At 40.3% G+C, this 62,012-nt stretch overlaps 4 protein-coding genes across 8 annotated transcripts; 1 reads left to right on the forward strand and 3 right to left on the reverse strand.

The window, feature by feature from the left end:
- Positions 1-380: 380 nt before the first annotated feature.
- Positions 381-15,903, forward strand: CP (ceruloplasmin). 2 transcript variants are annotated; one of them, XM_072344084.1, is made up of 19 exons: positions 382-678; positions 1,762-2,006; positions 2,794-3,006; positions 3,472-3,645; positions 4,284-4,538; positions 5,628-5,793; positions 6,077-6,216; positions 6,794-6,934; positions 7,060-7,271; positions 7,779-7,929; positions 8,968-9,180; positions 10,222-10,429; positions 10,936-11,075; positions 11,438-11,566; positions 12,275-12,381; positions 12,660-12,876; positions 13,496-13,635; positions 13,830-13,992; positions 15,028-15,903. In XM_072344084.1, exons 1-19 carry the CDS (start codon positions 524-526, stop codon positions 15,096-15,098), a joined length of 3,240 nt encoding a protein of 1,079 aa, XP_072200185.1. In that variant the 5' UTR covers positions 382-523; the 3' UTR covers positions 15,099-15,903. The 2 variants fall into 2 exon arrangements, 1 of the variants encoding a protein (XP_072200185.1); XR_011904627.1 differs by lacking the exons at positions 12,660-12,876; positions 15,028-15,903 and having other exon boundaries at positions 381-678; positions 13,830-13,966.
- HPS3 (HPS3 biogenesis of lysosomal organelles complex 2 subunit 1) lies at positions 9,176-34,413 on the reverse strand. 3 transcript variants are annotated; one of them, XM_072344087.1, is made up of 18 exons: positions 34,098-34,413; positions 32,764-33,258; positions 31,253-31,439; positions 30,657-30,742; positions 29,356-29,548; positions 29,047-29,128; positions 27,213-27,367; positions 25,817-25,925; positions 25,442-25,623; positions 24,941-25,118; positions 24,126-24,305; positions 22,314-22,499; positions 21,204-21,395; positions 20,239-20,346; positions 19,688-19,894; positions 18,514-18,604; positions 17,273-17,411; positions 9,176-9,576 (listed from the first exon to the last, which is right to left on the reverse strand). In XM_072344087.1, exons 1-17 carry the CDS (start codon positions 34,318-34,320, stop codon positions 17,284-17,286), a joined length of 2,982 nt encoding a protein of 993 aa, XP_072200188.1. In that variant the 5' UTR covers positions 34,321-34,413; the 3' UTR covers positions 9,176-9,576; positions 17,273-17,283. The 3 variants fall into 3 exon arrangements, with proteins under 3 accessions (XP_072200188.1, XP_072200187.1, XP_072200189.1); XM_072344086.1 differs by having other exon boundaries at positions 24,126-24,356; XM_072344088.1 differs by lacking the exon at positions 34,098-34,413 and adding an exon at positions 33,396-33,523 and having other exon boundaries at positions 24,126-24,356.
- Positions 34,414-35,887: 1,474 nt separating this feature from the next.
- Positions 35,888-42,924, reverse strand: LOC140255981 (tubulin alpha-3 chain). Its single transcript, XM_072344081.1, has 5 exons — positions 42,780-42,924; positions 39,735-39,957; positions 39,102-39,250; positions 37,371-38,051; positions 35,888-36,516 (listed from the first exon to the last, which is right to left on the reverse strand). Exons 1-5 carry the CDS (start codon positions 42,780-42,782, stop codon positions 36,220-36,222), a joined length of 1,353 nt encoding a protein of 450 aa, XP_072200182.1. The 5' UTR covers positions 42,783-42,924; the 3' UTR covers positions 35,888-36,219.
- A 2,410-nt stretch (positions 42,925-45,334) lies between these two features.
- On the reverse strand, positions 45,335-59,970 carry GYG1 (glycogenin 1). Of its 2 annotated transcripts, XM_072344082.1 has the most exons (8): positions 59,770-59,896; positions 56,802-56,937; positions 55,367-55,541; positions 54,854-55,016; positions 50,746-50,872; positions 47,063-47,282; positions 46,385-46,435; positions 45,335-46,163 (listed from the first exon to the last, which is right to left on the reverse strand). In XM_072344082.1, the coding sequence occupies exons 1-8, from the start codon at positions 59,774-59,776 to the stop codon at positions 45,993-45,995; spliced, it is 1,050 nt and encodes a 349-aa protein (XP_072200183.1). In that variant the 5' UTR covers positions 59,777-59,896; the 3' UTR covers positions 45,335-45,992. The 2 variants fall into 2 exon arrangements, with proteins under 2 accessions (XP_072200183.1, XP_072200184.1); XM_072344083.1 differs by lacking the exon at positions 46,385-46,435 and having other exon boundaries at positions 59,770-59,970.
- Between the last annotated feature and the right edge of the window lie 2,042 nt (positions 59,971-62,012).

Here is a 62,012-nt window from a genome sequence, read left to right on the forward strand (position 1 = left end):
AAGGTAAATATGCAGCAGAAGTCTGCACATGCAAGACCTGCCTTGCTTTCAGTTATGTCCACACAGAAGCAGACACAGAGGGAGAAACTGCTCTCATTTATTGCTTGTTCCAAGTGCACTTAAAACATTGTGTTCTTCAGCCAGACTTCACAGAAAATATTTTCTTGATAGCATGCAGGCTACAGAGACAGGGATAAAGACAAAGAAGAAGGTAGCTAAAGTTATTTACCTTCAATTAAGCTACAAGATTTACAACCTGTTAACAGTCTAAGTAGTAATTTGCATCCTAGTAGTTGGCAGAAATGGGAAAAATTCCTTTGAAGATTACGAGAACTAACAAGGTTACCAGAATCTCTTGTTTACACTTCACACACAGAGACATTGTGCAACACCTTATAATATTCGCCAAAGCAAACCAGGAGAGTAAGGGTGGGGGTGGGAAAGAAAGACCATATAAAGGGAAATTGCATGTACCCACTATGTGTCTTTATTTCACGTTTTCCACAAGGTTCATGGGTGCAGAATGAAGCTGCACTTGCTAAAAGTTTTGCTGCTTTTTTGCTGTTGCCGAACTAGGGCAGTGACCAGGGAGTATTACATCGGGATTATAGAGACAGCATGGGACTACGCACCCGGCAATACTGATCTCATATCTGGACAACATTTTGCAGAAGAAGAGTAAGTAATGTAGTTCATACTGATTGAGTTTTATTTTATAGCACTGTCTGTTTTAGATGCTTGGACCAGATTAGGACCTGGTGAAGTCAGTGAACTGAACTGTGCTGGTGTACTTGGACTTCGTGGCAGACATATAAGGGAATTTTGACTTTTTCCTGACTTGCTTAAGAACTAAATTGCAGCTGACTGCTGACTAAAAATGTTGTACAATGTAATGTTCTTTTTGTGACTTTGTCATAATGAAACTATTATTAACTAGAGGTAAGGAAGTGATTGCGTAAATGCCTGGTATTATTTTGAATTAGCCAAGTGGCAGTGATGAAGGGAAGGCTCCTGCTTTTATGTTTTTAAACTCAGAAGTTTAACACATCAAAATCTTTCTGTTGGGCACAGTTTTCCTTTTTAGATGTTTGTTGTTGGCAGTGGTCACTTTCTTGTGGAGGGGCAGCAGCTGGGATGTTTCTTGCAAGGAAAGCTCTGTGCAGTGTGAGAAAGAGAAATGGAGGATAAATGTGGTGAGGAGGAAGGGAATACCCTGAAGACATGAGTAATAAATAAAGAAAACTCAGATATTAGAGGTACCAAAAAAGTATTGGATAGGAAAAAAAGTCATCCTTTCTATTTTTTTCAGTGTCTTTAAAATGGAGTAGGACACTAAATGTTCAGTGAAGAAGTATATCAGAAATAGGAAGAGTCTTCTCCTCACTGACTGTAAAGTCAACATAACATGATACTTGTTGATTTTAACTGGCTATGGAAAGCTATACAGAACTTGAAACCTGCACGTACAAAAATGTTGAGCAGGAAGACCTATTGTTTGACTTAGAAGCAGCAGAAAATTGTGTAAAACACCCTTATCTTCAGTCTACAAAATAGGTAGCAAAAATTTCTAGTTGCTGTGTAACATTTAGTCTCTATGTGGGTGCCTGTACTCCTCAGAAATATGAATATATTTGCTTCCGAAGACAGATTATACACAGTGCTACAAAGGCCTGGTCTTTGTTTGAGAGTCTGCTCATTAGCACTACTCAAAATATAAAGTGAATATCTGACATTATAGATGTTTGTGTATTTTCTTTACAGGCAAGCTGAAGTCTTCCTTAAAAGAGGACCACAAAGGATAGGAAGCATTTATAAGAAGGCCGTCTACACTCAGTACACCAATATTTTATATGATGTGATAGTTGAGAAACCTTCCTGGCTGGGTTTTTTAGGCCCTATCATTAAGGGAGAAGTTGGAGATTCTATTGTTATTCACTTGAAAAACTTTGCTTCCAGAAACTACACACTGCATCCACATGGTGTAAAATATACAAAGGAAAATGAAGGTAAGCCCCTCCTGAGGAAATACTGTAATTCCAGTTTCCTACTTGAAAACCACTGGGTATAGAATGATGACATCTAGCCCTGAGGCTGTAGCCTGATGATTCACTCTGCCAGATGTACCTCACTGAGTAGTTTTCCCCTATTATCTGCAAGAAAGACTGCACTGGAAGATAGCCACTGGAAGTTTTATTAATAGACCTTAAAAACAGTGTGTGAATTACTGACTAGATACTGTCAAAAGCAGTCTTTGGAAATTTTTCAGTGGGGAAAAGAAATTATGAAATATTAGTTTAACGCCTAATATTTTTAAAAGGTTTTCATTACATCTAATATGTGACTTGATACTGACACGCTATGGGAGCAGAACAGCATATTGTATGGTAAAATATAGAAATATGTTTACAATTTTACCACTGTTGCCCTTATTTCAGCAACACCTGCATTCCTTGGAGAGGAATGCAATGTTTTAGAACAGATTCCAAGATCAATATTTAACAAATATTTTACAAATATTTTAGCTTTTGTCTCTGTAGCAGAAGTACACTGTGCCCTCCTAATAAATAAAGAACTCAAATATATTTGTCAAAGCACAATCACAGAATTCCAAGTCAATTAAAGGAACTCTTTAGCAGAAGGGAAAGGTCTATTCATCTGATTTAAAATATTTGTTTTACCTCTGTTCAAGTATTCAGTCCATGTTACTGCAGCATAGAGTCAACTTCAAAGCACTATTCTGACACTGTATTGTGAAATATGTTATGTTAACGTTGGCTGTGTGCCATTCCGCAGGTGCTTTTTATCCAGACAATACCAAAGGTTTTGAAAAAAGAGATGATGCTGTGAAGCCTGGAGGCCAGTACACTTACACATGGGATGTGACAGAAGATCAAGGTCCCGCTAAGGGAGATGCAGACTGCATAACCAGGGTTTACCACTCTCACATAGATGCTCCAAGAGATGTTGCATCAGGGCTTGTTGGGCCTTTAATAATTTGCAAGAAAGGTAAAACATGAATCAACTACTACATATGCAAGGTGATTGATAACAGCAATTGATAAATATAAACAGACTAATTTGCTGGAAGACGAAATTACAGGTCATTTTGAAATAGCAGGTTTTGTCTTGTCAATTAGCTGTCTTCTAATAATAGGATGGGATTTAATTTGATTTTATGTACTAGGCAAATGAGTGCAATGTGTTCATGCTAGCAATGCAAAAGTGTAACGATATGTAGAACAAATGTTTTACATTCTTTTCGCATACAATATTTATTCTTAGCAAAGTGATTTTATAGCATCTGTTAAAATGAACCTTTGTTTTCCCAATATGGTTGTAAGTTTATATGTATAGTCACACTCAAGATAAACAACAAAACATCAAGTAAACATTCACCAGCCTCACTGATACAGTGGTAAACACTGAACAGATATTGCCGGTTGCTAGAGAATATGCTACTTTCTTTTTCAGGTGCAATGAATAAGGACAATGATAAATATGTTGATGCTGAATTTATCCTTATGTTCTCTGTGATGGATGAAAATCTCAGTTGGTATCTAGAGGACAATATCAGAACATACTGTTCTGAGCCTTCCAAAGTTGACAAGGATGATGAAGACTTTCAGGAAAGCAATAAAATGCACTGTGAGAACTTTATATTACTGTTACTTGCCATTGATGTAAAGAGGTATTGTTTTTTCTTATGGGTTGTCTCTTTTAAAGATTTCTTTTTAAAACAGAACTTTTCCTTGGAGAATTAAACTCTTTTAAATTTTAAAACAAAAAACAAAACCAAAAACAAAGTCATGACCAGTGTTAAACAACCAACCCTTGGGAATCGTGAAAAAAGATTCCTACAGACCAGACTTTTTTTTTTTTTTTTTTTTTTTTTTTTTTTTTTTTGTTTGGTTTATTCCAGTAAAATTTGCTGGGCACTGAAGACAGTTTTGTAATTTGGTTTTGTTTCTAAGTTACAAACTGTACTGTATAATATTGCAGTTTAGAAAAAGAGATTTTACTGTCAGCAATAAAGTACTTCTGGCTCACGCATGGTTTCCACAATCATAGCAGGAGCTGCAGGTAGATGCGAAGATAAAGTTTGCGTTTGATGTTGGTTAATTTTCAAAGGTCCAGTGTTTTGTTCTGAGATCCTCTCTATTCTGAAAAATAGGGTAATGGTTGTATGTCACTCGCTTTTGAAGTAAAAATCCTGAGCTCTGTGAAGATAATAGTAATAATTAATGTGATGGGTTGTTTTTTTGTTTGTTTGTTTGTTTTCCCAGCAATTAATGGGTACATGTATGGATACCTCCCAAATCTCACAATGTGTGCTGAAGATAAGGTAAAATGGCATCTTTTTGGCATGGGTAATGAAGCTGACATCCATTCAGTGTACTTTCATGGTCAGACCTTAATAGAAAGGCACCATCGAGTTGACACCATTAACCTCTTCCCAGCCACATTTATCGATGCTCTAATGATACCAAGGAATCCCGGGGAATGGCTGCTGAGCTGCCAAGTGAATGACCATGTAGAAGGTATGGAATAAGTCACAGACATCAGGATTTTTTTTTCAGCTTGAGATACCAATTTAATGAGTCTCTTTCATACTATGTGGCTAGTTTTGTTATCACACTATGTGGTTATTTGCAGACAGTGTTCTCCTCAAAGGTAAAAAAAAACAACTCTCTTACAGCAAATGAAGTGCCTACAAGTGTATGAGATGGGCTTGAGATGTACCCACAGAATCAAAAACATTGTTATTGGTAATGGAAATTGTTATCAACTGACAGCTATTGGCATTGCTACGTTTTTTGCATACTCAGACTTCAGCCAAAGAATATCTTGATGTTCATCTTTTACTGAAAGTAACTCATCACAACATTCTGTTTGCCAACAAAAAAGTTAGTGCTAGTTCCATGTTTGGGCAAGGGCACAGGACAGGCAGGTTAACTTGCCTGACAGCGACATGTTCTGGAAAGAATATTGGCTAATAATCATGATTTGCATTTGTCTTCCTTGTATCTTATTGTTCCCATGTTTTTGTTTTTTTAACCATGTTAAGTATGTAGAAGCTAATGCCACACTTTTTTTTACATGATCTGTATCCCTCTGAGTTACAGAAGTCATCTGTTACAAAAATTGCAGCACTGACCTCAAAATCAGGCTCCAGCATCTGAAAATTCTGACATGGGAAGGAATGTGTTTGTCCTACAAATTCAGTTGCAGAGTAGATATTTTCAGATAGCCAGAGCATCAAGCAGTATCTTGATGTGGATGATGCTTCATGGGCAACATGAAAATCCTACAAATTGGCCCAATATAACTGTAAAAGGGCATTTTTATTTTTTATTTTTTTGGTACTGTTTGTACCTCCAGGAAGGAGACAAGGAGACTCACTAGCAGATCTGTCTCTTAGGGTACAGAGACCTAAGAGTTTCACAAGTGAGACACTGATTAGATTTAGAGGAAAACCTGGTCTGTCTTCTTGTACCTGGCTATGTCTAAAGTGCCAACTAGCAGTACTCCAGGAGTTCTCTGTGTAAGAGAAGGAGCTATTAGAATCATGGGAAGAAAAATGAATTGCAGCTTCTTTGCTTTAATTTTCTCTACATCATTTTTTCCAGGTGGTATGCAGGCACTTTTTAAAGTAGAAGGTTGCAGAAAATCTACAATAGATCGCAGTGAGACTGCAAAGATAAGACAATACTTCATTGCTGCTGAAGAGATTATCTGGAATTATGGCCCATCTGCTCTGAACCATTTTACAGGACAAGAATTAATTGCTGACAGGTGAATGCCTCCAAGAAGTTTCACTTTCAAGCAGAATTGATATGAGCATGCTAAATAGAGTAAGCCTTATGGTAGAATTTGCTTCTAAGGAGAATTTTTCATTGTCCTCAGCTCTGATTAAATATTAATGCTAAGATAAATATCAGAACAAATCAGTTCATTTTTTTCCCTTGCAATCTTAAGATACATTTTGCTGAAGTGGTAAGTAATGTCACTAGGTTGAAGAGGAATTCCAGTGTCGTGACTTGAACTTTTTGCATCTATTCCAATTTCTTTCGCACAGTGAATCTTCTGTATTTTTTGAACAAAGTGAGACAAGAATTGGTGGCTCTTATAAAAAAGCCATTTACAGGGAATATACAGATGGTACTTTCACGGCACATAAAAAAAGGCTCCCAGAGGAAGAACATCTTGGTCTCTTAGGTAAGATATTTAGAATGAATCTGTGATGAAGATTTATCGGAGAAAAGTATCACTTCTACTGACTGGCCAATAGTGCCCTTTCACCCCCTCCCTCCTTGTTGCTCCCTTCCTCTTTCAGACACTGATGCCTGTAGATTCCTCCAAAGAGCAACTCAGTGTGTATGAAAAGCTCTTAAAAGCAATGCTGTGGTCATCCCCAACTTGCCTGTGGGAGTACGCCATGGTCTCTAAAGGGAAGGCCTGAATTACAAAGCCAGACTAGTCAATTCTACCTCTGTTTATAAGCTGGCTGCTTCTGACACAGTTTTGGAGTAAGTTTGAGATTGGTGCTAATGTCTGCAGGTTCCTTTCCAAAGGGAGGAACTGTCCTGTTTACACAGGGCCTTCATGGGAGGTGAACAGTCCAGTTGCAGGTGGGATGCCATGAGATTTGGGGCATGTAGGAGGGATCTGGTTCGTGGCCAGACAACCTCAGGGGCAGTTAATTTACAATGGGAAAAGCAGGCAGCCATTCATATAAGCTTGTAGTGATTGCTACATCACTTGACACCAAATTAGATGCTGTGCTCTTTTTTAGGACCTGTTATCAAGGCAGAAGTGGGTGAGAGCATCAGGGTGACTTTCCGAAATAACGCCAGCCGCCCATTTAGCATCCAGCCCCATGGTGTGAGTTACCACAAGAGCAACGAGGGAGCGCTGTATAGAACTGCCTCCAGAGGTGTGCCTGTGGAGAGGGACCTTACAAGCAGCAGAGAACAAGCTGTTGTGTAAAATAATGTGCTAAAGGTGAAGAAATAAACAGGTTTCATTAGGCTTAATTCCTTATGTTGATTTCTATAACAGATACTGAATCTCCAGCATCCCATGTCAGTCCTGGTGCTACGTTTACATATGAGTGGAATGTGCCAGAAGATGTGGGCCCCACAGACCAAGATCCAGACTGCTTAACTTGGCTTTATTACTCAGCTGTGGATTCAGTCAGAGACACCAATTCCGGCCTTGTGGGTCCTCTTTTGGTGTGCAGGAGAGGAGCTCTGCTTCCTTCTGCAAAACAGGTCAGTCAAAGAGAAAGCATTTGCATCACTGTAACTGAACCTGTTGTCTTTTCCTGAACTGGGCTCTGCACATCACCATCCAGCTCATGCACTGAGGGGAATATTTAAAAAAAAAAAAAAAAAAAATCAGCCTGGTTTCACGTAAGCAGAGACCGTATTATGAAATCAGTGTCACAGTCATCAGCCTTCAAGTCTTAGGTAGGTTGCAAATAACTAGAAAATTGTAGAAACTTTAAAGATTAAGATATGCATCTGTTTCTGGAGGTGGTTCCTGCAGGTGGAAGGGCTGCAGCAGCAGATATCTGCCCACTGCATACAGCAGGTAGACAGCTTTAGGGTTGTCCGAGTGAAGTTTCAGTGCATGCATCTATGCTAGTTTGTGAATTATACTCAAAGTAATATACACATTGAATGGTTTTATTGTGGTTTTGGTTTTTTTTTCTTCTTTTTCCTGGCATGATTTCTTCACTCGTTTTTATTTTCCTTTGTGCTATTTCTTCTCAACAGAAAAGTGTGACCAGGGAGTTCTTCCTTCTTGCCACAGTATTTGATGAGAACCTGAGCTGGTACTTGGATGACAATATTTTGATGTTTACATTAAATCCTGATGAAATTGACAAAGATAACGAGGACTTCCAGGAGTCTAACAAAATGCACTGTAAGAAAATTGCTTTTTATATTTTGCTAATCAAATGCTTCCTTTTTTTCTGTAAGTTTTTCATTTTTGCAAGCTCACAGTGGAGATTGGGAGACTGTATAGTAACAGAGATGCTAATTTTCTTTCCACTGGAACATACCATATTTGAAAGCAATTCAATTTCAGGTCAGTGTGGTTATCAGTTCAAAATGTACTGACAGCAGTTCAGTGTCAGCAGTGGACTATTTGGCACAACAGAGGTATTTGACACAATACCTCTTTCAGCAGACATGAAGGAAAGAGGTCTGCAGCCCGCGTGCAACCCCTATGAATGCAGCCAGGTAACAAGAGGAAAACTGACCTCTGCCCTATAGAAGATGTGGCTGAAACGAGTATTTTTTTGTCCATAGCTGGGTGTCTTTACCACACTGGATGCCTTACAGTAAAAATCACTGCTGCTTTAATAGGGCGGAGCTAAGCTTCAAGGTGAATATATTTTGATACTGTAGCAAGTTATTTGCAGTTTTGTATGAAAGAACATTTTCGTCTTCAATTCTTAGCCTTGCAAATACTTTATTATCTTTAAAACAGATTTACCCATGCACTTTCTTATACTTGCCTTTTGTGGCATTTCTGTTATTTACAGAGCTTTGATAGTAAGCATTCCAGAAGAACCTGGCAAAGGCCTTTAGAAGGTTTGCACAGGAGTGAGAATCATTAACTTAAACCAGCAGCGTTTGGGATCGTCTCCACTGTGTGAATGTAGAACTCTTGCAGTGTAAAGCAGTGAATGTTCCAGGTGGTCAGCTCAGGTCCCTGTGCTTTAGACACTGAAAGTGAGAACAGTTTGAAATTGTTTTTAAGTTCCAGGTTTAAGAAGTTTCTTTGCTTGAATAGATCCTCTATTTTTGCTGCTGTGATATTTTAATATCTTTGTCACTCTAAGACATTACATTTTATATTTATTTTTAGATATTATATTTGAATGTTATTTAATTTATATTGCAGAATTAAGTTGTGTTAATCAAATTTGGTTTTACTTCTTCAAATCTTCTGCAGCCATTAATGGTTATATGTATGGAAATCAACCCGGTCTTGAGATGTGTAAAGGTGAGGTGATTTCCTGGCACTTGATGGGCTTAGGAACAGAAGTTGATGTCCATGGGATATACTTTTCACAAAACACATTCGTAACAAAAGGAACAAGAAAGGATACAGCAAATCTGTTTCCACATACATTTGTTACAGCTATTATGAAGCCTGATTCTGAAGGTAAGTGTCCTGTTTGGTGGTGCTTGTTTGGTTATTTGGGCTTTTTTGTGTGTTTTCAGCCAGTATCCCAGACAGAGTGGTATTACATTGCTACCAAAATTCACTGCAGCTCTTCCTCTGGCGTAAAAACTGCTATTGGCCTTTGCCTGGCAAAGGTTCTCTTGCCACAGTTCACAGCTGGTTTGCAGGACGCAAAAACTCCCACTGTTGCCAAAAACAGACCTTTCCAGGGAATCTGTCCTTTAGCTGAAGCCTTTTGATGTTCTTGTATAGCTCTGCCGCTAAATGGGCAGGGTCCTGCTTTCCTTCTGAACCTCAACAGATTTTGGGAGTAGTAACTCTGATAGCTCCAGTGTGCCACGTCATCTTCATATGCCAAAGGCTGTAGAACAGTACCTATAAAACAATTAAAAGTAGGCTTTTATTTAATCTTATTTAATCTTTCCTTTTCTTTTTCTTTTTTTTTTTTTTTTTGGTGACAGTGGCTAAAAAAAGACAGGTTTGACCATGACTACATTGGAGTAATTTCTGAAAGAAATGGCATGGAGTTACTTTATGATATTTTTAATTTTGAACAAAATGACTGAAAGGAGTAAAAATGTATCTATATATTTTTCTTTCTTCCTTGCTTTGTTTCTGTCTCAGCAGGACTGATATACAAGATACGTGAAAGCTCGAAGTGTTTTAAGTATACTGTTTGTTTAGAAACTGCTTACCTGTGAGCATGTTATGCTTAGATAGAAACTGTAAATAGCAGGTATTTTGATCCCTGGGGACACTACAAACTGTACAGCTGTGTGTGAAGAGTTGCAAACAGTGTGCAAGCTCTTCATGCTACATTTTCTTAGCTTCTACATCTGTGCTGAACTGTATTACTACAAGTAGTCATATTACACAAAGAATTTCCATCTTATACAAACAGTGGCTCATGTTTCAACCTCTAAACTCTAGATCAAAACAGATAACACAGTTCAATAAGAGCAACAAGAAAAGATTGTCTTGAAACTGTCTTTAAGTGTTAACTTCCTGTACAACCTCCAGGAATTTTTGAGGTATCGTGCCTGACAACAGATCACTACAGAGGAGGCATGAAACAGAAATACAAAGTGAAATCATGCCACTGGGGGAATGTGGATCCATCCCTGTATTTGCATGAGAAGACACACTATATTGCTGCCATAGAAGTTGAATGGGACTATTCCCCTAACAGGACATGGGAATTTGAGCGGCATCAATATCACAAGGAGAGGTATGTTAAAATGTATACAAGGGGGGTGAGAGGGGGAGATAATGTGAAGAATGCAAAGGAACAATTTCCTCCTCGCAATCCTGACATTTCTACACACATTTTCATTTCAAGTGAGCCCTAGAAATATATATGCATTTATGGTCATTCTCTGATAATGTTGCCATGTGTCCTAGCTTTACTTGCTATTGAGTTAGTTTTCTTCATAGTGTCTGTTTTGATGTATTTTGGATTCAGAACAAATATCAACACTGATATTTTAGTTTTTGCTGAGCAGTGCTGTACACATACAAGGACAGTTCAGGTTTTCAGCTTCTCATGTCCTGCCAGTGATGCAGCTGGGGAGACATGAGGAAATGAAGATACAGCCTATGAGTTTACCATTTCACTGAGTTAGATTTTTGTTTGACAGCTAATTTATTATCTGCAAAAGATGGTACAAAATACATGAAGAAATGTCAGGTATATTATAATATCTATTTACTGGGGTTTGTTTGTTTGTTTTTCAGCCCTGGCAATCCATTTTTAAATAAAGAAGACAAATTCATTGGCTCAAAATACAAAAAAGTAGTGTATCGTGAGTACACAGATGAGACATTCAGTACTCTGAAAGGCAGATCAGAGGAAGAGCAGCACCTTCAAATTCAAGGTAATTGTATTTCAACGATACTGAGTATAGTTCTTACAGTGCTTTCTTTACCAGATTCCATTGCTTGGTTTATGGAGGTGTGGGGGAAACAAGAAACCAGCAACCTACTGGTTTGCTGCCTGATTACAGTATTTTCAAGTATTTTCAAAGTTGACAAAAAAAAGTTGCCAACATCCAAGCTGACTTCAAATATAAATGCAGTATTTGCATAGGTGCTAAAATTTACATCCCTGTTTAGTTGCCTAACTTCGGCTGCTCAGGTTGGCTTATCACGTTGTTGTGTTTGAGCACAGTAAACTCTCTCTCTCACTCTGTTCTGATTATTTGCAAAATCACCTTAATCTTTTTTTTCAATTGAACAGGGCCACTGATTATGTCAAGTACTGGAGATAAAATTAACATAGTTTTTAAGAACCTGGCATCAAGACCTTATTCTATACATGCCCATGGAGTGAAAACAGACAGTTCTGATGTTGCTATAACTAACCCAGGTATCAAAGCACCCTTATGTTATTTCTACATCAAGCCTTCTAGTAGGGTTCAGCAACCTTTATTTTTAGGGAAGCAGAAAAGACCAGACATTCATTAGTTTGTTGCTTTTAAGCTCAGGTTCTTACAATTTTGATGCTGACCGTGGCTGAGCTATCTCTACAATTGAAATGCCCCTCATAACTACTGCTATGCATCTAGTCCTTGACATACCACTAATTTTTATTTATTTATTTATTTGACACAACTTGGCCATGTCTTTTATGAAAGAAAGCAAATTTGGTGACATAAGGAAAGCAAGCTCATACTAGCTATTACTCTTAAAAGTTATTCTGTGATCTTTATGTAGGATATTATTATTGCTACTAAACATGGTAAAACATGCCATTGCTAATGGTACTGTGGGAAGAGAAGTGGCCAGCAGGGACAGGGAGGTGACTGTCCCTCTCTTGATCATCCTTGGGGTTCCTTCCAATCCAAGCCATTCTGTGATTCTATGATGCTAAGCAGGGCAGCCACAAAGAACACTGGCAAGAAGTACTGGGGTTCTGCAGAAGGGAAATAACAAGAAGAAACTAGCCAGTGCACTATTTGGGAAGAGAAAGATCAAGACCAATATAAGTTTAAATGGAGATAACACTTGTTTCATGACTTATTGCACATAAGCACACAGAAAGCTTCTAACTTTCATCAATGTTTATTTAATTTAGGTGAAACTAAAATGTATGTCTGGAAAATATCAGCAAGATCTAGTTCTGAGAGAGGTGGACCACACTGTACGGCATGGGCATACCATTCAACAGTGGACATCATTAAGGTATACTGCTAGCATCAGTCTGAGGAGTTTTGTTCATGACTTCAGCACAGATAAACTTACAGCAAAAAGGAGAGAGGTTTGAAACTCCTGCTTTATCTGTCAGGCCATTCCCCCACTACCATGCCGTTGAATGTAAGGGTCTCTTTAATAATACAGTAAAGTCAGGGCAGAATTTGAAAGTCACACTCTCCAGTATTCTTGTTCCCTGGCTCTCCTGCCATTCATGTACGCTTCGAACATTAGTCACCACTTATAATTAATTTTATCTGTAATTTCAGGACACTTACAGTGGACTAATAGGCACACTCGTTGTGTGTCCTAGACATTATTTGCCGTTATCTCATACTAGGAGGAAAGTGCATTTTGCTCTTCTTTTTATGGTTTTTGATGAAAATGAGTCATGGTATTTGGATGAAAACATTGAAACCTATTCTGTCAACCCGCACCTTGTTGACAAAGAAAATGAGGAATTCCTTGAAAGTAACAAAATGCACGGTATGTTTCCTAACTTAATTAACGTAACTCTGGAGACATTATAAAATCATGTGTTTGAAAGTACTACATATAAATTGGACGTTTTCATCCTCCCTGACTTTTCCAGTTATAGGGTAGAAAGCCAGAAAAACTTCACTCACTGTTTTATTGTTCCTGCCACTAAATTACATATTTTAACCTATGAAAACAAGCAGCATTTTTGAGGATGAAAAGATTAAAATGTAAATTGGAAATTTTGACTTGATGCCAGAAAGTAACTAATCTGACTAGGTTGGTTATGTATTGCGTATCCTGAAATCATGTCCTCATAAAGCTTTTCCTTTACAATGCACCATGGGAAATGCAGTTTTAGGAGCCTCAGCATAGTAACAGTGCACAGTAGCACACTTCCATTTTAGCTACTTCTTGCTTTCTAGTTAAATATGGATGACATAGTCAGACCCATTTCGTAATACGCTGTCCTTTTTTTTGTTAAGATAACAATTCATTAATACCTTTTAAAAATTATATTTGTATACCACTCAAAGCCCTCCCTTTTGCCTAACTGCAGCTTTTAACTCTCTTAAAGCCTTGAAAATAACAAGAAACAAAATCTTATTTTCTCTTTCCCTCTTTTTAGCCATTAATGGAAAAGTATTTGGAAATTTGCATGGTCTCACTATGCATGTTGGAGATGAAGTAAGCTGGTATTTGATAGCAATGGGCAACGAAATAGATATTCACACAACACACTTCCATGGCCACAGCTTTAACTATAAGGTAACAGTTCCTTTCCATTCATTTTTGCTAAGAATGTGAGGTAAAACCAACAAAGTCAGATGAAACGACATACAGATGTCCTTTTGCATGGATGTGATTAAAAGATTTGGTGGGAGCATGACTAAAAAGTAGCTCGCATGACTGCTGTCTGTTCATGCCATGCTGCTCAATGATCATTTCTTCTCATCTTGAAGCAAACAGGAGTTTACCGGGCAGATGTCTTCGATCTGTTCCCTGGAACATTTCAAACAGTGGAAATGATCCCACAGAACCCTGGAACGTGGTTATTGCACTGTCATGTTACTGACCACATCCATGCAGGCATGGAAGCAACATACACAGTGCTCCCAAAGGAAGGTAAGAGCTTATCTACTATAGTAATGTTCATTATTCTTAAAGATGCAGTGCAGAGCTCAAGGACATGCCAGCATACTCAGATCCAGTTCAGGCACCAAATGGTGCATCATGACTTCATATTTCCTGTAGTAAAATGGAAGCAAGAATATTCCAAGTTCTGATCTGATCAGATCATACTTAAGTGCTACCACTCAGAAGAAAAAAAAGAATCTGAAGGAATTGATGTTAACTATCTCTCCAGCTCCCTGTCAATGAAATTAAAATGGCATCTTTTAATTTGAGAAAGAACTCGTCATGAGATGCAGTACTTCTGTGCCCAAGAAGTGCTAGTGGAATCAGACTCCCTCTCACTTTTCATTTAAAACAAAAATAACCATTTGGATAATAAAGCTGAAGTCACCACTGAAAGTACTGAACAACTGAACCAGCAGTTTCTTTTTAAAAGGCATGTTTTAGCCTTACAAACACTGTTACTTAACTATTACTATTACTTTAGCAATCTTGCCTGTGAAAAGAATCTGAATCTTGAAAAATTTTGGTATTTCTTCCTTCAACAAAGCTAATACAACTTTAAAAGCAACTTTCATGTACTAAAGACAAAGCATAATAGGTATGTTAAGTGACAGAAAGAGCAGTATTCCAAAATGTGTATGTCCATGTGTATATACAGATACATAACTGATGTACTTGAGTATACTAACAAATGCAGATTAGATTGTTAAATGCTATCTTGTTAAAGAGCTGATTTACAGGATACACTATGACAAATTTCTGCATATAATAAATTGAGTACACGTAGAAAAAAAAAAACTTGTACCTGAAAATGCAGCAGATTGGAATTTCCATAATCAGCTCTTATAGTCTAGTGCATTTCACACCCATCAGTGTATTTTAAGTGTTTTTGAATCAAATTCACAATATGCAAAAGGTTCTGAGATCCACTGCTCCCATCTTGGACCATGCTGTCATATGCATATACTCTTCTTTTGACAGGATTGGGAAAAAAAATAAAATAAAATCTTTTTCCCTTTACAGACAAATGGTCTTTGTTTCCAAGACTGTTCAATCAATCCAAGTTCAAAGGCACACCAGATGTGCAAGAATGAAAAAAAACACAAAACATTTACTACAGTGATTCTCCAAGATCTACTTTCAGTAAAGAATTTCTTGAGAAGTACTATCTCCTAGAATCATAGAATCACAAGGTTGGAAAGGACCTACAGGATCATCCAACTGTCCTGTAACCACTGCTTCCACAAGCCATTAAACCAGATCTAGTAGCTCCTCATCCAGACACCTCTTGAACGCTGCCAGGGACGGTGACTCCACCAACCTCCCTGGACAGCCATTCCAGTACCTGACAACTCTCTGAGAGAAAAAGATTTTCCTTATGTCTAAACAATGGACAACACTATCTCCTCTTCATGTGTTTAAGAAGATTTCATTTGATGGAACACAGCTACAGGAGACCACAGGCTGAGGCAGCTGGATGAGTATAATAACTTGTAGTTTTCTTAAATAAAAATCATAACTTGCAAGGTAGCCATGTGTCAGGTGATGCCTAGTGCATGTTATTTAACTGCTGGAAAAGCCAAATGAAATGTACTTTCCAGATTTGTGAGGATTTATTTTGGTTTTAGTTTGTAACTAATTCTGTGTTTAAAAAAAAATAAAATGCATGGACAGTTGCATGGACAACTGGAATTTGGCTATCATATTAATTATAGGTTCTTGAATTGTAGTTTTATCCAGTAATGAATTTAAAGAAAGTAAATTTAAAAGATGTAATGGGTAATTCATTAAATAAGACTTTTGTGCTTTTGTATTGTGAAAATAACTATGAGACAAAAGAAGGTGAACATAAGCCTGACCATGTGAAGGTAAAATACAGTGAATGTACCTAAGAGTTCTGCCCCACTGAATCCTAAATAGCTACTGCACGGGGCTCGTTTTACTGCAAGAGCAGCCATTCTTACAGCAGCCAGCTCTTGCTTTGGCTTATTTGATCCTTCACCTCAAACAACTGCAATAACAGATCAAACACAGGCAAAGCAAAACATCCAGGCTCTACAGCCTGGTTTATCCTCTGTATCTTTAGCCTTTCCCCCCCCCCCCCCCCCTTCTTTGTACAGCAGAAACTACCTACTAAAACCAGAAGGTTTTCTACTAGTAAATTAAATAAATGATTTTGGCTGTAGCAGACTACTTTTTTGTTTTGTTGATGTTTTATTTCAGATGTAGATGATCTTTTCTCCCTGACCTTTACTTTAACCCTTAATGTTACTGCTTCAGTGAAATTTGGTTTCACAGAGTTAATGTGCTCTAATAAGGCTTTCAGATGTTTATGGGATCGTTAAGTCCAAAACAACACTAACTATTCATAAGGTCAAAGATTGTGAAAGTTTTTATGACTGAACTCCAGCTGGAAAAACACAGGGATGTACGCTGTCCAAAAGAAAGACAAATATCAGTACATACACGCAGACACACGAGACACTCACCAACAGACCTGGAAGAGTTTTCATCTAGACTTGTGACCTAATGATACTTGAAACACTCAGTACCAGCTGAGCACAGCAGAAGAAAGAGAATATAAACAGCAAGAAAAAAGTAGTCTGTATCATCTCTGTCTCTTTAATTTATGGCCTTTTCCCACTAACTGCTAAAAGAAAGCAATTTATGGTATAACACTCAAGCAAGTGAGCCTGTAGAACTGCTAACTAGTTTTTCCAGCTGGAATTCAGAAGAATATCAATGTTGTAAAACAAGTAGCCCAGTTCTGCTTTGAAGTGTTAGGCACTTACTTATACAATTAAAGAGACAGCTAAACTTCAATTTCTCTCTAGGCCTGTGACCTAACTAGTTAGCATGCAATGAAGATTTAGTTGACTTTCAGCAAACATAGTTTGTCCAATTGCACTGTACAGTTCTTTTTCATGGGTTTTTTTCTTTTGCTATTTTGGCCTTTTAGAGCATGTGTTACCTCTGCCTACTAACTGAATAGCTTATTTTTAAACTAGCCAACATTCACTCAGTTCAGCCTGGTAGGAACTCTTCTAGTTTGCTAACCTTTGTCAAAGTGCAATACTATTAGCTTCAAAAGCAATGCTCTGCCTCAAATAACAGTTGTCATTCAATAATTGCCATGAGGTTCTAACTCAAAAAGAAGGTGATATGTGATGTGCAGGTGGATCCACAGAGCTGCTTCTGAAGTATTTCTCCTCCTTCGTGTACTTTTTTTTTTCCAGCACATTCTCAGTATCTGAATGCACAGACTTACTTTCACTGTGTCTACATCAACAGTTTCCTTTGGCTGCAGTGAAGAAGATGTGGGAGGAAAAATGCTGCAGTTCCATCCTCTGGTAGAAGACTAAGGAAATCCCTTAGTTCCAGTTCCATTGCAACTACTGATAAAGTTTCTGCCAAAAACAGAGGAGAAAATCTTGTTTAGGGTACTGTGGTTAGTATACAGAAACAAAAAAGAACACTGCCACCTGAACTCATCAAGTGATCTAAATATTTTAACTGAAATAAAATCTGAGACATGCTTATTTAAGAACATATACTGTTATGGGAAATCTCAGAGGTAAACTGAAATTACATCTTAAAACCACACCTCAGCTCATCATGTCTACATGCGACACTAATGTTTATAGAATAGCAATCTAGTGCTTCACGTGCTTCACAGCAAGCAGAAAAGCCGCCCAGAAAGTCTTCTCTACTAGTATCTGAACTTCATCTGAGATGAAGCTGTTAATTAAGGTCTTAAATGTGTGTAGCAGAGTTATCAGATGAAAACAAACAAACAAAAAAACCAGTCTGCCAGAACTTGATAATAAAATATGGCAACGTGTGCTTCTGCCCCCAGGAAGCACACTTATATTTTAATACATGTATTTTTGTTAATCTGTCTTCTTATTCTGTCAAAATCAATGCACTTGCCCCTCAGCAGTACAACATGGCTGACTTCTCACAAACATGCAACAGAACTACATCAGTCACTATGGCTGGTTTCACCACTTCTTTATTTCTGCTAACCAAAGAGCAGTAATCCTACCATCACCCTGCTACATGAACTCAGATGTTTCATTCTGCTTAATATGACTGTCAGTAATACACTGTATTTATGAATATAGATTTAACTGTCTAATAGGTTATCAACAGTAGCCTGTTAGCTGTCATTGCTTACAACCATAAAGTCATTTACCCCAGAAAGAAAATACAACAATCCATATCCATTACTTTAACGATCAAGTTCTTTGTGTCTGTTCTTGATCAGTATAGAAGTAGTAATTCCCAAAATGCAATTGTTTTCCATATAAAATGAGTGACATCATTTTCATGAGGATGTTGCAGAATGATCATCTGATTATGAGACAGCCTGTTGAGTTCTATAAGCTTTAACAATGGAAACTAGTCCCTTTTTTCCAAACCATCACTTCAGTGTTCCTTAGAACAATATTTAGAATGTTGGATGCTATACAAAGGCTTCTGGAGTTGAACTCTCATCAAATGATTTACCTTTTAATGATGAAATAAGAACAGGATTGTCACTTCTGCTAAGTTTGGCTTCCTCACAAAGTTCTGGGAGCAGCTTGTTCCACCATACAGCCTAGTTCATAAAAACCCATAGCAAAAGTAAGTGTAAATGAACAATGACCGCAGTTAAAGAGTTTGAAAAACCTGCTAAAAATACACCAAAGATCAGGTGTGTGCAGATACAAGTAGACTGACTTATATCATGCTTTGAAATGCAGTAGTTTTGCACGAATACATCTGGTTTTCAGTATTATCTTTTCATATTCAACAAATATAGAAACAGTGCCCCCCTGTGGTGTCTCTACAGAGAAAAGAATTTGCAAGATTTTTTTCTTTTTTTGCTCAAAACAGCTCCATGCAAAGCAGTGAGTAATGTTACAAGAACACTGCTGTGCTCTGAGCTGATCCTCTTCCAACAGTGGAAGTACCGCAGTATTTTTTATTCATTTTGTCAACGAGAATGAAGGAGGGGAAATAGATTTCTTTCATAAACATAGTAACTTCTTTATTCCACCTATATTCTGATTTAGGTTGCATCTCCTCACATTCAGCTCTGCCTTTGTACTTCATACAACCAAATAAACCATTTTCAGATTTGAAAATAAAACACAAATTGATCCTGAACACAGCAGTAGTATTTCCACCTGTGTACAATTAAGAAAGTAGCTGTAAAGGACAACACAACTAAACTCTTACATATAACACTCAAAAATCATTTCCACAACTAAAATTGTCTGGGAGCCTACAGGGAACATAAGACATAAAAAATATAACATTTCTCACTACTGTACCTGTATCAAATAATTCAGAACACGGATTATTAAGAAACTGGCTAGTTCTTCATTTATAATTGGAAAAAAAATGAATTAATTAATTTAATTTCTGAAGTTTTCTGCCACTGAAAAGATTACCCTTCACTACAAGAATGAACATAGGCAGTCATAGAAGAAATGGAGAGAAATATTCCATTAAAATTACTAAGAATTGGGATATGGAATTTAAATGCCAGACAAGTAGTTTAAAGTAAGCTAAGCAATTTACTTTGTCTGAAAACTGGGCTATCTGATCCATCTACAGTCTAAATGTATGCAGTAACATTTTAACTAGGGAAAATAAACACACCAGAATCCAAAAGACTTTAACTCGAATAGCTCACCCGATTGTCACCTTTCAGCTCATGCTGAGCATAGAACACAGCTGCAGCAGGACACTGTCTGAGGAGCTGGTCAATGGACTCCTCGAAGTTGCCCAGACGGGTGCTACAGAGAACTCGAATGGTGAGCCCAACATTGCCAGCCTCTGCCAGAGGCTCCAGGACAGGCAGAGCTGCAGTTATATCTATCGATTGACCACATAAAATCGACTAAAGAACAACAACAAAAAAAGATTGATTGGATTTAACACAAGTTTTACAAAACACTGCTAACAGAACCTTAGAACAACCTTACTTACAATACTTTTGAAGTAAAATTTATTTTAATAGACATTATTAAAAGCTGAGAAAGCTGAGTACACAGTTAACAACAAAGGTAAGTATCACTGTTACTGATGTGTCACTTCAATATTTTTTTCTTTCATGATTTTAAGGGGTCTTTCCGTTCAACTTGGATAAATTGAGGGGGGCTGGCTGCCAAAGTTGTTCACACATGCATGAACATCGGCAGAGCAGATTTAAGCTGCCTATAGCAAGGTTTAGGGATTTCATACCTGTAGCTTTGAAATATCTTCAGGACAAACTTCATCAAGTGGAGATTCCATTGACATTATGAAAGTAACCCATGGGAAAATGAAGCCAAAATGGTCACAGGCATTTATCTACAAAAACAATATAAAGTTTTATTAAAAGAAGTATTTCTGTTAGTGACAGTTCCACATCAAACACCCTGTTCCCTGCAAGTAAAGAAAACTTTATTCTCAAATAGCAGCTATTCTTTCTTCTAATTCATAGAATTGAAAAACAAATCTGAAGTTTCTATTTATTTCTGTATTTCAGATTTTACAATCAAAATACCTCACAATTCATCATCCCCGCATTTCCTCATTTAGTCAGTTTTGCAAAATTTTTGTTAAGAGAAAAACAAACAAACACAAAACACCTGGAAAATTCTCAGTTTCATTCTAGTCCTGATTGGGAATATCCAGAACTGCAACACTCCTGTTGAGTGCATTTTAAAATGTCCCTAAAGAACAGGACTTCCCAAAAACAGCAAAACCTGTCTTGTAAGCAGACACTACATTACTTACTTTCAGGCTTACTTCTTTAAAGAGGCTGTATCACTATAACGTGATAGAAAGTACTGTGATATTAGCTGGGTGGCAAAGCCTTTGGCTGCAGCAAATGAGGACAAGCCCAAATGCAGCAGCTGCAGATACAAAAACAAAGGAAGAATCTCCTTACCTTTGGAAGAACTCAGAGATGCAGGGATCTCCACAAAATACCCTCACCTCCACTACCAACCCTTAAATGAGGTCTGGGAAGGGATGCATCCTGGCTGCACCCCTTCCATCAGTGAGGTACACTGCATTCACTTGATCTCCCCTGGGCTGGCCCTGCCTCCCACTAGGTGCTCCATCACTGGTTCAGCATTTCAACTACAAATTGTCCATCATCCAAATATTAAGTAATTGGATAGCTTTAGATGGACAATACAGTCATAAAACTTCTGAATTACCAGATCCTCTGTTGTTTTCAATGGCTTAGTCTCAGGGAGCTGCTTCTTTGATATCCTCCAAACATACTGATAAGTAACCCTCAATAAGAGCTCCTGGAGTACTTCTTCCTGAGAGCATGCTACAAGAAGAGCTTCCCAGAAATCTAGCAAAAGTTGAGGAACTGTGTCTTCACCATTATTATTACACAACACCTAGGAACAAAAACATTAGAAAACAACAAGTTAGTGCAGAACATGGCAATTCTTATTAGCAGAAATCAGAAGAAACAAAAGGAACAGATTTTCAATTACTAGAAGCAGGATTTTGGAACCTTTTTTGACTCAAGGTATTTCTCAAGGATGCAATGCTACATAATACAATGCTAGAAAAAAGTTAAAAGTTCATGGAATTATTTTAATAGATAATAGATTTGATTTCTTCCATCATCAGCAGACTGTCAGCAAATATTTACTGACTACTAATTTGGAGGCTTTTATATATGCCAATAGCATAGCAGGTGTCTTCTGAAGAGGAATCTTAATGCAAGCAAACACCATGATAAGGAAATGCTGTACATTTCAGCTGAGTGTAACAGTAGGACCCACAAGGGAGATACTCCTGGGCTTAAGGTATGGTAAGTTGGTGAAGAGGACATTTACTTGGTTTACAGCAGCCTTTGAAAAACAGTATTTGTTATAATTTGAGCTTCATGACTCGGTCTTTTTGCCATACATCTTTCACAGTAACAGACATTAGTTCACAACAAACTTATATTTGAGCATACGTGGTTTTAATCCAAACAACTTTGCACGAAAGAGAAAAGGAGAAAAAGGTTTTGTCTACTCCCAAACACAGAAAACTTCAGTGACCAGAAAAGCTCTGAGATCAGATTATACATTCAAGTGACAGGATCAAAATGGATGTTTTATTAATTTATTTATTTAGCTCCATACCTCTTTCCAAAAAGACCAATTTCTGATTTCAGAGGCATCTCTGCACTGGAATACATCAACCCTCATCTCCCTCTTTCAAAAGAAATGCTAAAAATGTGAGTGAAGGAGCAACCAAGCCCACTTTGCTCACCCATAGAATTAGTTACATGAAGAAAGAAAAAATGATCATAGGCCAACCTTGAAAAACATATCTGCTTCTTCCAGTTCTATTTTACTGTTCTCATGTAAAGCCACAGTGGCAGCCACCAGTAATCCAGGTTGCGTCACCTTCAGGTGAACAGCGAATTCAGTTGGAATAACAATTCCTTCTTTATACTCTCTCAGGAGTGCTGGTTGCCCAATGAAACCACAGACCAGCATTATCTATAAAAAGTCAGATATAAGTAAATAACTCAATCCATGCACAGTTCAATTCAGTAAAGTCAGTTATTTCTCAGGCAAACACAGTGAAGTAAAGAGAAATATATTCTACAATTTAAAGAATAGTTCTCCAAAGATCCAGGTCTAAACTGTGTGTTGGGCCAGTGCCTTCTGAACACTATGCTGTCTATCTCAACAGCAGAAGAAACATTCTAATGAATTCTGGAGTTATTGTACATATAACATAGATTTTACTACGCAATCAGCCAGTAAACACATAAGGTGCTGTAAAAACTCCCGGCTGGAATTTCGGTGCAATACTTTGCTGAACACCCTTGAAACAATGATCAAAACATGCTGCACAATATCCAACTCAAAGTGCTTTTAAAGGTAACGTGACAAGATACTATTTCCATTTTAACAACAGCGGAGAAATGATGTCTGTACTAAACAATTCACATAAGAAACATAAAGCAGACCTAGAAAGAAAATTCATACTTCTAGACCTCTACTTGTAGAAATTATCTTTCTTTTATCTTTCTGGAAGCGCTATTTTTAATACTGCACAACAAAATGTTTTTTAAAGTTGAGTTACTTTTGTAATAGGTCAAATTAAAACCAAACAAAATCCCACAACCAAAACACCAAACACTTGATTCTCCTTTAAATAATATCCAAGTAACGGAAGAGAAGGTGAGCTGGACCATTTGAAGCACATGATTTACAGATGTCCTTTCCACCCTCAACCATTCTGTGAATGTGTATTTTTTCAGCTTGTCTGTAACATGGCAATTTCACCTCACCTTGCTGCAAACAGTTGGAAAGCAGGTGAGAGATCCTATACATCACTGCTGAAACAGCATTCTACAGTTCCCACCTGGCAATTCAAAAGCTGCTAACTCAAAGCTCCCCAGAGCTTTTGCTTCTGAAGCTTGCCATCTAATTCTGGGGTATCAGCTCACTCTCAGAAAAAGCCCACTGCTCAACACTTCTGATCAGCTTTAACAAGAAGAAATTTACCGACTGGTCCCAGTCTAAATCCACATATGAAAATCTATGGCAGAGACTGATTTACTAACATTTTTTCCCCCATTCACGTGGAATTCTTACTTTGATAGAACTGAGGTAGGTTCTGATCTAGACTTAGTAAGGATTAAGCACTTTAACAGAAGATGAGAAATTGTACAGTGAGACTGCATACAGAAACTTTGACTTGTATGCACCATGCAAGGCAATTTTTTAAGAGTTGTTTGCATACAGGTGGCAAGTTTTCATGGGCTCCACCCAATGGAGAGGTGGAAAAATGTTACTGTACAACCCTGCCTTAATGGTGAAGAGCATTGACTCTGCAGAGCCTGTTATGCTGCAGTATACTGCACTTCATTTAAAAGAATTATTATCTTCAAATCCTTTGTTTACTGATAAGGCTTTGCAATAACAGCACTGTCCCACTGTATATCAGCCCTGGATCCTACTGTTATTGCAGATGCTCAGTGGAACATACACAGCAAATCAGGAGAAAGAGAAGCATCTGAAAGATGGTTTTATTGTAAAATACAACCACAAGCCAAGCCCACTGACCTGGGATTTACAAAAAAGTGAATAATTCATGCTTTTGGTATACCTTACCTCCTTATGGGAGTTCATCTCACATTCATACATTGTAAGGTCTCCCATTTTCAGAGCCATGAAAGCCTTAGTAAGCGTAAGGACCACTGACGGCATAATGTCTTCTACTTTACGAAGATAATTCACAGCTGTCAGAGGACATACATTCTTCATACAGGGACTGCAGATGATATGAGGCAGCTGCACAGGGTCAGCAAGATAGAATATTTGGAGAACTTTATCTGCCAATTCCTATTAAAATAAAAGCCATGCGATAGTTTCAACATTTCCAGATACACAGACACTTATGGCTTAAGAGAGAAGATTTTAAAAAAACAAAAACAACAAGAATCAGGCAAATACAGCTTAGCCACCAAATCACAGTGCTTCTCCTGCCTTTCCTCCCTGTCAGTGAAATTAAATGAACCAAGAGTGAAACTCTGAAGAGCTAGGAGAACCACCCACCACACTGAAACAGTTTTACCAGCCAGTACAATCTGTCCATGTTAAAAAAACAGTTTGGACTCTTGCAGAAATGAGAATGAAAGAAATCCGAGATGAAACTCGCCTAGCATGAAAGTGTCTGGGTTCACGCTGATAACATGCATCATGATAGCCAGACCCTTATGTTGCATGACAGCAGTTAAAGCACTGAAGCTGTAGCTTGCTATTTGTTAAAATGAGAAAATAAAAAACATGTGAAAAAGAATAATTTCAGAACTTAGTAAGCAGTGCTGTATACCAATAGAAATTGTAATTAAAATTCGATACATCATTCTTGAAATCACAACTAGATCAACAGATTAAAAACAAACAAACAAAAAATTCGTTTCTACCTTGCTTAATTCTCCATTTAACTCTTCATTAAGAGAGTGAGTTAAATAAAATATAAATCCTTTTTCATACATCTGTATTTCATCACTTTCTGAAGCTAGTCGTTCCAAAACTTCAGTCACAGATAAACCTGACATTCGGTAGTACGGCAAAGCAAGGTGGTAATCCTTCGTGTCAAACCTGAAAGCAACACACGGAAAGGAAAAAAGATTAAGTAAGAGGGACACTTTTGACACTGTTGGTAAGAACTAAAGTAACACGTAACAGCTGTAGACACACCCTATCTGCAAACACATGGCGAGTACTCAAGGTGACACTGTATTCCGTGTCAAACTGACAATAAAAACAATCAGATACAGCACAGAGGACTACATTAAACTGCAGAGAAACATGAAATATACACATAATACCTATGTACAACAGCAAGGAATTATGGATTTTTATTTTTCAGTTAGATTACTGGAAACAAGCTCATCTATACCATCCTGACATCTAAAACGTACCTGCTGTAGCAGTCTCCTAAGAAGGCACAACTTTCTCCGAACGCTCTCAGAAGTTCTTCTTTCTCATCTGATTTATAGAAACTAGGGTCCATTATCGCTGCTCTGACTAATAAGTGGGCCTCGCTTAGAAGATGGATGCAACTCTCAGTTCTTGCATTTTCGTAAGTTCTACTATATTCTACCTACAAAAGACACAGGATATACTTAGGATGCTGGTAAAAATATGAATATACAGGAAGAATTCTAGAGAGAGCGGTCGCCATCTGAAATAGTATTATGGGCTATTCACAAGAAATACATTACTGTATATTTAGCAACAGAGACTAATAGTACTTATTTCTAGTCAATCAACAACAAAACAAGAGGTAGCAATACCATTTCTCTGTAAAGCTGGATGGTTGAAACAGTGTTTATAATATACAAATTCCAACCAGGCTCTGACTCAGCATTGGTTCTGGATTTGTTGCAATCAGCCTTTCTGGAACTAGAGAAAAGGAAAAGATGTGAATTGTCAGTGTTAAATAAACAGTATGCAGCCAAAAGAAAATAAATCAATCATCTGACAAATGCATAAACAGATATGTTTGCAGGCTAGTAAACACTTAACAGTTAAGTTATGAATTCAAGTCATAATTAGTGGCTAAAAATAGATAGGCACGTTCATATAGAATGGTTAGAAATGAACACCTGGGCTTAAAACCAAGAAGCATCAGAAGCTTACAGGCCAACTAGTTGAAATTAAGATGTCCACACTTTCTGTAAAGATTTACCATACTTCTGCCCCTACATTCAAATACAAGTGTCTGCTAAGATATGATGTAAGAAAGTACCTGAATACTTTTACTGCAGCACATTGGCTGGGTCCTCAACTGCCTAACATTAAGACACCACAGAGAAACAGCGAAGAAAAAGAACAGCATGCATTTGATCTAAGATCTCTCTCTTTTTTTTTGGTGGTGAAGTACACTAGCACTTGTTCAACAAATTCTCTTTGCAGAAGGCAAAACGTGTTTCCTTCTCAAACGTCAACTACAAGCTTTTAAAAAGTGTTTCAGAGAAATAAAACTACAGTATTTTGAATAACCAGTTCTCTTTTATCATCTTAGCCTTGTCTTCTCCTGAATAAGGTTTGTTCTATGCTTCAAGACAGACTAGTTCAAATAATTACAACCAACTACGGCTGTCTAACTCCTGTTAACAAGTGTGACTTCTCAACTGAACTTTTCTAAACAATGAACAACCCTCAAAGAATGGGAAAGGCAGATCTCACAGAATTAGTCATAAATGCACCTGGCTTCATCCATACAAGAGTATATCTGACTACAGTTTGCTCCTTCTTTTGTCATTACTATGATTATGTTCACAACTTTCTAAGATCTTTTAATCAAATGTAAGAAATTTTCATTTTATGCTACACCACAATTGGTTAGCCTGTAGATTCACTATTCCTACCTATTTTTGTTTCTCAAGATAAGTATTTCTTTCTTCTCAGTAGCAGATATTCTTCATAATATTCTTTCAACGTTACTTACGAAAGTTGTTTCTGACAATCTTGATTACAATCATCTGTGATGCCACCTTTGTTTCTTCTATGTCACTTAATACTGCAGAAGTCAAAAATTGGTGCTTCGTTTATGCTTTTGTTTACTAGCTTGGGAATTATGCTCAGAAAGCCCTTCTACAGAGGACTCTCTTCAACTGCAACAACTGAAAACTCAGCACTGTACATAAAGTTATAAATCCCACCTCCCTGGAAGACGCAAATTCTTACAGCATCCTTCTTGGAGGCTTTCGTCTTTCAGTAATATCTTCAGAATCAGCCTTAGTCAGAAGAATGATATGGTTTTTGTAATGACAGATAGCTCTTGGCCCTATAAAAAGCTGTATTCGTAATGTGCAGACATCCAGTGTGACAGGTGGACAAGCCTACAAAAGAAAGCGAGCGCTTTGTAGTTTTGGTTAGCATGTACTTAGAGTCTTTAAATCAAAAAAATACATGAGAAGATATAATCTTTTTGTAATAATACAACACTAAAAATATTCACTGGCTTTCCTAACTTTGAGTGCTTCATTGAAGCAAGAATAAAAATACTCAAACATCAAATCCTTGCAACAATGGGTACAAGAAATCACTTCACTTTTTGCATTTTTAGCTGTGTCTCACAATAACTGAACCTTGACTAGGTTACCTAACACGGAAAAGTTAATACCAAGTAGTTTGAATTTGGTCAAGATGTAAGGCTGTCTGATAGAGTTATAAATAATTAGTTGCTTATGTTATAAAAATGAATTACAAATAGAAATACTATATTTATTTGCCTACAGTTATATCACATGCCCAGTATTACATCCCAATTCATTCAGTGTGTACCTTTCAGTCAAAAATTACCATATCCTCCATGCTGGACTAAAAATTGAAAAAAGAAACCTCATTTGCCCAGAAATATTTTGAATTTATAGCTTTAAGATAAATATTCTATTTACAAATTAACATGCACAGTGCAATAAGGCAAGACAGCATCACGTTTTACACGTACCCTGCTTTTTGAAGAAATTCACACCAGGGCAGGGATGCCCCCAAGGGACTGCAGCCCCTGGAAGACCCTTGCCAGAGTGGGTCTGTGACCCGTGGAAGGCAAGCTGTGGTGTGGACAACCACAAGGGCTGCAGGCTTCCATTATGTGCCCATCTTCTCAGCCTCCTGAGCCGCCTGTTGCCAGGCTGAAGGAATTGTGAGGGACTGAACATAATCTTTGGAAATGCATGCAAACCTGAGACTGAGAAAGGGACCAGACAGGCTCTTTCATGTGTTTGACCTCTAGGTCAGGTGTTTGACCTCAGGAGGTCAGAGAACATTTAGTATTGAAATTATTTTAATACTTCAACTGCTTTGTGGTTTATTATTGTCTGCTGTCTACATGCTCAAATAAAATCCATACAGGTCAGCTTAAATTACTCTTCATTCTCAACTGTCCAGGTATTTTTATTAACATTTATTCCAATTTTTGTAATTGAGCAGATATTTACAGCAAAGCAAGCTGAGGAAGGGGCAAAATCTGGAACTTTGGGGATTAAAAGCCCTCCTACGCAAAAAAAGAACCAACACAGAAAACAACACAGACTATCAGGTAGGCAGACGTTGAAATGATTAGACTCCTCCTAGGAAAACTGCCAGTTCAAAGACACCTGAGAATGGGAAAAAAATAAAAAAGAAGAGAAAGAGAAAAGACCAAAGTTTAAGTTTCAAGACAGGTAGGTTCTGCAAACATCATCAGCCACAATATGGGAAACCTCCGTTCCCTCTGTTCAGATTTATATGGGAAAGTATGATTTTTGTTCTAAGTTTATAAACATGTTTGTTTGTTTTTTTGTTTTTGTTTTTTTTTTTTTTAATATTCTATTAATTATCTAAAATCTTAAACAGCAATAATAGATTGCAGTGATACATTTGCAGACCATTAAATTAGAATTTGCCATAGGTTGATGTAAAATACTAATTTTTGATGTTTTTTGTCATAGCGAATAGAAAATAACAGGATTTCAGAATGAAACACAGTTGCCATATTGCTGGTCCTATTCTTTTAGCAAAATAATGAGACATGCACCTTCACAGTTGTATCAATGTATGGATCTTCATCACGAGCCACTGCTGCACTGCACCGCACTGTGAAACACTGCAGGCTGTCACTAGAAGGAAAGAAGAAATACTGATGAATTAAAAAAAAATGAAAACTTGAATTCATCCTGGAGCAAAAACAAGAGATAATAGTGAGCTAGACAGAAAGGCATTCTGCACTAAAACATGGATCTACCCAGAATGACCCAAAAGGCTACAAAGGGCTCAAAGGTGAGCCAAAGAGTGAAGGGGGGAAGGAAAAAAAAAAAAAAAAAAAAAAAAAAAAAGAGAAAGTTACCTTGTAATGACATGCAGGAACTGTGGAGTAAGAACTGCCTGCTCTGACTTCTCAGAGTACTGGTAAGTAGAAATCAGTTCTACTAACTTCTCAACAGAGTAGAGATATCCAACATGAGGCAAAGAAAAAAAGCAGAAGAGACTCAGTAGTTCTCTCTTGTTTTCAGTTTCTTCATTTGCTGTCAGAGAACTCCCTAGACGCAACAATAAGAAAGGCATCTCATATACTTCATAGATCAAAACTGCACTGTTTCTTTGTGATGTGATGCTAAACAACACTCTCAGACGTGCCCATGTTCCAGACCAGTTTTGCTAATAGCTATTAAAAAGAACATGAATAACATCATAGTAACAGGTAACACAATCAATTTGTTATCACATTTGGAGTAATTTATAACAGAAGTGCAGATGTACTAACAAGTGAAGAATTTTCCATAGATCAAACAGCATATGGAAACTGAGAAAATGGTTTCGAACTAAAAGAGGGGAGATCTAAATTGGATATGAGAAAGAAGTTTGTTTGTTTTTTTACAGTAAGGGTGGTGAGGCACTGACACGGGCTGCCCAAAGAAGTGCCCTGGCCCTGCAGACATGCAAAGAAAGGTTGGATGGAGCTGCGAGCACGTGATTGACCTGTGGGCATCTCCATTCACTACAGAAGAGTCAGATCAGATGACCTTTAAGGGTCCCTTCCAACTCAAGCAATTCTATGATTCTATAATTTCAGGCAAAGTCATCATTAGAACTAAATGTCCATGGATGGAATGAGCAGCCTGATCACTCTTGGGCAGGCCAAGCCTGTGTTCAGATTCTACAAACTTTCCTGTTAAAGTATGTAAATCACAAGGGAAAAGTTAGCTGGAGCTGAATGGCAAGTAGCTTCTTCACTTTAGCCAGTTGCAGCTTAAATAAGGCTTTGCTACCAGAAAACCAGAACAGAAAACCAGAAACTAGGTGAGCATGAAAGACAGTCTAATATAAAGGGTTTTTCCACAGTTATGTTGAGGCTCGAGTTAGTGCATATTAGTGAACCCCTAAAATTAGCTTTCATTCCCTTCTATTTAAAAGCCTGAAATAAAGATAACCTGTACCTTAATATTAAGGTTTACTATTCTGATGTCTGCTATTGACATCATATAGTAACGCTGAGGATAACTTTGTTTATGCAACATAAAAAGTGATGTTTTGTGATATAAAACACGTCACTGAGAACCACTAAGAGTAGTCTTTGAATAGACTTTCTCTTTCAGTGTTGGTTAACTGGTGTTTGAGCTCATACTGCACCCACTCACATGCACCTACCTGTCTGGTAAACAGGAAGGAACTGAACAGAGTGCAGCTTTGTCTCTTCACAAAAGCCAAAAGGGGACTGGTCTGGTGTGAAATGCCTGGAAGAAAAAAATCACAACATGGGAAGTCAGTAAGAAGCAATCATATACTCCAAGCAAGTAAACAGCAATAGCCATAATATCCAGAGCTGATGTTTTTTATACTCAACTATCCTTCATTCCTACTGCTAATACACTTATCTTAGCAAGGCCAAGAAACACACGGGCCCTTCACAGAATACAAGGATGCACAATGAAAGCTGATATTAAACATCACCAGTACTGCAAAACCATCAAAGTTAAATTGCATTTAATTGTACTCACTAGCCACATTCCCAAAATTAAATAAAGGATTTGCAAGGCCAAGTAAGGGTCTTCATTTGCATCAGTTATCTCCTCAGCAGACAAAAAAACACAGCAACAACAACAACAACAAAAATACACAGCACACAAAAGTACCAGAAACCAAAACACCAGGACTTTTCTTTCAGCAAGACTTGAGTTAATTTTGGTTTCTTGGAATTATTAACATAGCAGTTAACCCATAAAGGGAAAATGCATTTGTAGTACCTGAAAAGGAGATACTGCACTTGAAAATGCTTTTTGTCTTCTGTAGACAACTCTGTGGACTCTAGTGTGATGGGTATCTTACAAAGCTTACTGTCTTCCCCAAGCAGTTCCACTGGCTTCTGACATATGACAAAATCATCTAAATCAAGTTGCAAACTACGAGCTGCAAGGCCTTCATCTTTTATACCTAAACAATGGAAATGTATTAAGTGTTCAAACAATTCCACTTAGCAATACGAAAACACTGACACAATATCAACTAAAAACTTGAACAGGAACCTAATCAGCATTGGCTTCCTCAAACCATGGGTGTTTTGAGAAGAGCTACGCTAGAAAACAAGAACAATCAATTTTTCACATAAACCATATTCTGGGCAGCCTCAGAAGTGAAACCAGCAGAGCAAAGGAGGTGGTTCTCGCCCTCTGCTCTGCACTTGTGACAACCCCCAGCCCCTCACAGAGCTACATTCAACTCTGGGCCCCAGCACAGGAACACAGACCACAGTAGAGACAGAGGATGGATGGGAGGCAGGGACACCCAGAGGCTGCAGCACCTCTGCTGCAGGGACAGGCTGACAGCTGGGGTTGCTGGACGGGGCTCCGGGGAAAAACTATCGTGGCCTTCCAGTACCTAAATGGGGGTTATGAAAAAGACAAAAATAGATTTTTTCATGGGCATATAGAGACATGACATGGTGTAATGGCTTTAAACCAGGAGAGAGCAGATTTACATTTAGATGTGAGAGAGAAATTCTTCAGAGGGCAGCGAGGGCCATGGCACTGCTGCCCAGAGCAGCTGTAGGTGTCCCAGCCCTGGGGATGTTCAGGGACAGGCTGGATGGGCCTGGGCACCTGGTCTATGGGAGGTGCCCCTGCCCACAGCAGGAATTGGAGCTGGATGGACTCTGAGATCCCTTCCAACCCAACCATTGTGAGATTCTATGAACAGGCAAACTGCTTGGTATGAGGTAAATCCAAAGCAAACAGTGCTATAAACAGCCAAATAACAACTAAAAAATGTTGTCATTTGGTTGTAAAGGTTTTCAGAAAGAAAAAGGTAGCTACGATACAATGTTGTGCAATCTTCAACACATCCAAGTTCCAGAAAGCAAATCCCAATTGCACACAAAAAATGTTTTGAACTTTCCTATTCAGTTTCAAGTATTGAAAATAACCCGGTGTGAGATGCCAATGTCTGAGCTAAAATCCTTTCTCCACCAATGAAGAAAATTCCATTTGATATCTTTCCCATCTGAAGCTTTACTGAATTTTATTTTTTTTTTCTTAAGGTACAATTTCCATTTCAAAAAGCACATACTTCTAAAAATGTCTTAAATTCTAACTGAAAGCATGCTGGTGTTCATCTAATTCTTAGGTAGGAACAAATCAGGTTAATTCCCACATATTGCAAGCAGTCAGTCTGTAATCACACCATGTTTGAGCCTTCTTTATGAATGACAGTAATCACTTAGCACAGTCTGAGTCAGAAAAAGTTAAACATCTGTACTTACCTTCATCCACCGGCTTTTCTGTTGTACTACCTTGATATGCGCACTGCTCTTCCCTGACTGCACTCTGCTGGATCAGGTCCAGTTTCAGGATTAGAACATCCAAATCTGTTGTTATCGCTATGTGTCTAGCACAAAATGCCACTTCTGCAGGAATGAAGTTATCAATGTGTAAAATTAAGGAGCGTTCAAAGTCTAATACTGTCAAATTCTGGTTTATGACCAGGTATTTCAAACAGAACATGATTAGCTTATTCTTGCAGCCCACAAGAAGATCCCCATTTACAGGACAACATGAAATACACAGCGGAGGATCTGAAAGCGCCATTTCCACTATCGACATCTGCTCTTTTAAGGTTTCGGTGTACGACTCTTCCATCTTGTGACCCACCATCCGGACACAGACACGAGAACTCCCTGCAGACATGCACCGCCAGTTCACGTACGCTCTTAGGAAGGTAGCTTTGCTTTTCTCTTCAATCGTCACCAAATAGTCTCCTTAAGGGAAAGCATAAGTACCGACAGGTCGTTAAAGAACACGTGACAGCTTTCAAGCTGCTAACCCAATAAAATACATTACAAGAAGTATCTTAAATTCTCAGCTCTCACATAACATTCCAGAATACAGCTTTTACCAGGTTTTCTTCAATGAGATCTGGAGTGCAGCTTTCTTCCCTAGGTGAAACGCACGTCACATGCCGTTACAGGAAGGCACACACGGCTCTAGAGCCCAGACACTAACCCTACGTGGTCCCACTTTAAGAGCAGCACGCGCATGATGGTGTTGTCTCCGAGAAGACGCCCCGCTCGCACAGCAGACACGGGCCCCCCGCTCGCACAGCAGACACGGGCCCCCCGCTCGCACAGCAGACACGGGCACCCCGCTCGCACAGCAGACACGGGCACCCCGCTCGCACAGCAGACACGGGCACCCCGCTCGCACAGCAGACACGGGCACCCCGCTCGCACAGCAGACACGGGCACCCCGCTCGCACAGCAGACACGGGCACCCCGCTCGCACAGCAGACACGGACACCCCGCTCGCACAGCAGACACGGACACCCCGCTCGCACAGCAGACACGGACACCCCGCTCGCACAGCAGACACGGGCACCCCGCTCGCACAGCAGACACGGGCACCCCGCTCGCACAGCAGACACGGGCACCCCGCTCGCACAGCAGACACGGGCACCCCGCTCGCACAGCAGACACGGGCACCCCGCTCGCACAGCAGACACGGACACCCCGCTCGCAGAGGCCACCCGCGTCCGCCGTGTGGAACTTCGGTCCCGCGCGCCGACCCGGCCCCCTGACGCGCAGCGACGGCCGGAACTGACCTTCGCGGCTGTACGCCATGCGCAGCACGGGGCCCAGGGTGGCGAAGCAGCCCAAGGGCTCGCAGCGGCCCTCGCGGCGCACGGCGAACACCTCCACCCCGCAGCTGGCTGCCGCACTGGCCACGAACAGCACGTCGTGGCCGCAGCAGAACTGCGCCGGCTCCTGCTTGCAGGGCACTACTCTCTGCGACCCAAACGGGTGCAAGTTGTAAAGCCGCACCATGGTCCCAGATCACCCGCGGCACTCGCTGGGTTCCTGCGGCGGCGCCGCACGGCGCAGCCTTCCGCTTCCGCTCTTCCTTCCGCTTCCGCTCTCCCTTCCGCCGCGCGCGGCGCACAACGCGGGCCGCAGCTCCGTGCGCCGCCGAGGCTCCGCCCAGCCCTCGGGACACGCCCCCGCGCCGGCACGCGCCGCTTCGTGCGGGTTGCGTGATCGGGTTGCGGCGTCGGCGCTTTCTGGCGTCCTCTTGCACTGCAGCATTTTGCACCTTAAGCGGCGCTTACCTCCTTGCGTTGCGGATTTCACGAACGGCGGGCAAGCCCGGAAGGGAGCGCTGAAGGGAGTGAGGCGGTGCCGTTGGAGCGGGAGGTGCCGCTGTGCGGTGCGTTCTGTTTCCGAGCAGCCCCCCAGCTGCCCAAGCTGTGCAGCATTCTCTGACCTGACACACAACCCGGAATGTACCTTTGTTGGACCGCGTGCTGTTCATTGTGCGATGATCCCAACACTCCCCCCCAGTCGTCCTCCCTCGCCCCCCACACGAGGCTGTTATCCCTATAGAGTGCGTAGAACCTTCCTCCTGTCATCAGCATTCTTCCAACGATGTATTCAATTGATACAAAGATGAAGTAACGCTGTCGGTGATGCTGATTCTTCCCCCATCCTGAGGCTCCGGCAATGCAGCTAAGAAGCCTATTCAAGACAGAATTCGATTTAGCATGTGATTTTTGAAAGCCGTGAGTGCTCAAATGGCAGGATGCTGCTTATGAGCCCCTCCTTGCTTTTTAGGTGCATACATGTGCTCAACTGTTAAGATGGACCTAGACTGTATTGGTTTATCACTGGATTCCTCAAATCCACCTGTACAAGGAGAGACAACAGCAGAAGGCATTTGGTGAACAAATAGTTCCGCCTGCGCAGTTTGTGGTCCATAACACGACTGGTGTTTGGGCTGGCACTACCTGAGTTCAAGGAATGAGTAGCTCTGTACTTTGTAACACTGTGGTTTCCTGGCTCTAGAGATTGTTTTGAAGCTGCTTCTAATGATGTGCATCCCTTCCAACAGTGAGTATAGTGTAGAATTCAATTGCAGGCTTTCAGTAATACTTTTTCGAGTATTCAAAGTCATCAATTTCTTTTTTTCTGAGAAATTTATTCACCCCTCCCAGTAACAGTTTGGAGCAAGGTGTGAGCTGAGGAATGCAGCCGCCTCCACCTCAGGCTCAGATTGCACACACTCCCCCCGCCCCCAAGCAGTCACAAACAAAAACCACCACGAAAGAACTGCCCACAAATAGAAGTTGTATTTTCTGCTAACAATAAGAACAGGCAAAAATAAGACAAATTTTCTATTAATTCATCAAAGCTTAAAGTGTCCTCAGAGTTGTGCGCTAAAGGACATTAGTATTTAATAGGTCAGTGCAGGCATTCAAAACAAGACTATTTTAAAGCAGGTAATCTGATGTTTTATTTTCCTTCTATGTAAAGTGGCACTGAGTGCAAGGGGACATGCTGGTTGGACAATTTTACTTCTTGTCTTGCAGTCTCCCCATCTTTTTTTTTCTTTTTCTTTAAAGTAGCAATTTTGGTGCTTTTAGCAAATATTCTAGTTCAGACCAAAAGTACAACGGCACCTACCCTCACTAGTAAGGCAAACTGAGTACAGTGTTACTGACACGTACACAATTTTGTCATTTAATCTTCCAGCTGTGCAGGACTAGATGCTACCAAAAACTGTAATTTCAAATGGTCCTTACACAGCAACTGCACGTGTAGACAGTAACAAAGAAAATAATGAACAGTACAACATTTAAAACTGCATTTGAAAACAGGCAAGCAAGTGAACAGAATTCTGCAATTCATTTGTTGCTGTTACAGAACACACTTTTCATTACTTCAGTGTTTTCAGTATTCATCTTCCTCTTCAGCCTCTGCTTCTACAGAGTCTATCCCAACTTCTTCATAGTCTTTCTCAAGGGCAGCCAGATCTTCCCGGGCTTCGGAAAATTCTCCTTCCTCCATTCCTTCCCCAACATACCAATGTACAAAGGCACGTTTAGCGTACATCAAATCGAATTTATGGTCGAGACGAGCCCATGCTTCAGCAATGGCAGTTGTGTTACTCAGCATACATACAGCCCTCTGCACCTTTGCAAGGTCACCACCTGGCACCACAGTTGGAGGCTGGTAGTTAATGCCCACCTTCAAGAAAACAAGAACTTCTTTAATTAGTGGGAAGAACCAAAGACAGTAGCCACAACTGTGAACAATTAAAATTATTTTGTGCCTCATCAAAATATTTAACTAAATCCTAAATTCAGGAGCTGGTCAAACTGGGACAGCATTAGCTACATTGGCCTACAGGTCAGAAGATCTTACTGGGCTCTAAACAGAACATTAAGAATCTGGGTCTTTCCAAGTACTGAATGCACAGACAGTAGCTAGAAGGATGGACCACTTGCCTGGAAGGTGAGAATACCAGTCAACTGAGAACAAACATAGGGAGCTGAACAATCTGATATTAATCTAGTAGAGTCTACATATGGGAGGCCACGTTTAAATAAATGACAACAACAAAAAAAGAACAGGTTTGCCCTAGTGACAGCAGCCAGGCTCCACATGTCCCAGAAACTGATAGCATCTACTATTTCAAAGTATCTCAAAAACATCGTTGGGAACTTACTGCGCTGAATTCAATTATTTAGTGTTTCTACAGTTGCTTGGGGCTTGTCTATATTCCATCTGTACAAAATTCCCCAGATTTTTCAAGACCTGCAGTAAAACCTGGCGCTGGTTTGCAGTACCTACCTGTTAGTAAATTATTTACAGATACTCAGTATTGCCTGTTCCCATAAAAACTGTGATTGCTATTCTGTAACTTGCTTTAAAATTTTCATCTGTGTTACAATATCATGGAATTAGACTTAAGATATCATCTGAAACGTACGCAGTTCAGTAACAGGAACATTACAGTGCTGTACAATGACAGTTACCTCCAAATATTATGTAATTCCTAATATTCTGAAAATCAAGCACTTCAGATGTTATCAAAGTACCTTGAATCCAGTTGGGCACCAATCCACAAACTGAATGGTACGTTTAGTCTTGATAGTAGCGATAGCTGCATTAACATCTTTAGGGACAACATCACCTCTGTATAGCATACAGCAGGCCATATATTTGCCATGACGCGGGTCACATTTTACCATCTGGTTGGCTGGTTCAAAGCAAGCATTGGTAATTTCAGCCACAGATAACTGCTCATGGTAGGCTTTTTCCGCAGAGATGACAGGGGCATATGTTACCAGGGGGAAATGGATTCGTGGGTACGGAACAAGGTTAGTTTGAAATTCTGTCAGATCTACATTAAGGGCTCCATCAAAACGTAGTGAAGCTGTGATGGATGAAACAATTTGCCCAATTAGTCGATTTAAATTGGTGTAAGTGGGACGTTCTATGTCCAGGTTGCGACGACATATATCATAAATGGCTTCATTATCTACCATGAATGCGCAGTCTGAATGCTCCAGTGTTGTGTGTGTAGTTAAAATTGAATTGTAAGGTTCCACTACAGCAGTAGAAACCTGTGGTGCTGGATAAATTGCAAATTCCAGTTTAGATTTTTTGCCATAGTCAACAGAGAGCCTTTCCATGAGCAGAGATGCAAACCCTGAACCAGTGCCTCCTCCAAAGCTGTGAAAGATAAGGAAACCTTGAAGCCCAGTGCACAGATCAGCCTATAGTAGGGTGGAAAAAGGCAGGAGAGAAAAAACATACATTTATTATTACCCTTTCCAAAATCATGAATATTAAAATAAACATTCAAAAGCTATTATTTCATAGAATCATAGAATCATAGAATTACCCAGGTTGGAAAAGACCTTGAAGATCATCAAGTCCAACCGCAGCCCAACCAGTACCCCATCTCTAAAAAAAAACCTCTGCTAAATCATATCCCTGAGTACCACATCCAAACGGCTCTTAAACACATCCAGGGATGGCGATTCAACCACCGCCCTGGGGAGCCCATTCCAGTACCTAACCACCCTTTCTGTAAAGAAGTTCTTCCTAATATCCAACCTGAACTTGCCCTGGTGCAACTTAAGGCCATTTCCCCTCGTCCTGTCACTTGTCACTAGTGAGAAGAGACCTTCCCCACTCTCACTGTAAGAACCTTTCAGGTACTGGCAGACGGCAATAAGGTCTCCCGTCAGCCTCCTTTTCCCCAGACTAAACAGCCCCAGCTTCCTTAGCCTCTCCTCGTAGGGCTGATTCTCTAAGCCCTTAATGAGCCTCGTTGCCCTTCTCTGGACCTGCTCCAGTACCTCCATGTCTTTCCTGTGCTGAGGTGCCCAAAACTGAACACAGTACTCGAGGTGAGGCCTCACCAATGCCGAGTACAGGGGCAGGATGACTTCCCTAGTCGTGCTCACCACACCATTCTTGATACAAGCCAGGATGCCATTGGCCCTCTTGGCCACCTGGGCACACTGCTGGCTCACATTCAGCCAACTGTCCATCAGCACACCGAGGTCCCTTTCCGTCTGGGAGCTTTCCAGCCACACCTCCCCAAGCCTGTAGGGTTGCCTGGGGTTGTTGTGACCAAAATGCAGGACCCGACACTGTTTGGTTGGCTGGTTTTTTAAATCGTCTATGCATAAAATTCTTAAAAACAAACAACTCCCTCCCCCCAGAAAACACGAGCATTATAACAAATTATAGTTATAGGTAGCTCTAGAGCTGTACCTTACTTATTTTAAATACTGATCTGCAGCATGAATTCTTACCAGTTTACGAATTCGGTCTAACACTAGATCAACAATCTCTTTTCCAATCGTGTAATGGCCTCTGGCGTAATTGTTAGCTGCATCTTCTTTCCCAGTAATTAGCTGCTCAGGGTGAAATAACTGCCTATATGTGCCTGTGCGTACCTCATCTACAAATGAAAAAATACATATTATCTGTTGAGTTCTGCATATGGTGCCTAGTGATGACATACTAAGTAAAATGAAATGTCAAAAGCCTATAGACAGCTTCCATGAACAAATTCAGCAAAAAGCTGGTACAACTTCAGCCCCTTTCTTTAGGGGAAAACACTGGATGCTCACAAAGCAGTAATTGCATCCAGGAACATGGAGGTAACTCAAGAGAACTACATTGCAGGCACAGGAATATTCTGGATAGAAATTAAATGAAGCTCTGGATGTAGTACAGTGACTTGGAAAGATTATCCAAAATCTGCAAAGATTAATGTTTTCCAAACGTTATCCATAGACCATCATTTCATCTCTTATGAATAACAGTAACCAAAAATGTCAAAACATCATCCAGCTATACACCTTTTAGATGTTTTGAAAAGGCAAAAAAGTCTGAAAGGAAAGGTGTAGTTTTACACTGAAATGTGCATCTTGGGTACGTACCAACTACAGTTGGCTCTAGGTCCACAAACACTGCTCTAGGAACATGTTTACCAGCTCCTGTCTCACTGAAGAAAGTGTTAAATGAATCATCTCCACCTCCAATAGTTTTATCACTGGGCATCTGACCATCCGGCTGGATCCCATGTTCAAGACAATACAATTCCCAGCATGCATTGCCAATCTGAACACCAGCCTGACCAACATGGATAGATATGCATTCACGCTGCAAACAAAAAAAAAAAGACAATGATAATGTGAGATCTGGGGCTACCCGTCACTTAGATTTTACTCTCACAACAACTTGCTATCTGTGGGTTATACTGTAGTGATCTTTCCCTCCTGCATTATTGCCTTGGTTGCTTGAGTGACAATTAATTTGATCCAATAGTCTGCTGCTGGCATGACTCTACTCACTGCCACTGATCTATGCTATCGGGAAAGGAAGGCAAGAGATAGGCGTGCCTGAACCAAGACCTGCTGGTCAAACGAAAGAGCGAGAAGAAAATGTACAGGCAGTGCAAGCAGGGACAGGTACCATGGGAAGACTATAAAGAAGCTGCTAGGCTGTGTAGGGATGAGGTCAGGAAAGCCAAAGCCCAGCCTGGCCTAACCTTGGCAACGGATGCCAAGAAGAACAAGAAAGGCTTCTACAGGTACCTCAACCAGAAAAGTAAAGTCCAGGAGTGCATATCACACCCAGTGAGTGACACAGGCAATCTAGTAACAACAGACAAGGGGAAGGCTAATGTACCCAACAGCTTCTTTTCCTCTGTCTTCTCTGATAACTGCTCACCACACAGCCCTCAAATGTTTGGTTTGGTACGAGGGGACTGGAGAAGCAACATCCCTCCCACTGTAAGTGAAAATCAGGTTCATGACCACCTGAGGAACTTGAAAATCTTAAAGTCTATGGATCCTGATGAGATGCATCCCAGAGTCCTTAGAGAATTAGCTGACATAATCACCAAACCAGTCTCCATGACATCTGGAAAGTTCTGGAAATCAGTCTCTGGTGACTGGAAAAAAGGCAACATCACACCCAGTTCTAAGAAGGATAAAAAGGATGACCCTCAGAACTACTGACCCTTCAGTCTCACCCCTGTGAGCTAAGGCACATGAAAGGCAGAGAGGTAATATGGGAGAACCAGCATGGCTTCACCAAGGCCAAATCATGCTTGATCAACCTAGCAGCCTCTTATGATGGTGTCACTGCATCAGTGAATGACAGAAGAACCATTTATGTTGTCTACCTGGATTTCAGTAAGGCCTCTGACACAGTACCCCACAATATCCTTCTCTCCGAATTGGAAAAATATGGATTTGATGAGTGGCCTGTTCAATGGATGAAGAACTGGCTGCAGAATCAAGTCCAGAGAGCGGCGGCCAATGGCTCAGTGTCTGGATGGAGATCAGTGACGAGCCGTGTCCCTCAGGGGTCAATGCTGGGACTTGTACTCTTTAATACCTTAATCAGCGACATCAACAGAGGGATCAAGTGCACCCTCAGCAAGTTTGCTAATGACACCAAGCTGTGGGGTGTAGTCAACACATCAGAGGAACAGGATACCATCAAGTGAGCAGTGGGCAGAGGCAAACTTCATGAAGTAAAACAAATCCAAATGCAAGACACTGCACCTGGATCAAGGCAAGCCACACTACCAATACAAGTAGAGGGATGAAAAGACTGAGCATAGCTTTGACAAAAAAGGTCTGGGAGTATTTGTGGATGGCAAGCTGGATATGAGCCAGCAATGTGCCCTTGTAGCCCAGAAAGCCAACTGTATTGCGGGATGCATCAAAAGAAGAGCAGCCAGCAGGTCAAGGGAGGTGATCCTGCCCCTCTACACTGCACTAATGAGGCAATATCTAAATATCTAAAGGCGACAGGAAAGAAGGGGACAGAATCTTTAGCAGGGTCTGTGGTCATAAAACAAGGGGGAAATCTACCTCAAGAGGGTAGGTTTCGGTTGGATAGAAGGAAAGTTTTTTACAGCGAGGGTGGTAAAGCACTGGAACAAGTTGCCTAGAGATGTGGTTGATGCTCCATCCCTGGAGACTTTCTAGGCAAGGTGGGATCAAGTCCTGAGCAATCTAATCTGTCTGTGTATTTCCCTATTCATTGCATGGAACGCTGACTAGACGACTTCTAAAGGTTCCTTCCAACTGTAAGGAAGGACTCTAGGATTCAATGTTGAGAATGTTGGAATACATGTATATACAATGTGGTCACACAGGATGGATGTAGTATCATCATTCTTTACCACACTGCAGGTATATTCTGTTTATAATATTCTGTTTAGTCTCTTTTTCACCTTCCTCTGGTTTTAGAAGCCTTCTTTATGTAATAAGCCCTTATTTCCTTACTATTACTGTGTGTTTAGCTTATCTAGGAAAATACACAGTAGAAATCTCTAGGGTGTCTGCACTCTTCTTTAAAGCTTCATCAAAACCCTCACCTCCGTGGCTCTGTCACTAGCCTTTTACCAGTGAGGCTGATTCTGCATTTATCTGCACTTCTATAGGGTTGGCACTGAGCTTCCAACGCCTTCATAACACCCCGAGCTCCGGTTTCTCAGCACGCAGCCCCGCGCAGCCTGGAGCGGGAGCAGAGACACCGGCATCGCCCCACGCCCCTTCACGGCACGGTGCCACGCCATTGGCCGCTCAGCACAGTCCTCTGCTCTGATTGGCTGCGTGCAGCCCCAGCGTTTTAGGCACCACAAGAAATGGCGGCGCGAAGGGCTGCCGATGCCCTGGGCATTTCTACCGTCTCTTAACCGTCGCCCTCCGCACCGTTTCGTTGCTTTTCCACCTGTTTTGTCCCATTTGCCACCTGAGAGCTCCTACATGTCATCACCCTCGAACTCTCAGTTCTTACGTTAATTTCTCCTTTCCCGCGCACGGCCTTACACCGCCGCAGGGCCGCAAGCGACGGCACTCCGCGAGCTCCGCCGCAGCACGGGCAATCCTCAACTCTCCAAACCCGCCGCGGCAAAAGCCATCCCCGATTCCCTTCCTCTCCCCAACCCGAGGTCCCGCTCCCACCATGGCGCCTCGTTAACTTCAGGAGCTTCGACCGCACAGCGCCGCACCGGAACGCGTCCACCGCCCAACAGCCGCAACTGCCCTCAGGTAACGGTCCGGAGCCCCCTCGCGCGCTGCTTTCCCATTGGCCGTCACCCGAGCCAGAGGCGAACGGCGGCCGCTGATTCGCCAGTCCGGTCTTCTCATCACGTGGGGGTGATAACTGACGCACGCTCGGTTGGTGGCGCGCGCCGAAGTTCTGGGGGCGCTCCCGCGCTCTTCGTGTCTGCGCGGGAAGCGGCGGCGCTGAGGGATTGCTCAGTCCGGGCTGTGAGCTCGTCAGAACCGAACGGCTCGGCTGGGAGGAACCGGGAGCACACGGAGCCCGGCTGAGCAGAACCCGCCCAAACAAGCCAACAAAAAAACACACGGAGCCTGGCCCACAAACAGGGATCTGCTGACAGTAAGGAACGATAAGAAATAAAACACAGACATTTGTATTATTTCACCGAAGCTGGTGGAGAGATGCTAATTAATGTTAAGTGTCAGCCTGCCCCAATCGGATGTACTTCTAATTGCCAGGCTATGTATTTTCCCAAGATGAATGTAATGAACGACATGCAAAAATGAAATTGCCAGCTTTATAATCTCATTAGAAGCGATTAGCTTGTTAACCTGTTTGCTTTTAAATTTATCTTGATGTGTTGCTTTCTTTTCCTTTCGGTAGGGGTGAATGACTGTTTCAGGGGCTAATTACTGAAGACACGTTGCTATCTTGTCCTTACGTTCCTGCCTAACATTTCCACAGCAATTAAATTATTACAATTTAAATTATAAATTTAACCATTTATCACTGACAGATCTGAATGTGTTCAGCTCTTCCTGCTACTCCCTATGCATGTCAAACTCCTTTACATAATTTTAGTTACAGAATTTGTGGTGCATCTTATTTTTTCTGGCCTGATTAGGTCATGTGAGCTCTGGAAGTTTTTCCACCTTTGTCTTCTTCATGGGCATAAATCTTTATTAATTATCATAGACATACGGCAATGACTGAGGTTGGGGAAAAGGCCAGTGGAGTGGCGCCATCGTTGGGCAATGACGGGAGAATGCTTAGCACCAACAAAGGGAGAAATTTCTCTTTGGGAAATGAGTTTAAGGGAAAGGAAGTTCTGGAAGTATTCATTGTAGTACAGAGCCTCTGAGAGGCACCAGGTATTTGGTCTCCTGTGTGTGTTCTTCAGGAGAAATTAGAATAAAATTTCCATGAAAAATTAGAAAGGACTTGCTGTTGAGTGTATTGTCCATAGCGACTGAGCTGCTGTAGATAATGCAGTCCTTCCGAAAACATAAGCAGAAGAACAGCTGCTGCACCTAGCTTTCATGGGCCACAGTATTTACTGATCCCTGTGGTCTCTCAGCCATACTGACTGTACTGGATTGGAAGAGAGTCAGACTGGAATATAAGTTCATTGTTGTTGTTTTAAATAGACATTAGACCTGTGGTTCCGGTCTGTGCCTGAGATCACTCCAGCACGGCCAGCTGTATCCCTTCACCAACTGCTGTGCTGTGGGCTCCATGCTGAGGGTTGCAGGAGCTGCACCAGCACTGCTCAGCAGCAGCCACAGCACAGTGCTGAGCTCCCAGCTCGGTTCATCTCACACAGAGTCACTGCACCAGGTAAGAAGAAAATTGCCCCAGTGAAAACCAGGACAAACAATGAAGAAGAAAAATTGTATTTTCCTCATCTGTTCTTACAGGAGTATCCATTTGACTTAAGTTACAGCTTATTTGATTGCAGTTTTGGAAGAATCTGCAGCAAATTACTGAGGGGTTTCACTTGTGTGACATGACAAATTTTCCTGACAGCAAATGATTACCTTGCAGGAATTGATACCGTAAATCAGTCAATCTTGAGATTGTCTAAGACACAAACTGGAGCATTAGAAAGCAGACGTTCTTCCATTTTGGTGCCAGATGCATGAGGGATAAGTTCTGCCTATTGTGCATACCTTGCAAAAAGGCCTTTGTCTTACATATATGATTCTGGACTAATACAGATTATAGGTACCAAACAGAACGCTAATTAATTTGGTTCTGTTTATACTTCTAGCTAAAGGATTGATCTGAACTAATGGCAAACAACAGCCAGTCTTTCTTCAGTCTTCCTGTTACTGTGAGGCATCTTGTACTTTTACTACTTTTCTGTCTCAAAATATAATGTGTGGCATGATGGTGGCAATGCACATAGGGAAGAGATAGTTTTCCTAATCTGTGTAGGTACAGCTACTTCATCTTTACTTGCCAAGGTAGTATCACCATTCTGTTTCAAAAACAATGCCATGTTACAGACTGTTCTTTAGTAACCAAAATACACATTATCTTTTTCTTAGCTCCATTCTGCAGGTACTTCTTCCAGTAGCAACCTGGCAAGTGATTACATACTCCATAAATAATTAAAGAACTAGAAGCTGGACATTTCTTAATGATAGCTAGTTTGGTTATTTTAGATTGCTCCAAAGCGCTCTCTTTTTTTTTTTTTTTTTTAATTTCTGAGGAGTTTGCAAAAACCAGAAAAGCATGACGAATTTTTATTTTTTGCATGAATATTTTAAGTAACAGGAAAACTCAGTTTACTAAGTCTGAAGAATACAGAACTGAACAAATGCATTCTGCCATGCTGTAGGCACTATGTGTAAAAACCTGGTCAAAACTTCAGTGCAATTGTGACTAGAAGATCAAAGCAGTGCTATTACCGTTATCTCTTCCTATATTTCATAGCATCATTAATGTACTAATGGTGAAGCAGAATGACAATCATTTAGTGCATAAGCAATCTCATAAACCAGATTTTAGATCTAAAATAGCAAGCGAAGGAGTCAACACTAATCACCTTAATGAGTTAAGGTGCAAACCCAGTTTCAATTAATACACTGAGCCAGCTGATGACAAGAGAAGAAAAAACACAGTTTAAAATGCTTTTTTTTTTTTTTTTTCCCATTTAAGATCTAGTAGGGAAAACTAGTTGCTGAGCAGTTACAATTGGCCCAAGGAGTTCTGCTTCCTAGCTCTTGTTCTGTCTTTTTCTGTAGCACTGCAGTGGCCTTCAGCCAAGATTTTTTTCCCCCCCATCAAGCTACTAGCAAGCATAATTGTCCATCATCTACAACCTTTCTAGCTGTTAGTTCTGGAACAAGTCCTTGTAGCGCCAGCGTTTGAAAATGGCACTTCTTCTATTGAAGGTAGGAATCCAGTTTCTTCTTGATGTTATCAAAGGAATCCACTCCCATATAGTCAGCTTGGCCTTGTTCCCATCGAGCCTTGCGTTCTTCTGAGGATATGCTTGGCAATACTGGTGCTGGTGCTGATACTGACATATGGGACACTGCCTCCGTAACATCTGCCTAAAATAGACAGCAGAGTAAAAAATGCAGACAGATTTTGCATACTTTAAGCAAGCAACAGGCCACATAAGAGAGCAACCAAGTAGATATTCTCATGCATAGCACCAAGCATCACCATTAAGCAGGGACTGTGCAGCTTTCCTAGCAAAATAAAGCAAAGTAACAAATCATACAAGGAAAGGGTTGGGAGGAGGGAGAGTCGGGGGTTGAGTTCTTCATACCTCTCTACAAAAGCCACAAGAGAAAGCCAGAGAATAGATCAAGCCTGATAGCTGCAAACAGTTCATTAGAAAAAGTTTAAAAAGATGGAACACATCTCAAGAGATCAATACCTTTAGGCTTAGAAGGCTTAAGAACTTAAAACAGCCACTGTACTAATCTAAGACCAAAGTTTGTGGACACGTACTACTGAACTCTGTTTAAGAACTAGAATTAGAAGCATTATTTTGGCTTCTCAAGTATCAAGATTTACCACTGCAAGTCTACTAAAGTAATCTATTCTCTAATTATTGCAGGTCTACCTAGGTAGGTTGTACCATGTGAAATTGCAAGTGTATACTGCATGCTCAACTGTGGTTCTTTTGTTTGAGAACTTTAATAGCTGCAACACATTAAGGGGGAGTTTACTGAAGTTACTACGTTGTCATTTCTGGTGCATCATTCTGCACTTAAATAACTCTAAGCAAGCACTCAGCTATGCTCAAGATCATTATAATATACTATTAATCTGTATTATTCATTATACCAAAAACAAAAGAAGAAAAAAAACAAGAATCTCTGTATCTCACTAACTAAACCACACCCATGCTTTGAGTTGCACAGGAGGGAAAACAAGTGAGATGGCACAGAATCTATTCTGTTTGCATAGGTAATTTCCACAAGAATATTAAGATACATACCATGTTTACAGCTGTGTTATTTTTTTCTTCAACTTCTTGCTGTTCTAGTAGGGGTAAAATTTTAACTGTATAGGTATCCCACCACATGTTGAGAAATTCTGGGTGAACAATTTTAGGGTCATTGATATTGCCTTCTACATTTTTTGTTCTGGAGTCATACGTATAGTTCCATGGCTTTGTGCTTCCCAGAAAATGTACCACTTTAGTATTTGAACCAAACCTGTTGGAAAGAGAAAGTCAGAATCCATAATTTGCAAGTGTCTAGAAAACAAGGGCTTTGACTATCAGACAAAAAATAAAATAAAATATAACCTGTGTTTTTGTAAGTATCCAGAAAATAGAAATATGAATATATTTAGGAGACTAAACACTAAAGGTAGGATTGTCAATGCCTACTGGGGCTGAAAGCATCACTACTTAAAATGCAACCAATTCTACATTACACTAGTCAGAATACAGCTTAAACCTAATGAACTATTTAAGTACTTACAGCCAACTCGTTAGGTAGTGATGATCATAGCTCAGGAGACAGCAGTCTCAAGCAGCCACTGCAATCAGAACTAGTTTTAAAAGTGAAAAAAATTCTACTCCAAAGTCAGTGATCCAGCTAGCTAAGTATTACAAGAATTATAGAGTCAGTGTATTAGAGAAACCCTGAATCTTTCCACAGAAGGGAACACCAGAAGGTCCTACTACAAGACTGCCTCTGAAAAACAAAACCTGTTATAATCAAGGCATTTCAGAACTTCAGATCTTACTGCAGTCTTGCTAGAAAGCCAGCCATTACTTACTAAATCCTATTTTTCATTATTAAAGTAAGTTTCTTGAGCTACTTTAACTCCTGTTTCAAAATAGGCATCAAGCTTTTTTCCAACTGTTACCACTATGTTCTTTTTGTGTTTTGAATATAGATGAGATCCATCTCCTGCAGTAAAGAACTTAAAAGATACAGCATTTATTCCATTACTCCACACAAGTTGTTCCAAAAATAATGCCTCCTATTTATTTCCACAGAAACTACATCAGCTATGAAGAACACAATAACACTATTGGATAGAACTAACTATCAACTACAAAACACTTTTTCAACACTGTCACCACTTCCAGCTATGCATTTTTACCTGCAGTGAATAAAGAACCTGCATGCCACGCTTGCAAAAATCTCCATGGCTGTCCCGAACTCAGCTAGTCTTCCACAATGCTGTTTCCACTGTTGAAAAGCACCACCCACTGCCACATATCCACTGTTCGATTTCCATAAATATTCAGCGAGCACTAATGAGTGTCAATGGGTGCCATTTTTTCCCCATATGGGGAAATTTAATTTCACACCTTTGCTTGATCCACACTTCTGTGTCAGACAACATTCTGTCAGACTGCCCCTCTGCAACCATGTGTCACAGGGCAACAAAATCTAATGGAATGCTGTTTCAGCCTCTACTACCATACCACCAACATCCACCTCTGATGTTATGGGCCAAAATAACATTGGGGGCCTTACTTTTACGGGAACCCTCATATAATTCCAGAAATAGGGTTTGCCTTGAGTCAGTTTTGAGAACTCTCTAGTAACAGTGACTGTCTCATTCAGCTGTTTGTGTCAAGTGAAGATGTCCTCTACAAAGGATAATACTAAACTGCTTTGTCTGATAACTTTTTAATTAAGCATACCCTGGTCATTTTGACTAGGATTTGGATGTTTGAGTACTTCTACATACAGAGGCTTCACAGGTTGTTTCAAATACTTGAAAACATACACAGCTGATACTGAATGAAAACCCATGCACTTGTGAAACACCATCTAGAATTGCAATAATTGCAAGCAAACAATATGCCTTGAAGAAGTCATTTCCCAGACTCTAACTTTAAAACCCATATGTCAAGATTCAGCTTAGCAGGGCTACCTCAGTTATTAGTTATGACACCACTATCTAGCTTTCTTCATCTTAGGAAACTGTCACTCTGAAGAAACCTATCATTGTTTAAAATCAACTCTACTTAAGCTAGAGAATGTCTAAGAAGCTTTGTGTTACACTGTTTCTACAAAGTGTATTCTTAGTATTCCATCCACTGAAGGCCTGTACAACAAATGACTGATGACTTCTAGCATATCCTCAGTATCTGCTTTCTAGATAAGATGCAACACTTTCTTCTGATATTTAAGCTGAACTGTTAGAAAGCTTTGTGTCTATACTCAATGGAACAACTACTCTTTCTTTCCTCATCTCTCATAAAAGACAGTGTTTTGAAGTTAGACAACTTTTGTTCTAACTTGGCATTTTCCACTGGAGAAAGGATTAGTGATACCTGCTGTGAAATTTAGTCTTGCTGTACAGTGCTACAAAGGACTTCGCTATTGATGTCAGTACATTTAAATTTGAGTCTATGCCAGCTGCCAATTATTGAGTAACTGCTGATCTAAACAAGAAAAGTTGTTCCACATGCTGAAAAGAACGTTCTACTTAAAAGGGCTGTGCTTCCAGCATAATAATTTCTGAAGGTCTCCTGAGCTCAGCTAGGCAACTGATTGAATCAGTTATCTAGAATCTTTGTCAGGAGTCCCCAGTCTGTTCTGGTGACAAGATCATTTGTAAATTTAAGGTTGTGACTATGAAGCAAGCAGACATGGAAAGAACACATACTTCACAATAGATGTTAGCTTATCAAATGCTATCAAACTACTTAGTCATTCCCAGGCTTGCATATATTTCTTTAAATAAGTACTCCACTTTTAGCATGACAGTATTTCAGATGGTGTTCTGATCACAAGACATAGTTTGATCTTGAGCCAACACAGTCCTGCTTATGCTAGCTGCTGCTTTAGACACTAATAGCTCGATGTCATTCAAAGATCAAATTGTTTTCATGCAATTGGTACTTTCCCTCCTCCCCCAGCATTCACAGCTCTTAATGAATATGGGTTTGGGTGTAACATTACAGCTCGCTTCTCCTGCTGCCCCCTTTCCTTCTGTCTGTTTTAACAGAGTGACCTTGCCACCACCAGAGGGTTTACTCACGAGTCTAATTTAATACTGTTAAGGAAGAGTCAGCTTTTTCCTTATGCTGGAAGAATACAATAACATACTGCCTGGCTATTGTCTTTGTTCCCCAAGCGATAGTAAAAGGGAACTCAGATCTAGAAAGACTGTTGAGAGAGAATTATGTCTTTTTCACTATGTTTATTTGAATGCTTGATAGAGAATTTTACAACTGGTGGTTACAGTTAATCTAAGTAATTTGAGTGATTAAGGCAAATTATCTAGACAGAAGCAATATCAACAATGATGTGTTGAAGTTCAGCTGAAGATGACTCAAGAGCTACTGCCTGTGACTAGAGCTCTAACAAGCAACATCCAGTACTGGCACTGTGATTCTTCCTTCTGCAAGTGAGCTGTTAAATGTGCTTACTCTGAATTAATGTTAACGTTGCCACTAGAAGTCAGTGATTTAAGTTACTAGTATAGTTTACAGTGCTCATCTTTCATCATAATTCATTTCATTACTAGAAATTCAGTGGGTTCTTTTTTTGTTTGTTTGTTTTTTAAAGGGTAGAAACTTACATAGTACATTAATTGCAACAATGGTCTCCATTTAGAAAAACCTTTTAAGTTCACACTGTTCAGTATGTTACAAGACATTAGTTTATATATGCTTCAACAATCTTTTTAGAGTTTTGAACTTACACTTTAAATGCTGGAAGGTAAGAGTATACAGAAGTGCTGCTCAAATTATAAATAAATGGCAGATGTTTGTTCATGTCTGTTGTTGCCCAGCTGCTGAAGAAGGTGTTTAATAACCCCTGGTCTGCACCTGAAAGAGAATGCATTAGTAGGTGACAAGCATTATAGAAATGCTTTATAATCTTCTCTATCTACTCCACCAATCCTTCCTAATTAAGGAGCTGGTAATGTAGTTTGTCAGGTACCATACAAGTTTGTCAGAGAGCTCTACAGTTTCTGTTTGCAAACCACCCTGTAAGCCTTGAAGTCTCTGAGAATTTGTAAAAACAAAAAATAAACAAACAAACAAAAAAATGCAAACAATGAAAAAGATAGTGTGTGAGGTTACTTTTCTTACCTAAAAGACCAAGTTGCTCACAAACTCTGCCATTCAGTTTCTTTTACAGTGGAGCTTCAAGCAGTGTAAGGCAGCAGAAGAAAAAGGATCTGACAATTGGGTCCTGTAGACCTTCAGGAAAGCTGAAGCTCAGATGATCAAGTGACCACCATTAGTTTTATTACTTATGCTTACAGATATATGACCAAGGCCTTGGGGCTGGACTTGGGTATCAGTGGCCTTTTAGACCTGCAACCTCAGATGCACCTACCTACACTGTAATCTGGCAAGGATAGCACATTCTGTCTCAGTGACAGCACTAATAAAACTTAATCAAATCCATCAACATGCAGTAGAAGTTCCTAGTTCTGTCCTATAAAGCCACAAATTAACTCTTAAGTGAGGACAGCCACATACATCATGACCAGAGGTACAGCGTTGGGATAGGTCACCTGTCAGTTTGCAAGCAGAAGTTATAATGAAGTTGATGAGTCTGAAGTTGTTTGGAATGCCAGTAGTAGAGTAGTTTAAAACAAAACAAACAAACAAAAACAGCCACTGTCCCAAAGTAGGCCAGCTGACAAGGGGCTACTGAGAAGTAAAAACTACATATTTATTGCAGTGAATATACTTAGACTGTGTATATTCAACAATTTCAGCCATACTTTCTCTTACAAATGAAAGTTGTGGGGGATTCTTTAATCTCATTTGCTGTTTTCTCTTCACCCATAAGTGCATTCACAAGTAGCATTGCTAAACAGCAGAGAAACATTGTTAAGTGATGGTGTGTTTTATTTTAATCTTTTAGTTTCTGAAACACTCAGTTTCTGCTGACTCGGAAAAATGTGTTTTTTATTTATTTATTTATTTTAAACACCTACAATTAAGTACAGGGTAGTACTAAAGTTTACATCCTCAGTGTGGTTTGAGAAAAAACATCTGCTTTTTGTGATTAAAATATCCATATTGATTGTGCACTTAGACTTACAGGAGATACACTGACAAATATAAGTTTAAGTATCCTGTTACAGCAGTTAGCAGATGCAAAGACTGAAGATAAAGATACTGCCTACAGACTTAGTTCAGTAATTTCAAGCCTCTGACTTGCCTCTCAACCCCTAAAGATGCAAAGCACTTTTGAACAAGCTCCCTATTGCAAGAGAGCAAAGTCAAAGGAACTGAGCTTTCATGACACTAAGTTCTAAATCAAAACTAAGTCTTGAAGGCCCTCTCAGAAGAGGTAGCTTGTAACTAAAGGGGTAGCAACAGTGTATTTAACTTACTCTACGTGACTTTATCACTCAGACTTGCTCCACATACTCATCTTTTTTCAGATTGCATGCATTTGTGCCAAAGCAGCCACTGAAATCAAAGTTTAGCTGTCCTAGTTCAGACTTCAGCAGTAGTCTTCTACAAATCGGCCCTTAAACATAAGGTGAGAGAATCAGGTAGCAGTTATATTCTCCACATATCTACAGGTAGTTCTGCTGCATGTCTTTATATGTAAAAACAACTGTTTTAGATCCCAGAGTAAGAAAGTCAGACTATTATGCAAGTAACATCAGTTGTTAAGGTATCAATACTATCAGCAATACTCTTTTAAAACCAGACTTTTTTCCTACACTAGTCAATTCATTTGAATTTCACTTTTCTAGATAAAACAGTTGTCGTTCTATTTAAGTAGCTGTGATTCTACTATTCTTAGACAAAAGTATGATACATAAGAGACATCCATCTACTGTAGTTTATAATCACAAAATATGTTAGAAGGTCTTGTATCTCCTAGTTCATACTCCTGCAGATAGGGTGTTTAAAGCTTGATTTCAGTCACTTGTAGATTATGAAATTTGCATTCCTGTGCCCTGTTAAGGGCAGTGACTTCTCAGATTTTCCACTTGTAAGAAGATTTTAGGAAACTTTTACTACTGCCTAAATCAGCTGAAGTTTGAATCCTCTTTCTCCCCAAGTTCATAAGCTCAGCAGAATCTTATGCAAGTAGAAATAGTCTCCACTATCTCACAAATGAGGTTGCTACTACCTGAATAAAACCTGAATAAGTTCATAGCCGAAAAGCAAATTACAGTTCTAAAATATGGCAAATGATTAACCCACCATTTTCCCACTAATAGCTATAACAATTGCTGCACGTAGACAACATCAAGGATGTTTCATCATTATGTGGCTTCAGCTCTGAAGACAGAAGAAACATCGTGGAAGCAGTTCTACTGTCTTAAATGACAAGGACCTTACACCTAGAAGATGGTAGTTACTAGAAGTCAAGCACAAGGCTCAGAGAAGACAAGTCTCAGATGTACCTGAAACTCTTCAACAATCAGCTTTCTCTTTTTTAAAATGCAGCAATTCAGTAATACAGCTAACAGCTTTTGGCACATTGAATCATAGAATGGCTTAGATTGAAAGGGACCCCAAGGGTGATCAAGTTCCAACCGCCTAGCCACAAAACAGGGCCACCAACCTCCAGACCTGGAACTAGACCATGCTGCCTAGGGTCCCATCCAACCTGGTCTTAAATACCTCCAGGGTCAGAGCATCCACAGCCTCTCTGGGCAGTCTGATCCAGCACCTCACCACTCTCTGTGAAGAACTTCCCCTTGACATCCAATCTAAAACTTCCCTCACTGAACTTAAAACCATTCCCCCATGTCCTAGCACTATCTACTCAAGTAAAAGGCTGAGTCCCCAATTTACCTCCAGTGTGAGAGAATACTTCTAGAGCTATCAACAACTGCCTTGTTAGTCACTAGGTATAGATGGATCCCTTCATTACAGCACTAATTTTCACTAGGTTATTCACCTGGTTATTCACACTAAGCATCCAACTGAGACTTACGCTCTCTAGCAGGCTACACATAGGAACCCACAAATTAACACAGATCATTCTGTAAAGTAGGAGTGACATCTAGGATTTTTATTCCTTACAAGTAAAAGTACAATTTAATGGTCGTAATACAGTTTTCTGCAGCACTTTTTGTATGTAAAACTTTATTTCATGCCACAGTAGGTAGATAATTAAATTTAGTGACTGAGATGAGTCCAATTATTTAAAAGCCTTTTAACTACAGCAGACTTTAAGGAATATGTGCCTTTACTGCAATGATAGTAGATTGCCAAGACTAACAGGACATCAGAAGTTGGCTTTTTAAGCTTTAATTTGATACAGCAACTAATCATTTGTGACCTACCCCTACAGTGGATAGCAGCTATCCTACTTATGCACGCTTCATATATCTATAAAGGATAAGAAGCTATCACATGCATATCAAGAAACTGTTAAACCTTCAAGTATTTTAAGTTTCTCTGAAGCTATGCTCAACTTGTTCAGTACTACATTTTTTCATACCACATAAATTTGAGTTCACACAGCCTTGTGTACCAGAGATCCCAGAAGAGCTGAATTTAAAGTATAGTGCTGCGGTTCAATTTGTTCGTGCACTTACTGTACTTGCTACATGTCAAGGCTTAATGTTCTGTGATTTTGCATTGCCAATGCTTATAGAAGTTAACTCATTTCTCATACCAGAAAATCTGAAGAAAGTAGTCATTTTATATACTGGAATATTAGCTTTCACTGTAATAATGTGATTTGTGTAGTTACATTAGAGTTCAGAATTCCATTGTACACAGTCCTTGTGATACATATCTCGTTCCTGTGCCATCCCAACCACCATTACTATTTTTGGTCTAACTTATATTGGAATACAAATTAATACATACCATCAAAGCTGCCTTTCTCTGTGGCAAACTGTAACAGCTGATTGTATGTTTCAATGGAAGGTCGGTAAACAAAAACTCCAGAATTAAAACAATCAGGCCAGCCTGGATCTGGTGCTGCAGACAACTCTTCTCTCTCAAAAAGCTCATCGATATTTGACAAAACCTAGTTGTAGGGGGGGCAAAAAATTGCTTTCTGGTTTCTAGGGTAGGAATCGGGGGTATCTTTTTTTAAATGGATTTTTGACATCCACCTTAAGACATGAAAGAAAATTCTCGTATTGATGCTTTTGTCTTATGGAAGATGATACATTATGGAGATAGTGCCCACAGGCTACATGTTAAAGGGAATTATTTAGGAACAAGTGCATACACATTTTTAGATAGTTATTAGTCTAAACAACAAAAATAACTCCATTACCCCTCCTTCCCCTCAAAAGGAATAAACATCACCAAAAAAGTAATAATCCAACCAGCAACCCTCATATCAGGTCTTCTGGTGATATGGCCACTTACCATTGTGTCTGCATCCATGAAAACACATTTTGAAAACTGTATCAATTCCCAGCAGTGAAGCTTCGTTAATGTGATACCCAGCTCAGGCCTTTTCAGTAATGCTAAATGTGCTGAGTCCCCACTATCCAGGATGTCTACCAAAATGACTTCATCAAATACTTTCTCTAGTGTGTTCCTGTGGAAAGATAAGTTGCCAAGATTTATTTATATTGTTCCAGTATTAGACCGCTTAACAAATTCCATGAACAGAAGTAAAGCAACAAGGAACCTGGCAGTATTTCTTGTGCCATCAGTAAGTTGACTACACGTGTGGGAATTCATAACCTTGCAAATCAGTCTCAAGGTTTCTTGTTTGTAACGAAGAACTAGCTGAACTCTAATCAGTTGAAAAGGAAGTTGTGCAATAACACCATTCTGAATCTGTGACATCTAGAGCCATGTGATTAGACCCAGTTGCTAGAACTTCCTTTGTCCAAAAAGCTTTAAGTGCTCACCTAATTGTGGGTCTGCATACAATAGCATTTTTACCTAGTATCATGCTTGCCTTGAGGTTGATGGTTTTCAGGAAGCATATTGATTTTATTTTTTTCCCCTTGACAAATATACAACCTTTGTTTTGCTTAATTCAATAGAAGTTTACACGGCTTAAGAATTTGAAGCATCTGTAAAGCAACTACCTATTCTGTATACCATCTTGAATGTTACACAATTTGTGTAGGAGAACAAACTCCATTTGTTACCAAGTTATTATTCCCTTTATCAGTGATCTTTTCAGAAGTTCCTCATGCAGCAAATATTGATCATACAGCAAGTTATTGCTCGCCCAACCTGCCATCTAGCTCTTATGCATGGAAAAAGTACTTTGTCAGTTCCACACTGAGACTAGTTACTAGTGAGCTTGTAAAAAGTAGCTGTCTTAATTTACCTTACTGTGATGAGACTCAAATACCTCTTGTTCTGTTGACTTATCATACTTGATGCTACTCTCACTCTACTCATTCTTTCACGATAGAATTCCATCTGAAGCATCAGCTAGATTTCAATAATGTTGCAATGACACAATCTAGAATGCTTCTATGAGATAAGTAGGTACTAATTCCCCACTACCACATGCACGCATATACTGCTACTGAAGGCCTGGGCAATGTGTTGTCAGACAATTCTAAGAAGGATGACAAAAGAGCAAAGATCCAGTTAGAATATCAAGTAAAATGGTAGTGCTCTAACTACCGAGTATTTCCTAACTAATCATACAAGAAAAGCCACAAAACGTTCATGTATGAATCCCTCACAGAATTTCAGATAGTTTATATTAATTCTCCTAAGCTTAGTTAGGTTTTCAGAGTTTTGGATAGTTACTATCAAGAAATTTAACTTTTTTTAGCCTTCACATCAGCAGGAGCTGTAACAGTTGGACATATTTAAGTGACCTTACCTCATTGTATCTGAAACCTGAGGAGTTATGAGTGCGGTCAGCTTCCTTGTTGTTCCAGACTGTTGCAAGGATGAACCAAGTACAAGTGCTCCTTTCACATAGGAATCATTTGTGGCTAGAGTCACAAAAGACTGGTCTAGAAGAAATTAACTTGGTCAAAGTTGTACAGTCCACTAATTTATTCTGAGTTAAATTTACTAGAAATCTAGTATTGTTACTTAGATAACCATGTTGAAAGATCTTTAAGACGCACCCTTTAAATGTGTGTATTGGGCCTACCTATAAAGCAGTACGAAGAATGTTACTATTGTATAGCTATACTTGCCATTAGTAACTTGATGCATGGTAAAAACAGAGTAAAAAATTAAAGACTACTGCAAGTTAAAGTCAGTTTTAATTTTCCTACAGGTAAGTAGGACATCCCAATGTTAGCAAGGATCTGAAAGGTCTGGAGAGATTTAGCAATTTATGTGCTATTTTTAAGCTAACAGTATTGAAGTCAATAAGTTTTTTTTTTTTTTTTTTTCCCCTACAGTTACTAACAGTACATTTTCATAAAGCTACACTGGGTTCAGCTGAGAACCTGAAGGTAGCGTAGAATTTTCATTCATTTTCAAATGAAAGTAAACTTTGAAGTAGATCTTGGACAATAGTCTTATTGAAGATGCGTTGTTCAGCAAGAAATGGTTGCAGCTGCGTAACAAGAAAGTAAGATTTAAATGGGAAACATCTAGTAATATGATTAGCAATAGTTCTTGCTCCCCAATTAACTCTCACAAGAGAAGTAGAGCTGAATCGTTACTATAAAATATATAATCCATTATTTTAACAGTATTTTAAAAATATGCATCATGCTGTATGTTCACTGAGGCCATATAATGCAAACTTTTGCCAGGATGGGACCAACACAGTCAAACACACATGACTTCTAAACCCGTTCAGTACACCATCAGCTGTTCTTACACAGTAGCCTTTTATGAGCTACAACTGTTTATAAAGAAGCATACCTTTCTCTTAAAAAAATCGTTTTTGACATTATGAACAAAATCGTTTCTTGCAAAGAATTTCAAAAATAGATTTTCACATTAAAAGTTCATTTGGAAAATAACTGTCTCTACAAAGGTTGATTAGATGAGGATAGAGAGTGAAGGCTCTGGGCACTCTGAAGCCTAAAATCTAGTGCATATTGTTGCTGGCATTGCTTTCAGCAGCAAAAAACAGCTAGTCCCAAGAAACAGATTATGATGGTCAATTACAGAATTTAAGAAAGCTTCTATAGATACCAGAAATCAATAAACTTTGTCTCCATTTCACTTAATTTGTAGTAGTTCCTATAACTCAGCAAATCCATAGAACAATTTCCAGCCGTTTCAGAGCTTTGAAGCTTCACAAACAGCAAGTGTGTAACATCTTAACTGGTATAAACATTCTTCTAGTAGGGATGCATGTTTATTACTGAATTCACGCATTACTTCTCAGCTCCTCAGTAAATATGCACCTGCTATTACATACTGATAGACAATTCACTACACATCCAGCACAAATTATATGCCAGCAACATTCAGCTGAATTATTTCCCCCTCCTAGCAGAGTAAGACATTTTTGCTACTGATAAACTAGACTTTCTCATTTAACTTCTAGCTTTCATATCCCTTATATGGTTATATATGGTTAGGCAGCTTGCATGACATACACAAAGGTTTTAGTGAAAATGAAGTGAACCTAACAGGGGAGTAAGGGTTAAAACTTCCCCATTATATCTCAACTGCAGTAGGATGAACTACAACTGCTTGATAGAAGGATATTTACAACTTTTAGAGCACTGAAAAATCAATAAAAATATACTTTATTAAAAACATTGGAAACTATTTCATACCTTCTCTATAGCCATTGTATAAGTGTTCATGCGTTACAAACAAAACCATAGCATAATCTAAGCAAGACCAGTTAATGTTATAAAAGTGAAAGTTAAATCTACAGGAGACTAGCCCATTTTACTTAGACAAAAGTTTCTTGTGTGCGTAGGTTATGCTCACAGTATAGTCATCATTACCCCTAAAATACAGTTAGCTCTTAGCATAGCTGCAACGCAGTGTGGTTATGTAGCAATAACAGCACGCAGGGACAAACTTGTACAGTGTCTTGGCGCTGCTCCCCTCCCCGCACATAGAAGAGAAGCAAGCATTCTGGAAGCCCAAGCCACGATCAGCCCTTCACGGGGCAGCATGCAGCAGTGGACGGGCGTCTACCCTGTGTGATCCGTACTTAACCCGTGAGCTTCTAACTCGTTTTGGATGTGCAGAGATTTTCAGAGGCAGGAGCATCCGAACGAGATGCGCATGGGGAAGTGAGGAACAACCCCCTGCAGCCTTCCAGGAGTGAGAGTGAAACGGACGCTGCTGACAGCTTCACCAGGAAAGATCAGCGTGCAGTCCGGCAGAAGGGAAGGCCAGCGGCAGCGACGCGCTCAGCGCCGTGTCGGGACGCTCAGAAGTTACGCGTTCCCTGCAGCATTTCAGGAAGGGGCCGCGCGTTCCCCGCGAGCTGCCGCAGCCCGGAAGGGAGTTCCCTGCACCGCCTCGGTTCTCAGACCGCATCCCTCCCGCCGGCAGCGAGGCCCCGGTGCCGAGGAGGCGGCGCGGAGCGGGGCTGCAGCAGGAGCGTCCCCCCAGCCCACGAGACCCCGCTCCCACTTCGCGGGCAGTCCCAGACCGCACCAGCTGCCGCATCGGCCTCCCGCGCCTCTGCATCCCAGCGCGGAACGGGCCGAGGTCAGCAGCCCGCAGCTGGCAGGGACGGCTACCTAAAAATAGGAGCCGGAGCGACCCGCCCCGACCCTGCGACGCGGTCGGGACGGGACTGAGGAGAGCGCGCAGGCCCCACAGCCCCGGCCCGAGCCGCTACCGGCCCTCGCGAGTCGCAGCGCCGGTTCCGCGCTCCCGCGGGAGGTGCGGCCGCGGTCACTGACCTGCCATAGTGCCGGCTCCGCCAAGCAGCTCCAACAAAGGCAACAATCCCGCTCCGAGTCCTGCGCTACGGCCGCCCTTAATATAGGGGCGGGGCCGAGAGAGACGTCTGCGGCCGGTGGGCGGAGCCCCGTGCGCTCGCAGCGCTGCAGGGCGGGCTGTTCGCCATGACCGTCTGCGGCGGCGGCACGTCGCTCGTGCGCCGGTTCCGACGCGCACGTGGGGGGTCGGTGGTGGCCGCCTTCGAGACGGCGGGCGGAGAGATCCTCGCGCGTTCCCGGAGCCTTCTGCTGACCCAGCTGGCCTTGAAAGCGCTCCGCTTTGCGGACGGGGGGTGGGAACAACGGCACGGGCAGCGCTGCAGACTGCATAAGCGCTATTGGTGCTGTTGGCGGCTCTCCCTGCCTCAGGGCGATGTGTGTCATTGGCAAGGGTGTGTATTTGTTTCATACCTAGAGTTCAGTCCTTGCAGAAATGCAAGCTGTACCTCTTTGGTGGGTAATAGAAACGACAGCCTCCCGAATTTCCACCTGCGGGAGGAAAGGTCTGCAATAGCTCTGTGTCTCCTGAGGAGATCAGAACTCACATGCACAGCCTTGTCAGTGCCATTGCCTTCAGCTACTGGCAGCACTTCAAGTAATGCAGGCCACGATATCCACACCTTTCTTTGCATGAGGTTATGGCACAAACTGCAGATCAATAGAGTCCCCAGGCCCTCTCCTATATTCTGTTGTCTCGTGGCACGGATGTGTCTCGGCTCTGTCAATGAATACTCGGAGGGAAATCTGTTAGGAACAGGATTCCTTTCTAACCCGACCTGACCAACGGTTTGTCACGGGTGGATTTAAAACCTAAACAAATCCTCAAGTGCAAGCTGATGAAGAGCCCCACCTCTTGCAAATTTGGGTGATTATGTTTGAGGTGAGGCAGTTTTTGTAGACCTTTCCCCAAAAGCAAATTGCTTACTTTACTAAAGGCTAAAATTAGGGAAACGCTCCTTGACCACTGTAGCAGAAGTGGTAAGTCATGACCTGAACTATTGAGCACCTGGTGGAAGGCAGGGCCAACCCAGGGCAGCATGCACCTGACTGAAAGGGGCAGAGCCAGGGTCCGTCCCCTCCTAGACTTCATGTAAGGGTTGGCAGTGGAGGTGAGGATATTTTACTTGAGATCTTTGTTCATTTGTTTTAAATGGCAAGGAAATTTGCGGGGTAGCTGGCATAAAGCAACAGTGATATTGCTTGGAAGTTCATTTTAATTGGCCTCAAAGGAATTGTTTAAGCATGACACCATGAGTTCAGGCAACCCTGGTCATTTGTACATGACAGGACTGTACAAAACATCAGCAATGCAGATCTCTGAGCTTCTTTCTCACTTATCTTACCGACAATTATCTAAGAGCAGAATGTGCTTCACTGTGGTGCAAAGCAGTGGTCTCTAGGTGTTCAACCCCATCTCCTTCTAAAATCAATGCTACTTATGCTTAAAGACAGAGGTTTTGTCACTGTGGAAAAATATATATGTTGGACAAAGAAAAAGAAAGATATCTGGTGAACAATTAAAGGAGTGATACATAACAGTCAGCATTGCCACACAGACTGATGTTCTGTAGTGCTGTAGATTCCACTTACAGGGCAGGTAATCATGTTTTCCATTGAAAGACTGCAGAAAACAACTTTTCTCTTTTCTTTTTTTTTTTTCTGTGCAACATTTACAGCATCCATATGAGATCTGTTGGGTACGTTTGCCATCTCAGATGTATCATTCTGAGTAAATGTCATTGTGTTAAATGCTTGATTCTTGTGTTTATTCTTCATTGCAGTTACAACAGCTGTCAAGTGGAGCTACTTTGCAATGTATGTCTTATGAAACAGGTCTCTTGAAACTGTTGGGTTTTTGTTAGGAGGCTGGGCATAATTAGTGTGGCAATATCATCTTTGTGAATTGAGCTCCATGTGTCAGTCAAGGCTCAATATTGATTTTCTAGCTGCATAGCTTATTCAAACAATAGCATTATTTGTACTGTCCAAACAGTGGAGCAGCATTGCATGCTCTTTGCACTGTATAGTCCAGTTATTTTCTCACTGTCTCTTATCAGGATATTCATCAGTGTTTCCCCACAGTTTCCAGAATGTTCACAGTCCTGGTGGAGCAGTTGTGATCCCCGGACTGGGCAAAGAAATCTTGTTACGCAGGCCCCTCTTTCCTCTCATTAGTAAATTTCAACAAGTTTAATTATAGACAG

The sequence above is a fragment of the Excalfactoria chinensis genome, chromosome 9 (assembly GCF_039878825.1).
Source record: "Excalfactoria chinensis isolate bCotChi1 chromosome 9, bCotChi1.hap2, whole genome shotgun sequence".
In the NCBI taxonomy this organism is placed as follows: domain Eukaryota; kingdom Metazoa; phylum Chordata; class Aves; order Galliformes; family Phasianidae; genus Excalfactoria; species Excalfactoria chinensis.

Coding starts and splice junctions, on each gene's coding strand:
- CP (XM_072344084.1), top strand. CDS start 524: ATGAAGCTGCACTTGCTAAAAGTTTTGCTGCTTTTTTGCTGTTGCCGA. Junction 4,539..5,627: donor AGTGAATGACCATGTAGAAG/GTATGGAATAAG, acceptor CATTTTTTCCAG/GTGGTATGCAGGCACTTTTT. Junction 11,567..12,274: donor TGTTGCTATAACTAACCCAG/GTATCAAAGCAC, acceptor TATTTAATTTAG/GTGAAACTAAAATGTATGTC.
- HPS3 (XM_072344086.1), bottom strand. CDS start 34,320: ATGGTGCGGCTTTACAACTTGCACCCGTTTGGGTCGCAGAGAGTAGTG. Junction 25,624..25,816: donor TCCAGCTTTACAGAGAAATG/GTATTGCTACCT, acceptor TGTCTTTTGTAG/GTAGAATATAGTAGAACTTA. Junction 19,895..20,238: donor AAGATATTTCAAAGCTACAG/GTATGAAATCCC, acceptor GTTGTTCTTTAG/TCGATTTTATGTGGTCAATC.
- LOC140255981 (XM_072344081.1), bottom strand. Junction 39,251..39,734: donor CCTAGAGCCAACTGTAGTTG/GTACGTACCCAA, acceptor TTTCATTTGTAG/ATGAGGTACGCACAGGCACA. Junction 38,052..39,101: donor TAGACCGAATTCGTAAACTG/GTAAGAATTCAT, acceptor ACCCTACTATAG/GCTGATCTGTGCACTGGGCT.
- GYG1 (XM_072344082.1), bottom strand. Junction 55,542..56,801: donor CAGGTTTCAGATACAATGAG/GTAAGGTCACTT, acceptor ATCTTTCCACAG/GAACACACTAGAGAAAGTAT. Junction 50,873..54,853: donor AGAGAAAGGCAGCTTTGATG/GTATGTATTAAT, acceptor ATTCTCTTTCAG/GTGCAGACCAGGGGTTATTA.